The sequence below is a fragment of the Theobroma umbraticum genome, unplaced genomic scaffold, assembly GCF_002168275.2.
Source record: "Theobroma umbraticum cultivar Fairchild unplaced genomic scaffold, ASM216827v3 scaffold_50.0, whole genome shotgun sequence".
NCBI lineage: Eukaryota > Viridiplantae > Streptophyta > Magnoliopsida > Malvales > Malvaceae > Theobroma > Theobroma umbraticum.
The window spans coordinates 8,605,221-8,675,128 of NW_018397261.1; the positions used below are offsets into that span (position 1 = coordinate 8,605,221).

Below are 69,908 nucleotides of genomic sequence, written 5' to 3' on the forward strand. Positions count from 1 at the left end.
TTAGATCTCTGGGAGGTACTTGTTATATTATGTGTATCTTTGTTAACTGTGTGCATGCGTGTGTATGCATGCTCTCCTTGTATTTTTTGTACGTAGACATGAGTAGGCCTCTTGTGTTCCTGTTGTTGACCTATTTATTTATTTGCAGCAAACCAAGTTCATCCAAAGAACTGGTATCCCATTCCTCTTGTATTCTGTCGGCCTTGGGGTAAGCTGCCAGAAAATGTACCTTGCCATCCAAAACTTGCTGACTTTGCCAACTGCATGAAGAAGAAAGGCCGTGGAATGTCCATATTTGTCAATATACTAGATGGGGACTACCATGAACGTGCTGAAGATGCCAAAGCTGCCTGCAAGCAACTTGATACCTATATTAACTACAAGAACTGTGAAGGTGTTGCAGAAATAGTGGTAGCACCCAATATGACTGAAGGCTTCCGTGGAATTGTGCAGACCATGGGTCTTGGCAACCTCAAGCCCAATATTGTAGTGATGCGGTACCCAGAAATATGGCGTCGTGAGAACCTAAATGAAATCCCAACCAGATTTGTTGGTATAATTAATGACTGTATAGTTGCAAATAAGGCAGTTGTCATTGTCAAGGGCCTCGATGAATGGCCCAATGAGTATCAAAGGCAATATGGTACCATTGATTTGTATTGGATTGTGAGAGATGGCGGTCTCATGCTTCTTCTGTCACAGCTTCTTCTTACTAAAGAGAGCTTTGAGAGCTGTAAGATTCAGGTCTTCTGCATTGCAGAGGAGGATGCAGATGCAGAGGGTCTCAAGGCTGATGTGAAGAAGTTTCTATATGATCTTCGGATGCAGGCTGAGGTGATTGTTATAACAATTAAGTCTTGGGATGTGCAACCAGAGGGTGGCTCTCAGCAAGATGAGTCGCTGGAGGCATTTAGTGCTGCTCAGCAGCGGGTAGCTGGTTACTTGGCAGAAATAAAGGAAGCAGCGAAGAAAGAAGGGACCCCTTTGATGGCTGACGGAAAGCCTGTAGTTGTGAATGAGCAACAAGTGGAGAAGTTTCTCTATACCACTCTGAAGCTGAATTCAACGATATTAAGATATTCTCGAATGGCTGCAGTTGTGCTTGTAAGCTTACCGCCACCTCCTGTCAGCCACCCAGCTTACTGCTACATGGAGTACATGGATTTGTTGGTAGAAAATGTGCCGAGGCTTTTGATTGTAAGAGGATACCGTAGAGATGTTGTAACTCTATTCACATAGTCTCCCGATGATTGAATCAGGACTGTAATTTTGGTATTGTTCATATAGGTTTTTTTCCCCGAATTTCTTGTAGTCAAAAGTGTTAACATTCATTCTTTTCAGCCATTTTGATTCATGGCATTTTTTTAATTCATTTAATACGTTTTTGTCCCCCTTCTGAAAAGAAAAAGAAATTTTGCAGAAGTATTCCTTTTGGATTGAGCTCTGACTTGTGATTTCTTCTGGTCTGGATGACTGGAACGACTGATAATTCAATCGACAATCAAATTTCTGTATTGCCCCTTGCCGGCTGTAGTTGAGGTTCATTTTGAACCTAAAACGCCCTGAATATGAAATGGTTGGAACTCAGAAACTAATCAAATTTTAACGTAACATTCATTTTAAACTCAAACGTGCTCATATCTCGAATGATTAAAACTTGAAATGATCAAACTATGGTAGGATTTAAATCTTTTAAATCTAAAATGATTAGAACTTGAAAAAATTATATTCAAATTTTTTAAATCTGAAATAATTAAAACTTGAAAAAGTCATATTCATATAATAAAAATTCATTTTGAACCCGAAACACTCCGAATCCGAAATGACTAGAATCCAAAATGATCAAACACGTCTCTAGTATACATAAAATCCAAAATGATCGCTCTACATTAAAACCCTATAAATCCTGGATTGAAGCACGAGGGAAACACTGAAACGCATAACAGGCTTTATTTTGGGAGTTGGGAGCTTTACACAAAGACAGGAAAACAAGCCCATTACTGGAACCTGTAGCTGCCAATTCGGGCAAGGTGCAATAACTTCCTTCGCCTGACTTGTCCTTGTCTTGTTATAGTGTTTCAAAGATTAAGAATAAAAAATATATATTTGTGAAATGAAAAAGCAATCGGGAGCCGTAAACTGGAACATCTAGTTTGCTTTCTTCAGAAAGTTCAAGGCTAAGGCACATGGTCTTAGTTTCCATCCCACCCTATTGGATTAGTCAAATGATAAAGCTCGACATTAATATTGAATCCCAAAGTCCCCCACCTAGCACCCTCTTTCTGAATTCTACCCACCACAGCTTATCTCATTTCCATTTGTTTTCATACTTGTTCACATCACAGCCTGCCTTTTTCCTTTAGCCATTTGACAAGCAGTTTTGCATTGCAGGAACTAGAAAACGAAGTCGACTTCAAAGATATTAGTCCATGTCGACGACGTCCTATTTTGGGTGTTTTCCAAGTCTGCCGAAGCACGTCGCTGTGACCATGACCGCTGCCTGTTATGTTCAACACTCCAAACCAATTCTCAAGCGGCTGAGCCATCTGCCAGCTTCAGCAATCTATAGGCACTGCGTGTCGTTATCTTCTAATTCTACTTTCACATCCTTCCCTTCACGGAACCTTTATCTGTATTAATTGCTAGTATATATTATTATTATAATACCGAGCCCATCGAGTCCATCTTTTGTACATCGAAGTCGTTCTGATACCTGCGTGTGCCCCCAAGTCAACACATCCGTGTCCGACCATAAAAAAAAGGGTCTCCCTCCCAAATGATAATGATCGTTTTATTGCTGTGTAATGACATGTGCATTTGACTTCATATATTAAAATAGTCTAACATAGACCATTTTTCATTTGAAGAAAAAGCATAAAGGAATGGAATAAACCGCCACATCCAATTCATAAATACACTCCCAAGAGTTCATTTCAAGTTCAAATTTCAATATAAAATGACTTTTTTTTTTTGGAATTTATCTTCAATTTTATCTCAAATTCATAAATATATTGAACTATTATTATGGAATATATATGTGCATTTTATCATTAAATCAAATATTTCAATATTTTAAGGGTTTAGTGTTTTGTTACAATATTTTGTAGGAAATTGAGTTGAAAACGATATTCATATGAAAATCAGTAAAGGTTTTTAATTTTTTTTTTGAAAAATTTATGAGAATTTCATTAAGAGAAAGATTTACAAAATTTATTCTATAGTAATGTAAGAGAAAAATAAAATCTTACTTATTTTCTAATTAATTTTTTGTTAAAAAAATAAAATTTAAATTCATACTCTTTAAGTAAAAAAATTATATAACAATTAATAAATCAAGTATTCAAATACTATAATTAATTATTTTAGGTTATTTGATTGATTTAAATAAAATTAAAATATCATATAATCAGATTCAAGTATGATTCTATTACCGTAGGATTCAATATTCAGGTTACAACAAATTAATGACTAAGAGAATTTAAAAAGGAAGTCCAGCTGTTAACTTAGCGATGAAACCTGAGCCGTGGGATTGACACGTCGACGGTTAAAATCAGAACAAACGCAAAGATGGGGTCCAAATACACCCAGACCGGCGTCCAGCGTTCACATTCTTGACGTCGTAACGCAACGGTATCGCTCTTTAAATAAATAAATAACAAAAGTCGTAATCTCGGCTAATTATTCGGAAGAGCCCTCATTAATTACCTTGGGTTATCAGTAATTCAGTTAATCCCGCAAAAAAAGAAGTAGAAAACAAGGAGCACCATAACTGACAGTTCGGCCAAAACTTAACAGCCAGCTGTCGTTTTGACTTTCCAAACGCAACTGGAAACAGCCTGCTCCAACCACTCTTCCTCACTTCTTCTCCTTCTCCATATAAACTCCCACGTGCTCTCACAGATTTCCCGCGTTCAACTTAAGAAGACCCCTCTCTATCTCTCCCTTCGTCGTCGTGTCATTTCAGACAACCACCGGCGGTCAACGGATTCTAGTTTTAACCAGGTGCTGTATCGTGTTGTTTGTGTTAACGTGGAATCTGTGCTTCTTGTTTATTGATAGTTATGGTGATTAGTTTAATCAATTGTTTATTTGTTGAAATTCTTATCGTGATTACGTAATGGCAATTTTTTAAAATTTTTGGTAATGAGGGGATGGATAGGTATTCGTTTACGAATCCTTGTTTGCATCGTAACACTTTTTGTCTTCGTATCTTTTCCCGTATTGCGGCTCTAGCTTTGCTCTTTATTTAACATTCGAGTTTCACTCTCTCTTTTGTATGTTTGGTTTGTGAGAAAATTAAATAAAAGCATTGGTTTTTATTTTTGGTGGTGGAAAATAGGATGGGGGTGAACGGTGCAGTCGGAGAAGAAGGGATCAGGAGAAGAGGATGTTCATGCACAAAAGACGATTTTCTCCCTGAGGAGTCGTTCAAGAGCTGGGGCAATTATGTTCAAGCCCTCAAGGAAACTCCGACCCGGTTCATGGACCGGGTGCTCACCCGATCGCTCGACTCGACGGAGCTCCACGAGATCAAGGCTCGGAGCCAGCATGAGATGAAGAAGACCCTCTCATGGTGGGACCTCATTTGGTTCGGTATAGGTGCCGTCATCGGCGCCGGCATTTTCGTTCTCACCGGACTCCAAGCGAAGGAAGTCGCAGGCCCCGCCGTCGTGTTATCCTTCGTGATCTCGGGTGTCTCCGCCATGCTTTCCGTGTTTTGTTACACTGAGTTCGCCGTTGAAATTCCTGTTGCAGGTAAAACAAATTCCTACTATACTAAATTTACTAGGTAATCCATATCCATTCAGTTTTGATTTTATCTGTATATAGGCTTTGAAGAATCTTTACTGAACAGGTAAAAAGGAAATCAAAGTTTCAAAGAATCTTGTTGAATATTCCACGGAATTCTGGCCCCATTTACTTTAACTAGAATATCAAAGTTGACTTCTGAGTTTGGTAGGAAAGAAATAAGTTTGGGACCCCGAGAGACGTACTTGTTTCTAAGTGTTTAAATTAGCAGAGATCGTGTCAAACGTGTTAAGTTCTAAAGTAATTGGTCACTTTTCTTTTCTTTTTGTGTTTACAAGGGATCTTGTAATGAATATTTAACAATTTAATGAAGATTAGGTGGATGGGATGGATTTACATGGCTACTTGGAGCTTGCTGACTTTGAAACCTGATTGCTTTTTCCCTGCAGTTTTTGACCTGATTATAAAATAATTGCTTTACCATTTTGCTATCAGGTGGCTCGTTTGCCTACCTTAGAGTGGAGTTAGGTGACTTCATGGCCTTCATTGCAGCTGGTAACATTCTCCTAGAGTATGTTATTGGAGGTGCTGCGGTGGCCCGGTCATGGACTTCCTACTTTGCCACCCTCTGCAATCACCAACCTGAGGATTTCCGCATCATAGTCCACAGCATGCCAGCGGACTATGGGCAACTTGATCCTATTGCTGTTGTTGTTGTCTCTGTCATCTGTGTCCTCGCTGTCCTTAGCACGAAGGGCTCATCGCGCTTCAATTACATTGCTTCTGTCATCCATGTCATCGTCATTCTCTTCATAATCATTGCTGGCTTCACGAAAGCTGACCCCAAGAACTACAGCAATTTTACTCCCTTCGGTGTTCGTGGTATTTTCAAGTCTTCGGCTGTGCTTTTCTTTGCATATGTTGGTTTCGATGCTGTTTCAACAATGGCTGAAGAAACCAAAAACCCTGGTCGTGATATCCCTATTGGTCTTGTTGGCTCGATGGTTATAACCACGGCTGCATATTGTTTGCTTTCTGTGGCATTGTGCCTAATGCAGCCATTCTCACAGATTAATAAAGACGCCCCATTTTCAGTAGCATTTGAAGCTGTCGGGTGGTCATGGGCTAAGTACATAGTTGCTGCTGGTGCGTTGAAAGGCATGACAACTGTTTTGCTCGTCAGTGCCGTTGGTCAAGCACGGTATCTCACACATATTGCACGAACACACATGATGCCACCATGGCTCGCACAAGTCCATCCAAAGACCGGGACACCCATCAATGCTACCATTGTCATGCTTACTGCAACAGCAATCATCGCCTTCTTTACAGATCTTGGCATTCTCGCAGATCTTCTATCAATATCAACATTGTTCATCTTCATGCTTGTTGCTCTTGCTCTTCTTGTTCGCCGTTACTATGTCAGTGGTGAGACAACTACAGCAGACCGTAACAAATTCATTGCATGTATCGCCCTCATCCTTGGATCTTCAATTGCAACAGCTCTGTACTGGGGTCTCAGTGACGACCACGATTGGATTGCATACGTGATTACTATACCAATCTGGTTCTTTGCCACCATGGCAATTCAGATTTTCGTCCCGCATGCTAGGAATCCAAAACTATGGGGTGTACCATTGGTACCATGGCTACCATCGGCTTCCATTGCTATCAACATTTTCCTACTGGGATCAATAGATGGAGCATCCTTCATCAGGTTCGGTATTTGGACTTGTTTCCTGCTATTGTACTATTTCTTCTTGGGATTACATGCATCCTATGATACCGCAAAGGAATCAGGAGAAAACAAGGTTGCAGATGGATGGAAGAAAGTCGAAGAAGGCGTCGCCTCTTCGGAGGCCAAGTCTGGCTTACAAGTTACAAATTCTAGTTAGTTTAGCCGTATGTTCTCTTTAATATATGTGAATTGCGATCAATGTGTGTGTAGTTGGTCTTTTATTCTTATTGTCTTACTTTCCGGAACTTCTCTCTCGAAGGAGAAATTAGTGTTTGTTTATAGGAAAGTACAAAGATTTTCTGTCCATGTTGTCGCAGATTCCTTTGGTAATTCAGTGTGAATATCTTTTCTGTGAAAAATTAAAATAATAATAACATGAAAAAGAGTTTAAACTTTGAACGTTTTAATCATGCTTTCCACACTTGGTATGAGCATGAGATTTAGTGATTAATGTTCCCCTAATCTCCTCTCCCATGCGGAAATTGAGCTGCTACAAATTTCTTCCCTAATCAACCCGTAATCATTTGTCCCGTGTTTTTAATTATTTAAGAGTTTCTATTTAATATCTACAATATTAATGAATTAAACAAAATTCAAACGATGATATTTTCTTTATAAATATAACGTTAGATTATTGTCCTATTCTTTCTCAACAAGTATATTCAAATTTGATTCAGTACATATTCTATTGTATGATTGCAAGAAATCTATTGGTAAATGAAAATTTTCTTTTATTTGACTATCCAAAGAAGCAGAAAAATCTGCTACAGTTTTTCCAAGGGGAATACAGTATACAACATTGAAAATTTGAGACCCCAACTTTCACATAATCTGCGGCAGCAGGTAGGGTTGTGATCATTGATTATCCATGGGAGGGAGGTCTGCTGGAATGTCTGCAAGAATTCATAGCTTTCCAGATATGGCAGACCAAGCTAAAACGAAAGGTAAACGATGCACATGCAAGTGAAAAAATTAAGCTTAGGGAAAGTTGGTTGGCTTTAATCTTTAAAAAGAAAAATTATTTTCTCAGAGTCATATACTCTACCCACTTTATGAATTTGCCCATGGAAGTTTCTCAAAGAAGTAAGTTTCCAGTCTTAGTCTTCCTACAAGTTACAACTGGTTTTCACCATGAAATTCTGCAGACAACTCGGTTGTTACTGAACTCAAATTTTCACCATGTCTGAGTAGAGAACAGATGGTCATGACCTACCATTAATGTTGCATGTTATTTTGACCAGATTCTGCTACCAATTTAATCAAACCACAGTCAGACAAAGACTTGATCTTTATTTCAATTAATAAAATAAAATAAAAAATCCTGCTTCCTTATTGATTAATGCATGAAACAGGAGGCAATTAAAGTTGTCATGCCTTGCTTTGGTTTACGGGTTGTCCAATTAATGATCCTTTCTGCATGCTATCACCACGTTTCAAACCAAAGCATGGAAAGTGACATGTTCTTCTCTTTCTTCACCTTAATTAAAAGCTAGTCTGAATTTGATGTCCAAGGGTCACCTCAATTTGTTTTCGTGCCAATCATCTAATTCCCAGCATTCTTCTTTTATTTCAATGTGAAAGAGGATCATGGTTAAGCTAGCTAGCTATAATACTTTCTTTAATTAACTTTGCTAAATATTAAAACTGTCTTAATGAATTATATGTATGTATATATATATATATATCGCAAAAGTGTAAATGACCTCTTTCAAATATTTGGGCTTTATGTCTAGTGGTTTGCATGAGATGAAGACAGTTCCTCCTAAACAGTAAACTAGATATCAACAGATAGATAGGATCAAGGAAGAATGGGAAATATTCTCAATTTTCTCGCGTCTATTTAGCCTTGACCAGGAATCTGTAATCCCATTGGCCATTGTTTCATAATTATCAGCCTTCAGAGTTCAAAGAGAGCTGTTTCTCCATCTGTTTCTGCCCTCCAGCTTTGCTCAGCTTCAAGCTTTTTCAAGGTATGATTTCTTCCTCTTTTCTCTTGCTGTCTCAGTCCCAGGTACACACAAAAAATCATGCCATTTGCTGGTATGCAGTATGGGGTGTAATCTTTGCTATTAGAAAGCAACAAATTAAGGAATATAAGAAGAAAAACTACAAGCATCTGTTCGGATGAGTAGAACAGATTTGTCAAGTAAGGAAAAAAATGAGCAGGTTAAGTGCATAGGATCTGCTTTCTGCCTTCCCATTTTCCTTAACTTTCTTGGTTATATGATTTAAGTTTTGAATTATTAATGTTAGTCTCCTTTGCATTGAACCCAGCCTTAGCCTTGGATTTGGGCTTCTAGGTAGAGCCGAACCAAGACCAATCCCAATTTGTCCCTCAAGCCTCTGAGGCAGCCTATGGGCCTTGTACAAACAAAACCATTTCGGAAAAATGAAACTGACAATTTCGTAACCCTTTAGTCGTTCGAATTCCCCAATGCTGATACATGATTCATTTTACTATTTCTTAGTAAAAAATGGCGATGGAAACTAATGTTGGTGATGGCAATGGTAATGATCTTAAGAAGAGGGGATGTGGTTGCAGCAAGCAAGATTTCTTACCAGAAGAGTCATTTCAGAGTTGGACAAGCTATGTCAATGCATTGTCCAACACAAAATCTAGGCTCAGAGACCGTCTGCTGGCACGTTCCATGGACCACGTAGAGCTGCATGAAATGCGTGCTCGTAGCCAGCATGAAATGAAGAAAACCCTGACCTGGTGGGATCTCATTTGGTTCGGCATAGGAGCTGTGATGGGTACTGGGATATATGTCCTCACCGGTGAAGCTGCCAGGAACTACTCCGGACCTGCTGTCGTGGTTTCTTATTTTATTTCAGGTATAACTGCATTGCTTTCAGTTCTGTGCTACACTGAATTCGCCATCGAATTGCCTGTTGCCGGCAGCTCTTTCACGTATCTCAGAGTGGAGCTTGGTGATTTCATTGCTTACGTTGCAGCTGGAAACATTCTCTTTGAGTATGTGGTAGCTGGTGCTAGTGTGGCAAGGTCCTGGACTTCTTATCTCGCTACTCTGTTCAACCATGATCCCAACAGTTTCCGCTTTCATGTTTCATCCTTTTCTGAAGATTACAGCCATTTAGACCCCATCGCAGTTGCTATTTCAGTAGTCATATGCATTGCCGCAGGTATAAGCATGACAGGGTCAGCCAGGTTTAACTCTGCCGCCACCATTGTCCAGCTGGTAGTCATCCTTTTCATCCTCGTCGTTGGTTTAACCAAGGCTGACCCCAACAATTACTCCGACTTCGCCCCAAATGGGATCCCTGGCATTTTGAAAGCTTCCTCGATTCTCTTCTTTGCTTACGTGGGGTTCGATGGAGTGGCAACCCTTGGAGAAGAGATCAAAAACCCTGGTCGAGATATACCCATCGGCCTAATCTGCTCCATGTTGGTTATCATAACGGCGAACTGCCTTCTCGCAGCCACACTGTGCTTGATGCAGCCATACTCCCAGATCGATGTCAATGCACCATTTACACTGGCGTTCAAAGCCGTAGGCTTGAAATGGGCCAACTACATTGTTGCGTTTGGTGCATTGAAAGGCATGACCACGGTTTTGTTAGCCAACTTGGTTGGCCAATCTCGCTATTTCACCCACATCGGTCGTACCCACATGGCACCACCGTTCCTTGCACACATCAATGAGAGGACGGGAACACCGGTTAACGCTACGATCATGATGACCATCTTGAATTCCATTGTGGCATTCTTCACCAGCCTTGAAGTGTTGGCAAACCTCCTTTCCTTAGCCACATTGATTATCTTCTCAATGGTTGCATTGGCTCTCCTCGTTAGACGTTACTATGCCAAAGGTGAGACGACAAGCTCTGACAGAAACAAGCTCGTCGGGTTCCTGGTCCTGATCTTGGCATCCTCGGTTGCTAATGCAGTGTACTGGGCCGTAGGCAAGAATGGGTGGATCGGCTATGTAGTGACTGTCCCAGTTTGGTTCTTGGCAACGCTTGGGCTAAAATTGCTGGTGAAGGAAGCGAAGAAACCCAAGCTGTGGGGGGTGCCGTTGGTTCCATGGTTGCCATCAGCTTCTGTTGCCATTAATGTGTTCATCATGGCCTCAATCGACGGGGCTTCTTTCGTGAGATTTGGGGTATGGACGTTGGTCTTGCTCGTCTATTACATTTTCATTGCACTCCACGCTTCGTATGATGCAGCCAAGGAGTTTGAGGAAACAAGAGCCACCGCAACAAACCTTGAGGTTGGACAGCTTTAGGATTAATGCAACTGTTGTTCCCGACAAGTTTTTAATGTTCATAATTTTTGTTGATGACACGTACGGTACTAGTCTATACAATTAAAGACAAGGAAAAAGACAGAAATAGAGAATACAAAGATAAAAAAAAATACAAATCGCAAATTCAAAAAAAAAAAAAGTAAAGAAACCAAGAAGAATAATAATTAAACAAATTGAAGAAAGGGTAATATATATATATATATAGTTTTTTTCAATTTATAATCCAATTAGTCCCGTGCAAATTACCTATACTTACGCCAGTACTCATATTTCTTATTTCTTTACTCTTTGTTTTTTTTTTTCAATATATAATCAAACGTTTTCAAAATCAAAGAAATAAAGGAAACTGAAAATAGGATGGTATTCATTTTACTGTACAAAATCCTTGCCATGCCACGAGGCCCACATCAAAAACTAGGAGATGAAATGGTGTATTTGTGCAGGGAAATCAACCCTAATCAACTGCGTGGTACTTAGAGTTCTAGATTCAACTCTTAAGTTTTCTTCACACCTCCCTCTTCTCTACAAACAACCTATCAACAAGTCAATGTTAAGTTTATGTCAACAAAAGATTGATGAATTACATATTGATAGAGATTGGACAAAAATTTATGAATTCTACCTTCAACTCTCTTATAATTAATTTAAATTTTGTTTATAGTTTAACTCTAATTAATTATATATTAATATCCTATTGTAACTCAAAATTCTCCCTCTACTCCCCTCGAAATCAATCTCATTTTTTTATTTATCTTATCCATTTAATGTTTAGATGTAAAGAAGAGGTTTTTAGTTGTTAGATTTGAAATTCCTCACTTTCTTAGACTGTGGGCTCTTAATCATTGGGCTCAACGCCTGTTGTTACTCATCACAAGCCCTGTGCTCGCAAAACTTCTATCCTTAGCTGCCATTATTCATCTTCCTGCAACGAACTTCGAGATTGGACCTTAACAAGCCGTTGAAAATAGGGATTTACGAGGAATTATTAGAAATGTTAAAGCTTTTAGTGCTCTCATTTGTTTAGTTTACGAAGCTAGGTACCCAAGGATCTAGGATTACTACAACTATTGTTTTGGACAAATATTATTATTAGGACAGAAATTGTATGGGTCTATAATTTTTATTCATCACATTTTAATATTTTAATCTCAATTTACTTGGTTCTATAGCATTATTGCAATTTTGTAAATTTTTATTTGACAGAAAATAAATAATATATTGTTATTTTTTATATATTTTATTTATTTTTTAATAACTTTACTATTTATTAATGTGTTTTTTTATTCTTAGCAAGATGGTTTACTAGCTTCAACGTAGACATGTTGGACATTTTCAAATAGAATAAATATGGGACTCAGTCCCATTTTGAAATAATTAAAAAAAAAACAGTTGAAAGGCATATTTGATAAAAAAAAAAATTAATAGTCAGACACGATAATGTTTGTTGGAACTTTCATATATGCCTATATAAAAACTATATTTTGATTCAAAAGAACACAAAAAACCTCCTCTCCTTTTCTCAATGATCATCAAATTTTTTCTAGATCCTTTTACTATAGAAAAATCTAATAAAAGTTTGATAATCTTATTATAATTCGATGAGTGTTCAATGAATTAATTTTGTCAGAACAAAACATAATCAATCACTTAATTTTATTGTATCTTGAAAATTTATATATCGATGAATTTTTTACACACTATAAATAAGAGTTTATTAAACTATAAGAATAGTGCAAGTGCTACACTTTGAAACCATTTCTTAATTCTGTATTCTAACAAGATATAACGGATATGCCATTGCTCGATGAAATAATGCAGCAAACTGTGGGACTCTTCACGAGCCTTGATGTGCTCGCAATCCTTCTTTCCTTACCTACATTATTCATCTTCTCGCTCCTTGGCCCTGATAATAAGACTTTACTATATGTCCGGGACGAGACAAACGAGCTCAGACTGGAGCAAGCTTGAAGGATCCTCTGTTGCTACTGCTGCATATTGGGCCCTAGGAAAGAATGGATATTGATTGTCTATGCAGTGACTACTCCGATTTGGTTCTTGGCAACGCTCAGGATAAACCTAAGCTGTGCGGGTGCGCTGGTTCATTGGATTCCATCAGCTTCCGCTGTTATTAACGTAATAATAATGGGCTCAATTGATGGGGCATGGTACATGAGATTGGGAATCTGGACATTAGCCCCCCCGCTCTAACATATTTTCGTAGCATTGAATGCTTCGTGTGATGCAGCTATGGAAACGGGAATGCAAGCCGAGGCTTCTCAGCAGACAAACCTCGACGCTGGAGCATGAGGATGAATGGATATGCCATTGCTCTCCGCCTCTCCCTCTATCTCTCTCCCCTCTTTTGGGTTAAGTCAAGGTTAGATGGCTAATTGCTTTGGACAATATCCAAAGCGTTTTTCAAGCATTCATGTTGGAAAGGGTTTAGAACCGAAAGGAGTTTTTGGCTACTCGTGGTCTCTTTAAAATGTTAAAACTTTGATCCTTCCTCGAATAGGCCTTCCAGTCAACTACTTTTCGTCTGCACCAAAAGCTTACCGACGAGGCAAAAATTATCAAAATAAGACGAACTAAAAATCTTGCCAATAGAGAAGAATACTATCATTCAAATAATGAGTTACACGAAGTGAAACACCACCTCCCCCTATGCATTGAACACTGAACACTGCATGCAAAAAATATATTAAGATGGCAATGAAATATGGCACAAATGGGGACGAAAGGAGAAAACAAAAAACACCTTTGGTGAGAGAAAGCACACAGACCCAAAAACCCTACGGTTGAATGCTTTTTGATGCGTTTACATTTTCTGACCAAATTATGTCTCTATCTTGAGTAGAGAATTGAGAGATGTACTATTAAACCGCTGAGCAAGACCACGGATGACAAGAACAATAACATCCCGGAGGTGTCGTGAATGCACCATGAGGTCTACTTCATTCTCGCTGTCCACCACGATCCTAAGACGACGCTGGTCATTTCGGAAAAGCTCCACCTGTCATAACCGACCTGGAACCTTTAGTTGTTATGAAAAATAAGGAATTCATAAATGAATGGCATACAATGCTCAAAGCTTCTACACTGAAAACAAATCGAATGGCCTAAAATAGCAGCATCCCTACTTTAACAGCCTAGAAATCTTCTCCTAAAATGCTTCATTTGGTGATTCAGGTACCAAAATAGGCCTACTCCTAATTACTTGTTTAGGCCATCAATTATTGAGTCTTCAAGAGCAATAATTCATCACTAAATTTTTTATTATTATTATTTTTAAGTTATATTAAAAAAAGATTCTACTTCTAGAAATTTTGAAGGTTCTTGAATAGAGTTTATCAATTCATATGATCCTATAATTTAATGGACCAACTAAAGGAGAGCAGCCGTGGATTGCCTTATCCACCAGAGACATAAAATTAGCTCTAACAAGAAACAAGCTTACATGAAAAGGAGGAGCATAGCTTCCACGTATTTCAGTAGTAGGAAATGAAGTCTTCGATCCTGGCTTCACAACCTTAACTCGTTTTCTATTAATTTCTAGGACTCTTCTCTCAAGACATCCTTCTCCTGGAACCTGCAATATAATAATGATAAAATAGATCATTTTTTTCTCTTTTTGAAATAGAATAAGCACATCTAAGAATGACAAGACAGAAAATGAAATACGAACCTTTTTTGGATTGCGGTCCTTGTCACATAATACCTGTTTCAGAGATTTAAGCAGTAAGTCGAGGAAATTGAAAAGTATAAATGAACTTTGCCAGTCCATCTGTCAAGTCAGATTGTCTAAAATTATTTTTCCCTAGGATAAGTCTTCTGGTAAATTTCTAATTAATTCCCTATTTTGGCCCCTTTATTTGGTTGTAGTACTTAACAATTTTTCTGAAATTGACATAACATCGATTTATAAAAAATTTTAAAGCATCTCTTAGGAGCTTTACAAAATTCTAAGGAATTTCCCAAACTGGTCTTGAGACTTTTGATGTTGAACGAGGGCAGACTGTTTACCTATATATTCATAGTAACAAAAGTAAAAGATGCTCCGCTTAAAAAATCCTTTTGTTATTTGCTTTTTACTATTTACCTTTTGTTTTCTTTTTTTTTTTTGTTTTTTGGTTTCTATTCATTTTTTGTCCAAAAAAAAGCAAAAGCATTATGATTAAAAGAAAGCAAAAAACAAGGAATATAATCTCACCTCAAACTTTACAGAACCAAGATCAAGCTTCTGTTTCACTTCTTTAAAAACATCAGGCTCTGCAAATTAGACATTGCCCATATAAACAACAGTATAGACACAAAGAATATGTTAAAAGTTAGAGGACAATATGTACAACAGTACAAAGCACCTGCACCATGCTGAAGTTGGCCTTTCTTGTAAGACAATGTATACTTCTAAATCATTCATGTCTAATAACTAAGAATGGAAGTATGAAAAATTATCTAATACCAGCTAAAACCCAACCAAAATATAATCTTTACGCAGAGCTCAATCAAACCACCTGATGTGAGTTTACCCAACAAGAATGTGATGAAAACTTCCATGAATAAAGAGATGGATACAATTCAGCATGTTAACTTAAACAGAAAAGAAAATTCACAATAACAAACCTTTAATTTGGCATTTTTAGAGTACAAAGTATGTTACCCAAGAAAACATAGAATTGTGCTTTCAAAACATTTTTGTAAAGCCATGAGCTGCACTGCACAATGCTCAAACAAAGTTTAGGTTTTTATTTGTCTGAATGCTATGCGACATTAATGAAAAGTTGTTCATTTGATGTCATTTTGAACATCATGGTCTACAATATTAAGACTAGTAATAGTTGTTAAGTGAAAAAAGAGTAGGAGGAGAGCCTCAGAATTACCAACTCCAATTGGCTCTGTTGATGCAGAAACAGGTTGCCCTTCAATGCCATCCTCTCTTACTGGGGTATAAATAGCCACCAACCTGTACCCCACATCATCCACATTAGCTTCATACATTCTCCCTGTTTCACCTGCAGCATCAGTCAATCTTTCAGAACATATAAATAGAAGGTTTGGAACTTGGATATTATACTTTAAATTTTCAGTTAATTTTCCTTATAATCTAATAAGAGAAGTCAAATATCTTAAGAAAAGAAGGTTAAAGCTGTCAGTGCGTAGCCAGGCACTACATACATTATATATTACTTTTCTGCAACTTCCTACAAAACAAGATCAAAGGTAGCTATTTGAACTACAATCAGATACCCGTCACTCCACTGAACTTGCTGATATGACACTGAAAACATAAGTTCTTTTTTGTGCCTTTTATACCGAATTGCAAAGTGTCACAGTGCAAGCCAATAAGTTGTCTGCTCAGTTAATATGGCAGGAAGCATATTGTTCACAAGCTAACATCAAGTTCCCACTTTCTCACAGAACGTAATGTCACTGGATCCATTTGATTCAGTAAATAAAAATGGAGGCTCAAGAATGTAACCGCAGAACAGTCAGTATCATGCTTAATAAACTAACATCAATTTCAAAAAATAATGCAGGGTTGACTTGATTATGTTTCCCCTGCATTGCTGATGTCTCTGCTTCCAAAATAAATGTTTCCTAAAAGAAAATTAAATTCTCAACTTTTGCCCAGAAACAAGGGCAAAAATAGATTCTGCTGGAATCCAATGATTGGAAACTTCAACCAACCAAGCATGCCAATATTTGAAATCCTTAGCAGGCCCAACGATTTAGCATACCTGGTATGGAGATAAGATCAGGACTGCCAACCATGGACCTAAGCCACTGAATCTTACTCTTTCCTTCTTTTCCTCCAGTATAAATGCCTTGGACAGCATATAAATTGGTGTGAAAGCCCCTTCCTTCAATCTCTAGCTTATCAATTCTAGGAATCCCTGAATATAAAGAGACCTTCAGTATCAAATGCAAAAACAGATGAAAAGAATAACTCACTAAAAGATTCTTAATATAAAAACAACAGCACTAATAATTCTTATTTAGGATGTCATTTGATATCTTCAATTTCTATTAAATTATTTCCTCCACCAACGCAAGCACCTGTTTTACCTGAAGAAGAGTTTTATCCTGACTTAAAACCGGAACCTAATATTACTAGACCTCACTCAAGATGATTCTGACTTTATGACCATTTCATTCCAAAGTGAAGATAAATTAGTGAAAGAGCTATAATCATACTAATTTCTTAAGCAAGAGAAACTTTTCCTCTGGAGTGAATGTGAAATTCAAATAACCTGGCAATACAGAAGCAGTCTCAGCATATGCTGGCTCACTTGACCTTCCAAACACATCAGTCACAATACATTCACATCTTAGGCATCTACCAATGTCCTCAAACCGAACTTTGAAAGAGCAGGAACGTTGTGAAGGTAAAGGCTCAAAGGATTTTCTATCTCCTGTTTCTGATGAAAAGAACCTGCAGGATCCCTTATGTCACATTTAAAACAAAATGAAATAGCAATCGCTGATATGAGAAAACAAAAAAGTATTTTTATTGCATTGTTTATGTTCTAAGCTTTATAATGCTTCAAATTGATTCCCTTCACAATTGAGGTTCATGTTAAAAGAGTTCATGGTGACATGGAGACTATACCATTGATAGTGGACATCTTTCTTGTACTTGCTCCAAACACATTGTTGAATTTCACTTTTTGGAATCACTTCAACAGCAGTTAGTACATCACCTTCTATTGCCTTTCCAGTGAGTGCGAGCATCTCTACTATTGGAACCTCTGAAGGGCAGGAATTTTTTCAAGTCAAATGAAATAATGTTTTTCAAGCTGCAGAAAATAAATAAATATATATTTTGTACTTAGCATCAATTAGGATGTGTTCAAGTGTAAGGGGAGGTTAGAGGCTTGGATTGTAATTCTACGATTGAGTGGTAATACTCTCCTCTCATATACCAAAAATATGCAAGAATACACTGGTTGCTGATACGAACATCTACAACTTAGTTAAATGAAATGAATGTAACTCGTCAAGTTCACGCCTCAGTGGACAGGCTTGAAATCATAACTCACATAATTGAAGCTGAAATATACAAGGGCAACAAGGCAGCAGGACTAGACCAGATGGAACAGGAGATGCAAGTAAAGAAGAGAATACATAACAAACAAATGATCTTCTTGATGAGATGAAAATTCCATATCTTCTTGCCCTCTACAGAAATAACTATCTCAAACAATGTTTCCCTCCCCAACAAAGGCAAACGTTTCACTTACCAGGGAGAACAATTTCAGTTGGTTCAGACAGCTTAAGCTCTCCAACAACTGAATCTGAACGAACTGGTGTGTACCTGAGAGAAGCATTTCACAGCTTAAAATGAACATACAACTAAATGTAAGCAATAAGGCTTCTAATGGTTTGGATATTAAATTTAGAAGGGTTAAAACACTATTTTCTATGTAAAGAAAAACTCAATACATGATCCTGACATTCAACAAATTGCTAATAGAAACAAACAAGACAATAAGCAGTCAAGTTTCAGGAAAATTATTTGGTAAGGACCAGATAATACTTTTCTTAGAGAATATCTACCCTCCTAGTAAAAGGAGTATAATGGAACACTAACCCAAACAACAAACGGCTGTTGTAATCTGCATCAGTAACTTCATAAGTTTTACTGTTAGCCCCATTGATGAGAATGATTGTTCCATCATTAGTTTCTCTGTACCAACTAAAGAGACTTGATCCCTCATATCCACCAGAATATTCTCCCTCCCCAGAATATAGCCCTGAAGCCAGCTTCTCCACATGAACATTAGAAACTACTGGAGGTGCTGCAATATTTTTCACTTGATGTGTTAAAGAAAAAAAAGATTCAAAAAATAATAATAAATGCAGCATCTGCATATTATATGAACACTCAACCATTCAAGCTCAACAAAAAGTTTTAAACCATGAATATCATACTATGATAAGACAATGCTCCGTAAAGACTTTGGTTGGCAGGTGCACAGGTGCATGTCATTCACTATCAAGCATAAATATATGAAGTATGAGTGAAGGATGACAGATATACCTGGTATAACCGGTGAGTTGGAAATTGCAACTAATGGCTTTCCAGATCTGCCGTCAACACGAATGGGTAGCCAATGTAATGCTAAATAAGCACCCACATCTTCAAGTGATGGAGTATAAGTGCTGCCAAAGTAGCAGATCTTAATAAATGTTTATTTTATAGATGCAGAACAAAATCAAAAATCCTGGAACCTGTCACATCATATTAAAACTTACAATGTTTGACCACACATGACAACATCTTCAGAAGAACTAGATATATCTGTCAATGCCGACCTGTCTAGCTCAGTCTTTGTTCTGTACCAAGTGTACTCTCCAACACCTTCCAGTCCACCAAAATATGTTTTCTGCGGGACAACCTCCTGGTTCTCATGGCAATCATGAATGACAAGATCCAACCCCACTGGGTCCGCTGATACAAGAAACCTTTGGGTTAGGTGAGGGCAACAAGCATGGGATCCAGTGCCAAAATAAAAAAATAAACAAACAAATCAAAAATCAGCTGTTCACCATACAACTCACCAGGAGAAATTTCACCAGTTATTACACTCTTAGGATTCCCTTTGACTCCATCTTTGCGCATGGGAGTATAAACAAGTTCAATACTTCTTCCCACATCATCAAGAGTTAAATCCAGAAACTCTGGGAAGATATGCAAGAATTTCAGCCTTGCACCTCCAAATGGCTATCCAGAATATTATAATTGACATTCAATAACAAAACTCACCATGGGTACTTAGTTTCTCCTTGGCGCCATTGTTTTTCACTCTAAACCATTCATGGAAACAATCTCCCCTCTCCCTGAATCACAAACAAGAAATTCAGTTTGACATGTCTGATTACTACAAGTAGGACACAAAACTCAGCCTCATCAAAGATGATGGCATATCACCAAGCGTCTCACCCTCCAATATATGAAGCAAGGAAGCTCAGGCGCTGTCCCTCCATCATTGATCCAAGAAACTCCAGAGATTGACAAGTAGGGGGACCTGCATTTCAAATTTAATTTTCAGTTTACATCTATTTCCATTATTCAGAACTGAAAGAGGTAACCCAATAGGCAAACAAATGAATGAAGAAAAACAGCAAAAAGAACATTTTAGAAAAATCTCAGAAAGTTAACTCCATACCAGCGACTATAGGTCCAATTTGTTCAGAAAGAACAATGGGACCACGAGCCCAATCACTTCTCACAGGCTCACATGAAACTGAAATAAAGAAGCCAATATCATCAACTGACAGCATATATGATGAGGCACTGGCACCCCTAATCTCACATTGCGAACCATCTGAACTAGTCTGCAGATACAAATTCTTGATTAATAAGTCACAGAAAGAGCAAATAAAATTCTACAACGCAACAAACATGAAAGAAGTGTAATAAAATTTCACATATTTCAGCTTAGAAAACCATTAAGATCTTTCAAGGGCTTTACAAGCAATGTTTCATACATACTGCATCAGAGTAAGAACAAGATAGAAAGTCTACAGAAAAACAGTCAACTAATTACCCGGAACCAGCGAAAAACTGAATCTCCCTCTTCACCACCCCAGTACTTTTTGTCAACACTCAGAATAGTTCCTTCAACAGCATGTCCAACCATCTGCAAAGCAAGTAATCTCGGGCTTCCTGATCATAAGAGGCACTCAGCATAAGAATAAAATTAAGTTGTTCCAAATTTAACAACCATAAATTCACCACAATAAATTCTCCTTTAGAAGCAGCACAAGACAAGCAAAAGGGCTTTGTTGACAGGGCAAAAGAAACAAAGATTACTCCATTATTAAATTGCAGAAAGAAAAACAAAAATGGATATCAGACATGCAAAAAAAAAAACGTGTACTTAAGTGCATTCTAGATTAGACATGTCACAAAGTGGATATGGAACATGTATTTACTATGCTTGCCACCAAAGGCATATTATAAGAATCGCATATTTGATAGTAAAGCCACCATAATTATCCAATACAAGTTTATTCGTGCATCCTTTCTAGTAAATAGGGTTATTTTTGCAGTATGACAATAAGGAAAATGTACTAAGTTAGAGAAGACATAACTTATAATGGATTTCAGAAGAAAGCAATATATTAAGATGGTGGCTACATTCGAAATGCTCATTTGAATCAATCCAAAACACTCTAGACCATCTGGCTAAAATAAGCACAAAGCCATCAAGTAGATGAAACTGGGTACAAATGAGACAATCTTACAGTCCTAAATAACAAACTTCTCTCAAGTGTCACTTTCTCCAATTCAACAATCATTCTCTAAATAATGTAAACGATTACAAAATACCTTTTTCCAATTCCACTACAAAAGTTCAACTAGTTAAAATTTAACATGTTGGAGGAGGAAAGAACAAGATAGAATATGATTATGCATTTAAATTTTAAAAGATAAATGTTGAGATAAAGATAAAAATTTACCAGGACGAACACGATCCTGTCCCAAGCAAGTTCTTGGCTCACCTACAATCCCATCATCCCGTACTGGGGTACACTGAAAGGAGATGAATTTACCAATCGCATCTTTGGTTACGCGATACTGAAGAAGCCCTGAAACCTCATGAATCAGAGCACCAGTGTCATTTTCAACCTACAGATTCCAAGAACATATAAGTTAGTACGAGCAAAATTCATGTACAAACTTATGTTTGAATGCATCTAATGCCTTTCTCTTTTCTTGATATTTGGGTACCATGTTTTTTGTATCTTACTCCCCTTTTTTTTTCTTTTCTTCTTCTTCTTCGTAATTAGAATAGAATCAAAAGATTAAAAGAGTTTCACAAGAAACTTAACACATTTAAAACATCAAACTTAACATTGGAAGTAAACTCAAAACCATTTTGCAAAGTTAACAAAACCCGATGAGAATCCTAGGTAACAGAAATATATACCTCATGAAGGTACCAAGTGTATACACTCTTTCCTTCATGACCCCCTATATAGCCATATGATGCTGTCAGTATACTGCCTTCAGTATAATCACCCGTGATAGATAAGAAATTTAGGCTGGGGGGAAGAGCTGTAATGAAAAGCATATAAACATGCACATGAATCAGATAAGTGACTTATGGAAACCAAAAGGACAAAAAAGGTTGAGATCAAAGCACTAGTTAATACTTTAACTAGACGTCCCTTATAATTCTCTTCCATTAAAATCCAACATGAAAAGTCCAGAAATAGGAAAACGTTTACTTACTCTCCACTGCTCTTTCCGATATAACATATACTGGTTCACCAGATTCACCATCAGGAGTCATTGGGGTATATTTTGCAACAATATGATAGCCAACTGCTCCTAAGGGTATTCGGAATGCCTAAATAACAGTTTGGCTCAAATAAGAATTTGCATCAAGAATACAAGTGCAAAGATAAGAGACTACATGCGCAGATGTTTTAATCACCACCTACCTTCGCAACCTTGGACGTGCTCATTGCTTCAAGGTCATTCTCACCATTGAATGTCGAAGAATTTGTCTTAAACCATTGTACCCTGCTTGAACCTTCAGTACCTCCAGTGACTGTACCAGTCACAGTAACCTTACTGTTTTCCCTCAAATCACCAATTATCTTAACATTTGTTACTTTCGGTGGAGCTGGAAATTTAAAAAATAAGGCCTCAAAACCAAAGAAATTAAGAACAGGAAAGCAAGTGTGCAATTACACATCATGCAGACAAAGAATTAATTGTCTACTATACGGATGGTAAACAAGGACTGAAATCTCAATATCATAGCTAAATTTCTCATCCCAAGTAGGAATGTCATATGAATAAGATAGTAGAGCACAAATAATAAGCAAGCTGGAAACGTAAGAATAGCTTGAAATCAGTATAAACAGATAACAGTACCTCAACATACAAATAAAAATATTTTAGGGTAGCATTCAATAAGTCTGAAGTCAAAGACAAGTGACAAGTTTCCAGAAATATTAGAAAGGAGTACTACTGCAATTGTCCTTTACAGTAATGATGATAGAGAAGGTGCCACAGTTTGCAGCAGACTTTTATTTTATTTTTAACAGGTTATGCATGATAAAGAGGGTAAGAATCCACTCCTAAAAGCAACCTGAGATTTGCTCATAAAAAATAAATTAAATCACTACGATATCAGTTTCTCAATTACTAAAATTTTTTAATAATGGATCTACTACCAGTTTAATAAACAAACAATGATAAGAGAAACATAAACATATATGGGCATACCTTGCCTCACTGTACCAGAGACTATTGACATAGATTCCCCTTCCTGTCCTGAAAATTGAGAATACCACCACATTACTATACGATTCAAGGTTCCTCGATGGTAAACGAGCACAAACGAGCACGTAAAACTTCAAAACAAGGAGGTGTGGACATACCCTCAAAGTTTATAGGAATATATGTGAAAGCCAAGCGTCGACCAACATCTTCTTTGGTCAAAGTATACTCAGATGTACCACTTGTCACCAATAAAAAGTCTCTGTCAACAAATTCCAGTAAAAGGAAGTGTGAAAAACTTGACTAAAATAATGTAGCAAAACTGCATGAAAAGAAAGTTTAGAAAAAGTCTCTAGAAATAATGTTATAATCCAATCATCAAAATAAGGTAATTCTTGAGAAGGTATTTCCATACAGCAGAAAGAATAACTCAAACACAAACATAAGAGAGCCTAAGTGAACAATGAAACCATATGAAAATAAGGCAACATAACAAACTGTACATAATTTATATTAAATATGAAGATAGATGGAAAGCTTAGGAAACAATTGTCTAAAAACAATCCAGCCATCAAGATAAAGAAGTGCTCATGACGTTATCCATACACAATAGAAAAAAGAGCTGTGTGTGTGTAAGAGGAATGCCCACAACAAATATATATAGAGAGAAAGAACACAAATGATCAACAGTCTGTAAACAGAATGAGATTAACTTCAACAATACAATAGGTGAAGAATTTTATGTACTTATGTACTCATTGCAGTCATAGAACAAAGTGTACTAACCCAGTCTCCTTATTCTCACGTAACCACTCAAACTTGCTGGGACCCTCTCTTCCTCCAAAGTAATTGCCAACTCCTCTGATAACATTTCCTTCTACAGCATCTCCAATAATTCGGACATTACTGACGGACGGAAGAGCTGCAAGCATGATCATAATCATTTAAAATTGAAATTGCAAAATCGGAATTGAAACAGAATAAGAGGAACAATAGGGCATATGCTTGCCATAACATCTAATTGCAGTCCTCAACTTCGAATCTCTTTGTTGAACTGTAAAAACAATGGAACAGATGACCGGCCTCAACAGAAATGTAAACCTAAATCTAATCACAAAGATGCCAAGCCTTCAAGAAGACATCGATGTCTTTGAACATTGACCCAACAAAGTATAATGTGCAGCTTACATGCATACAACAATGTGAATCAGCTGATACAAATCCAAACAACTACTATAGAAATCACATACAACTAATATAGAAATAAATTATCTGCCAGAGAGTGAGAAAGCATAAATTAAAAAATTGTGATGCAACCAACCAACTTTAGCAATGGATTTAAGAAACAAAAGTAAATTAAATCAAAGCTGGAAGAACAAGATATAGACAGATTTTGCCCACACACCCGCTTTTACAAAATCAGTATACTTATATTGAGGCTCCCCTTTAGCACCTTCCTCCGTGACTGGTGTATACATAAAGACCAAACTGGAGTCAATGTCATCTATGGTCAATCGATACTCCTCATCCTCTGCTCCAGTAATTACCACTGGGCTGCTGTTCCACCTTCTCCTTAACCAGCTGAAAATTGTGGACAACAAACAAGTTATCCGTATAGTTTCCTTCAAAACGAATCCACAAGCAAGCATGTACATTTATCAGTTTAGACAAGTCCTGAAACCACTTTAAGTGGCATTTGTACCTAGCAACACCCTTCCCAGGAGTCCCGCCACACCATGCAACCTTAGCATGACCCTTGATTATGTTACCTTCCACCAGTTCCCCGTGTACTTCAAGGTTTACAACCTTCGGAATTCCATTCCCTTCACAAGGCAGAGAACTACGCTTTAAAAGTGGTGAATATAAGACTGATTTGTACAAAATGATTAAACACACTGACAGTGTGCATGTGCATAGACATCCCACAGACATGCATGGAGATTCTGCTATCTGCATGCACACTCACAAAGGCATATTGCAAAACAAAGAAGCAAATTGTATTTTTGATGTGAATCCTTAATTACGATGTCAAAAAATCACCATTAAGCTAACACATGTTCGAAAGCTAAATGCCATATAGACAAGAAAAAACTTAATAGCTACAGGACGTAGGGTATACCTCGTGCAATTGGGGATGATATGGCAAAAATTGGAGGATACTCGGTTTGCCCCAAAACTGGAGTACATTCCACTTTCAAAAGTTTACCTATGTCGTCATGCTTTGGCCAGTAAACCTACTTATTACATGATAATATAATAGATTTGGCCCAAAAAAAAAAAAGAAAGAAAAAGATGCCATTATAAGCCACAAGATAGAAGTATTAATTGACCAAAAAAGATTAACGCACAAGAATCAATCACCTCTTCATCAGCATCAGGAATAGCAATGAAATTCGAAAGTGTTCTCTCTCCCAAAAACCATTTATACTTTAAGATTATATCTGGATCAGTGCTCAGCATGCTCTCCTGACCAAAAACAATGTGGCAGTGACAAGCATCCTCTTCAAAAGGTTTGTCAATGGAGGCTTCTTTAAGCAGATATCCAGGAGGAAAATGATCCTTCCATTGCTCAAACAGGAAGCGAAATGTTGAGTCTGCTGACAAAACCATACATTAAAACACACAACTTCTACAGGAGACCATGTATGATTTTTACATGCAATTATCCCCATGCAGAATACTGAGTTAAATCCAGCAATCCTAAACTCAGCCCATATGCCACATATGCTTTAGGATAAACTAAAAAGCGAACATTCAAGTCCATAAATGTTAGGAAAATATAAAACATTTCAAGGCCCAACTACACTTCATCTTTTTCCCTTTTCTGTTATTGCTGTAACAATATAACAACTTCAAAGAAGCATGCTTTCACAAGTACATATCCCTCCCTCCCCTTTTTTACTGCCATATGAACCTATTGCTGGAATCACATTAGTCACATGCTTTTCACAGAATGGCATTTATGCATGAAACTTCTCCTAAAACAAGTAGCATCATGTACTTGACAAATTGTGCATACTGTTAACTGTCCCAACGATGCAATGAAAGCTTGATACACTATTGAAACTATGGCTATTAGCAATAATTTGCAAAGGAAATGGTAATAGGGAGTGTGTTACAAAATACAAACCAGCTGCCTGCTCTGGACGGCAAAACTCCCAACCATCCCTGATGCACAAAGCTGTATGTGCAGGATAACGCTTTGCAAATGACAGCTCATCTCGGGAAAGATCTATGAGAACATCCCATATTAATCACAAAGGGCATTGAAGCAAACTAACTTATAGAAAGTAAAAAACAATGTTTCTCTCTCACTTAGAAATAGTTAATGCATAGAACAACAAAAGAAACACTCTGCAATTCCCTAAACCAATAAATAAATATACCAAAAATAATAATACCTCTATCATTAAATTTCTTCAAGGTAGGACCAACAAGCAAAATGGAAGCTGCTTCCAGATGAGGCATCTTAAGTACAGGGTTCTCCTCCACTCGCAAATGCTGCACCACAGCAGAATTAGAGAAGACATTATGATGTAGCATACACCAGTTCATATTACAAACTCATGGCACTAACCAACCTCAAGGACAGGAAGATAAGGAAAACCCTTTAGAGTTGATATTCTGTTTTTGCTGGCAGCTAAAACCTGTGCAGGAAAATATGAAACATATTATACCAAGAGAATACAATAGACATGAAATTATATGAAGAACAACCAATAATAGGCAAACAATCAAAACAGGAAACAAACCTGTAATCGAGGTTGACTTGCCATCGAAAGAGACTTCAACTTGTTTTGAGCAACAGAGAGAAACTAGAGAAAAAAGGGAAAAGCAAAAAATGAGCAAATATTTAGAAGGCCATAATAAAATGTAAATTATGAAACATGATCATCAAAATAGATACTACTTTAAGAGCTCACCTCCAAGTTAGGAAGCTGAGGTAAGCTAACAAGTGAAGTGATTTGGTTGCCAGCAAGATATAATTGCTACACAAGCAATAAATATATCAGGACCTTAATGCATGGAGGACACCAACATTCACTCTTGGCATTCAAGAATGAAGTATGCAAGAGAGGCAAACCTGTAGAGCTTTGGAATTCTCAAGAGGTTCAAATCCAGGCCCTTTAAAATCATTAAAGCTCAAATCAAGAACCTGGAAAGAATTTAGTCTAAAATCAATTACCAAGTTAGTCATAAATATAAATATAATAAATAATTTCCGACGTGTATTTAGGTGTGTGAGAGACAAAATGTGTAATTCACAAATTAACAAACCTTCACTCGTGTCAATATTTCAACTCCTTCCAGTGTTGATAAGAGATTGTCTCTGAGATAAACAAACTGCCCAATAAAAGAATTAGTAGAAGGAACAATAATAGGAAATTCAGAAAAACTTCTCAAGTAATATTCTATTCTCATCACATAGGCCTGCCAACATGAACAACAAATATAACCATATGAACTTATTTTACTTCAGTTCCTAAGTTGCTTCATCTGTGCCTCAAACTTATATTCTAGATAATAATTATGAGCACACAAGCTTTACAGTTATACAAAGTTGTAGGAATCAAAATTTATCCGAACATTAATAATAAATTTAGAATCCAGGCTCTCAGTCCCTACGTCAAGTAGTAAGCATGTCAAGTTCTCAAAGTTCTCAACAAATGGGATCTTAAAATGGAGAATACCCCAAACAATGGAGCAATATGTAGAAGCCACACACTAGCAACCAAAGGGCTAAGTGTCTTATCAGACCGTAATTATAAAGAAGTTCCAGAGGGCTTTTACAAGCGGAAAAAGAGAGAGAGAGGAAATTGTCTGAGATGGTGAAACACTAAATGACATAAATAAACAACATTTGATTAATGGGATGGATTTATATTAGTAAATCTGATAAGGAATTAGTTTACCTCTAGGTTTGGTGACAAGTTCAAGCCACTAGCATTGAGGCTGCGCACTCTATGGCCCCTAAGATCCAATCTCTGACAATGCAATGGGGAAACAAAACAACTGTATCAAATAGAAGCTTAGCCAGAAGAAATATGACATTTGATGAGTAGTTATCTAAACAGCCATAGGAGAATATAAATGCGTGCGTGTGTGTAGGTAAATTTACAAACACAATCAACGAAAAGTAAAACGACTTCAATAACAGCGTAAAGGACTGGCAGATATCCACTTGGGGAAAATGGGTTAATCAGCTCATCTTATCCATGTCTAGGCTATAGTTTTGGTCTTCCTAGTATGAGCAACAGTCAACTATTCATGCATGAGGAAATCAGCAAATAAGTGATGTCCCTAAAACATAGTTGATTCAATAATGAGTTTTTCTTACTACAATTATTCTTACAATGGTCACTTTACTATAAATCCTATAAAGCAGACTAGATAGTTCCACAAGCATATCAAGGATTACTATACCAGTTTTCCAGAATTGGGACCAAACTTAAGGTGTGGCAAAATCCAATTGTAAAGTATTCATGTCAAAATCAACAGAAAAAGCAACGTCACTGAAACATATTAGGTTCTTTATTCATATTGTTAATGCACATATTAGGTTCTTCATTAACACCAAATCCTAGAAAGCAGACTAGGTAGATCCAGAAGCATACCTATGATAACCATGTCTAAATTAGGCACAGAGTTAACAATATTGATGCATACCATCACACATGCTCTGCTGTGACAAATATTCTTACCACATCATCACCAGCTTTGATCTCCACCTGTGGAAGAACAATGAAACGTGAATCTCTACTTTCTGGGGTGGCTGCTTTCTTCCGCCCAGATAAATTAGAACTCCTATCCAGAGATGATGACAAAGACCCGGCTCTTAAACCACTCGAGACTGGAGATGACCTAGCAGTTGGAGAAGAAACCTTTGAGATTGTCTTTCGCCTTGTGCTACTGGCAGTGCTGTCCAGTGATGAAGAAGTAATCTTTTTGAAAGAAGAAGAGGTTGATAATGCAGCCTTTACTGTAGACTTTCTCACAGTCTTTTGTATACTCGTATCAGATGCAGTCGATGTACTTAAGCGTCCTCGGAGCATCTCTGGTGACACCGGAACCGATTTCCTAGTCTCTGAAAGGTTTGCTCGAGATGTGGGTTTTGTTGCCACTGAAGGCAGCGAGCTTCTTCTGAGTTCTGGTAGGGACCGCCTAACTGACTCAGTAGCTGAAGTAGTGGTGGGTTTCCTGCCTGCAATCGTATTAGCATTATTTTGCTGTCTTGCATTAGAGGCTGATGACTTCTCAGGCACGCCCCCAGTACTGTTTCTTCTTATCGCCGCAACAGAATTTGATGATCGCAATGAAGAAGCTATAGTTGATCTGGCAAAACTTGAACTTAATTCAGATCCATTTCTAGTATCACTTCTCTTTCTGGTTGAATTCGTCAGTGCTGAGACTTTTGACTCTGCTGCTTCACTGGATTTCCCAGATTTATTAACCTTTTGCACGCTCTCTGCTGGACTTGCGGGGACCTGGTTCTCCAAATTTAGGGGCTCTTCCACCGGATCTTCACCAGGTTGTGCTTCGGGGTCCTCCATTTTAAGCTACAACGCTAGTTCTAGCAAATCAAAAACAAATGCGTCATTCAACTCCGCGAAAGTTCTAATCAATAAACTCAAGATTGAAACTTTCCCACATTGTTGAAACGAAAGGAAACTAAACAGTCATGCATACAATAAATTTGCTGCTCATCTATCTTAATTGAGCTTCCTTAACCAAAACAAGTTAAATTCCCCGTTGCTTCAAAAGCAAATTAAATTAAATAAGTAACCAAATTCATTCTTAAATTTCATTTTCTTCGTAATATGAAAGGTGATTTGGTGACCGACAAAACATGGTTAAAAAAGAAAAGAAAGCAAAAAACAAGCATTGACTTTAAACGTTCACAATGTTCACTCACTGTAACCACTGTTTAAGTTAAGGTGTCTCTTTCACTGCTTTAAAACCAAACCGAATACATTAATAAAGTGAAAAAAAAAGGGAGTCTTTTTCCTTCCCACTTCCCTAACTTTTCTTGGCTACCAAACGGATAAGAATGCAACCAAAACCGAACCACATTACGCCAAACAAAATTCAAAAATAAACCAAAATTAAAAAACTTTTTAAAAAAACGACTTACAAAGTGCAAGGTTCAGCAGATAAGTTTGGTATGAATATTATATAAAGAGAAAGATCATGCTTGGATCTAGCAGAAAATGCAGGTTCTTTAGCTAAATTTGAAGCGTTTTTACTCGATCTGCTAGGGAGAGTGTGTTAAGAAAGAAAAAGTGGACGAGGAAGAAAAAAGCAAAATGTGAAAGAAAAAGCAAAAAGAAAAAGAAGAAAAAAAAGAGAGAGAATCTTTATGGTCTTAGCTGAATGCAAAGCAATGTAGATCTGGTGAAGGGAAAGTACGAAACAGTTCTAGAAAGAAATTAGTACCAATTACTATTAGGGTTCTTAGATTTTAGCAGAAAATAAGAAAAAGAAGAGATGTTGGTGAGAAATGGGCACAAAAAGCAAAGATAAAAAAGGTAAAGTAGGAAAGAGAGAGAGACAAAGAGAGATGGAGGAGTTGGAGAAGATGAGCTGAAAGAACTAGAAAGAGAGAGAGAGAGAGTGTGTGCGCTTGTTTTGTTGTCTTTAAATTATTTATATTTTTTGAAAAATGTTTCTATGTGATTAAATAATTGACGCCACATTTTGAAATGGCGGAAAATAGTGTTTGAAAAATCCTGACGAGTTCACTCACTCGGAACTCCTCCTCCTGGGTTAAAGATTCTGACTCGAATCTGTTTCTGGATAATACGTTACTTTAAAATAATTTTTCCTTCCATTTTTTGGAAAGGGCTATTTGAGACCATACAAGGAGTGAGTACTGGGTGGATTTAGTTATTTGGGTCTATTCACTTTTAAAATTTTGAATATTTTGTTAATCAAATTCTCCTACAAAATAATAGAACTATATTTAAAATTAAATTTAATCAATTTATTATTTTTATATTTTAAATTATAAATACTTAAAATTAATCAAAATAATTGAATAAATTAAATTCAATAATTTCAATCTCAATGATTTATTGGAATCCAAATAATCCTAACCTAACAAAGTAAGAAAAAAACAAAACAACGTCTTTAATTATATAATAATTAAAAACATTATACATGTATTGTAAGCTTTTTTTCATTATTAAAGGTAACTTTTAATAATATTATTCATGCTTACTTTTTTTACAATAAAAACTTGAATTACTATGAAATAATTATAAAAAAATAAAAAAAAACAACTGATTCCAAGAATTTACGCGCCTATGAAATAAAAGAAACTATTGATATTTAAGGTAAGAAAAAAAACATTCAAACATTTAGTTCATTCATCGATTTTTCTATTTAAAAAATACAATTTGAATTTTTTTAATAAAAAAAATTTAAAAAAGGTGATTAACATTAATAAATATAATTATGGTTAATCAATATTAATATAAAGAAGTAATAGCGTACTAGCATTGTATATTAGAAGAACAGACAATCTAGAGGAAGAAAATAAAGTACTGCTAAATCGGATTGAAGTGCCTGAATATCAAAGCTTCCTTCAACTTTTGTCTACAGGCACCGAGAGCGCGTGAATCATAGCTTTAGTCCCACCAACAAAATTGCAGCCTATCAAATAATCAAAGTCAGTGCCTCTTTTTCCACCAAAAGGAAAACTCATTACTCTTTGGATGAATAAGAGAAACAAAAAGTTTATATTTATCGAATTATGATTATTATTATTTATATTTATATAAACTTTTAATTTTAATAAAAAATTAATTAATATCATTTGATATTATCTATCCACATATATATATATATATATATGACATTAACAAACAATTAATATAGTTAATTTATGTAATCATGATAACTCCGGTTGTCAAGTCAAATGTTAAGTAAATATAAAATAATAATTTATATTAAATTTCATAATAATTATTTTTTATTAAAATTAAGAATTCATTTGAATATAAATTAAAAACTTGCACAAATACGATGTAAATAAAAATTAATCGAAAAATAAATTTAGTATAAGATTTTTTACTATTTAAGTTTAAAAAAAGGACAAAACTAACAATTTCTTGATATATTGAAGGGCTAAATTTTCCGTTGGTTTGAATAAACATTGAAGTCATTGGCATGACTACAAAAACAAGAGGGATACACGTTAATTAGATTAGTGTTTTATTTTCAAAAAAAAAAAGATTACTGTTTTTTAGTTCATTCAAGAATGGGCGGAACACTATTGCCATGGAAACATATTAATTAGATCATTTAAGTACTTGTACAGATCAAAAGATAATTTAAAATAACAACAACAAAAAGGAAAAAATAATTGAAAATTCCTACTCTCTCTCTCTTGTCCAAAAATTGAATAAGCAACACAACAGAAAAAATAAAGAGAAAAATCAGAACCAAAATACTCTCAAGAATTAGTGTTGAAACGCAAAACTGAAAAGAAAATAAAACTAAAATGCTCGATTAAACTGAAGTACCTGAAAGATTGACGCATTCTCTTCAACGTTAGCGTTAGGCACCATGATCACGTAGAAGGTAACTAACAGTTGATCCAAAAGGTAAACCGTAGCTCTCCCAATCGACTTAAAGACTACAGAAGAAGACTAAATTTCAGACGAAATCTTCGAGTAAATATACCGCAGAGAAACACAAATTTGGGAGCCATCGTTGAAGAAAATTTTAGACGAGCAGTGTAGAAGAAGAGGGAAATTCGAAGAAGGGATCTTATTTTGCCCGCCCCCGTCCCCGCTCTCAATTTCAAAATTGGGTCGTATAACAAGTGGGCTAGAGTTTGGGCCCTATATATCGTCTGTCCAATAATAATTAACGTCTAAATTTGAAATTAATACAAAAAAAATTTGGATTCGTGATTTATTTAATTTCGACTTATATCTTATATCTAACGATAATTTACGTTTTAACTTGAAGTTTACACAATCACATTCTCAATCTTAATTTGTTTGATTTTAGTCTTACTTTTAAAATGTGAAAATTTTATAATTGATCTATTATGAGTTATTCACAAGATTAATACTTTATGATGCATTCATTATTCGAGAAAAAAATATTAATATATATAGTAAATTTAAGGATATGAATGGCTTGTATAACTTGTTCTTTACACAATAAAAAGCAAGTTGACGTCTATTTACAATAAAATATACTCCTCTATAAATATACATGAATGGTTTGTATAACTTATTCTCTTTGTATAATATCATCAATTTTTGCACTATGATATAAGATAATTATTTTCATTGAGTAACCTAAGACTAGATTGACGTCAATATGTGCAATAAAAAAAATCAAAGTATGAATAGTTTCTATAATTTGTTTGTTTTGAAAAATGAATTGTATGCAAAGATAGTATTATTATCTAGTCGTTAAGGAAAAAGTTTTCCATCTTATATTAATATAATTTAAATAGAGCCTTGAGATCGGGAAATTCTTAACATATACTTTTTGATATTGAAAATATAAAGTTTTATTATATCATGAAAAATTTATAAAATTGAAATTTTTTTAAATTAAATCATCATGACATCCCTTTCAAAGTTTCAATTTTGCTTATTTCTTTTCCAATTAAAGCATGTTTACGTTGTTTTACAATATTTTTATGCAAGAAAATACAAAAATTAAAATTCGAGGCACATGTTACGTGTATAAATAAATAATTAAAAAATGTTAGTTAATAGTAGTTTTAATCATAATAACTAAATTTAATAATAAAAAATGAAACAAGAATCATTTAAAAGAGGAAAAAAGGGCAAAATTAGTTTTTGAGCTTGATAAGGTTATTGTTAAGTAATTTTAAGTAAGAATAATGATATATTTACGAACAAAGGATAATCTAGATCACGTGGACAGGACAAAAGCTATACGGCTGAGCTGTCCGAGATTCAAAACCAGGGCCGGACAATCTCAATCCGTAACAGAATATACCGCATTAGTAGCCAAACAAGCGCCAAATATTGTCCCCTTGATGCCGCGTTCTTTCTGCGTCCTAGTGCAGCAAAGAACATTCCCCTCGCTAAAATTGACCAGACACAGACAAAAGAATTTAACTTCTGAGAGAGGGAGACAGAGAGAGAGAGAGAGAGAGAGAGAGAGAGATCAACAATGGCGGATTTAGAGAACGAAAAGACACTGAGAAAGATCTCTGATGCGTTCAAGGAACTTGCAGCAACCGTAAACTCGCAAGCCGTGGATATGGAGGTGGCCACTTTTTCACGCGCTTGCTCTTTAGTCTCTCCTTTGTTTGGTTGTTTGGGCATCGCCTTCAAGTTCGCTGAAATGGATTACGTCGCCAAGGTACGGATTTAGGTGATTCGAGTATTTGAAATGTTTTCATTCAATAAATTTTACGAGAATCGAGCAAAAATAGGAAATAGCAAAAAAAGTCAGACCAAAATAGCGTTGCCGAATGATTCCTAATAATCGTTGATTTTGGGAAACTGTTTGATTTTGTGAAGTGGTTGGTGATAACAGGTTGATGATCTTGCAGAGGCGTCGAAGTCAATTGCAACGCTCAACGCAATGCTCGACAGGGATGTAGAGGGGAATTGCGTCAGGAAAGCTGGGAGTCATACAAGAAACCTTTTGAGAGTGAAACGTGGGCTTGACATGGTCAGAGTACTCTTTGAACAAATTCTAGTTACAGAGTAAGAGCCCAATGCCTATATTCAATTGAAACTAAATCATCAAGCTGCTGCCAATATATGTTTAACTCAATTTGATTAGTTTGTGAGAAATATATCTTTGCTGTTACAAGTTGTTTGCAGACTTTAACACCAAAAGCATATACATGCTCTAGTATCATTATGACTTGATAATGGAATATAGATGGCCTCTTGTGCTAGCTGTCTGCTAGGATTACGGAATGTAGACTTGACTTTATGGAATGTGACTCAGCTCTGGGCATGAAATCGTTTTTTCCAATTTTTCTAAGGTTTAGGTTTGTTTTTGATTCTTTTCCTCCTTAAAGGCATGAGAAATTTTGTTTGCTAAAAGATTTTGAGAACTCAAATAACCTTGGTCTGCCGGTGTAATACAGTCCTTACTGTTTGATTGAAGTGTAACCAAAGAATTAACTCATGGCTGGGGTGATTGGTACTCATTGAAATTACGTTGATAAGTGTTTGAGAAAAAAGAGAAATAAGCAAATGACAAGTCACTGTGATGTGTGAATCAGGTCATATGGATCTCTTCTGTGTTCTTTAATTCAGGTGACCTTGTCCGTTACTCCTGTTTTATGTAGTATTATTGCATCTAACTAATTAGGCACCAGTTTAGTTGGAAACCATTGTTCTGCAATGAGCTCCAAAGAAATAAGCAATTTATGATAGTCTTGCTGTAAGCCATGCTACATGGGATAGAAACATATGCATCTTCCAATAATCTTCTTTAAGAGCTTCTTTGTTTGCTGCAAGGTTATATATGTAATTATATAATCTTTCTAGATCTTTTTTTTCTCTCTTAATAGAAAATTTTCTAGATCTTTAGAGTCATCTTTTGGTTACTTATAGTTGAAAGTCAGCTTTAGAATGCTCAGAAGAATGATTGAGAAAATTTTTCTTTGTGCAGATCCATAAGTATTATATATAGACAAGAGGAGTTAATGCTCCTTTCAATGCTAGTTTGCCTAGTATATTAACTTTGTTATGTTGTGACCTTTGTGGTTTACTATGCAGCAAATTAATCTAAAATTTATTCTATGGAATATTGAGACAGGAATACTCATGTGATTGCAACTTGCAGCTATAAGCAGACTGCAATTAATTATGAGGTTGAAATTGTTGAATCAGTTTACTTAGGATCTTTCCTTGGCAGGGGGAATTCCTTGAAAGATCCAGCTTCCAAGGCCTACACGCAGGTATTTGCACCCCATCATGGGTGGGCAATCAGGAAAGCTGTAGCTGCAGGAATGTATGCCCTCCCTACAAGGGCACAGCTGTTAAAAAAGCTAAATGAAGATGGTGAGCATGCATGATTTGTCTTTTGCAATCCAATAACTCTTAATAAAGTACTTGATGCAGATGTTGTACTTGGTATTCTTATCTGTTTCCATTAGCTTGTGATTGAAAATGGTGCATCCCCATAGAGTGCGGGTGTTTGGTGACGCAAAACTAAACCTGTTGAGCATTAAACTATGCCACCTATGGTCGATTGAGCATAAGTGGAATTGGGACTGTGTTTACATTTGGTGTTTCCTTTTTCTCTAGGAAGATGTTTAATGATTATGAAAACAGATTAGTAGAAGGATATGGTTCAGTCTCTAGCATAGGGCTTGGTTTGCAATCAAAATCTTGCTTCAAGATTGGATGAGGTTGTGTCTTTGGACATGTTTGAAAAACCATAGTTAGAATTTGTATTGGTTGAAAGATGGCTTAGCCTTAACTTTCACACCATTAATGTTTTCCTTGTGAAAAGGAAGTGGCTTCTCAATCCACTCTGTGCTTAATAGAGGTAGAAAAACATAGATCAGCACATGGGGGCTTTTGTTTTAAAAGTAATTGACTCGTATTGATAATTTGATGTCATTTCTCCTCTTTCTTTTCTTGCAGAGGCATCAGCAAGGATTCAAATGCAAAACTATGTAACAGCATCTGGTCCCATTATTTTGTACATTGACAAACTGTTCCTTTCAAGAGAATTGGGTATAGATTGGTAAAAGATATTGTATTCATGGATATCTGTTTATTGTGATAATTGCAATCAAGCAAAATAAACCAGATTTGTCAAGTTGTGTCTATTATTCCATTTTTTTCTGCCTCTCTTTTGCCTCATTTTCCTCTTTTAGAACATTGTCTAGTATAATTGTACAAATCCTATTAAACTATTGGATGGTCGAAACCAAACATGATTGATACCATGACGTGAATTAAATTTTCATAGCTCTGCTTTATTTGGATTAGATCATATTGCTTGCTGGTGTTTTATACTGCAGAAAATAATTTATAGCAAAATTACTAGCAGCAGGCGCTATAAACTTGCTGGACAAGGAACTGGAAATCATGAGTGCCATTTCCATAATGTGCCATAATGGGACTTGCATCTGGTTCAGAAGTCCAGTTCAACATTATATTCTCATTTCTTCTATCTTGCATTGCTTCATGGATGCAATGTCCGATCAAACATTTTCCAACTGTTGTTTATATCTAATCTCATAATATATGATGAACATAATTTGATTCCAGACCTCCACGTGCTCAGATTTCATTAAGTTTTTTGCTTTTACTAAATTTTGTGCTGTTAAGTGTCGTTTGGTATTTTATTAAAAATGTTGTTTATGCAATTTTATTTTTAAAGATTTTATCAAAGGTCGTAATTTTATATGCTCATAATCATTTTTACAATAATTAAAAATCATGAAACCTTAAAATGTTAAACATCATTTATATCCTTTTGATATATAAAAAAAAATCAAAGGGCAGGGAGTTCATTAATTTGGAAATTCATAAACAATTTTAAGGAAAATAGATAAAATTTTTAGTAAATAAGCAATTGCAAATTGTGAGTGTTTCACAAATAGTAAATTAACCTCCAAATAAAATTTACAATAGTACAATTAAGGATATACGTGAGCCCATTTAAATAGGACCAAAAAAAAACAAAGAAAGACAGAAAGTACTAATCGTAATAAGTACATTTTAAAAAACAGAGAAAACTGCAACCTTTCTTTGTAAATTGAAAATTCGAAGTTAGAAGTTCGAACATCTAATTCTAACTCCGCTCTCTCTCCCATGATTTCCGACAATAAACCCTAAACCAACCAGAAGAGTGAAAGAAAAAAAAAAAAGAAAAGGAAAAGACGGAAGGTCACGCGCGTCGAAATGGATGACTCGGAGGGAGGTCTCAGCTTCGATTTCGAGGGCGGTCTCGATGCGGGTCCCGCCGCGCCAACTGCCTCCATGCCCGTTGTCAACTCCGATCCTTCAGCCGCCGCCAACAACAACAGCAACAACAACTCCGCGGTCCCAGGCGCTGTCCCTATTTCGACAAGTGACCCCGCCGCCGCTGTGGGTGGCGGAGGAGCTGGGCGAAGGAGCTTTCGTCAGACTGTATGCCGGCACTGGCTCCGCAGCCTCTGCATGAAGGGCGACGCCTGTGGTTTCCTTCACCAGTACGACAAGTCCCGCATGCCGGTCTGCCGGTTTTTTCGGCTTTTTGGTGAGTGCCGGGAGCAAGATTGTGTCTACAAACACACCAACGAGGATATTAAGGAGTGTAACATGTATGCTCTTTTTCTTTTACTAGTTTAATTGCTTGCTTTATTGTTTCTTGTTCTTTGTTGTATGGAATGTGCCTTATAGGATTGAGCTGAATTAATCTATAATTTTTATCTTTAATGAATTTTGTTAATAGCTGATAGAAATTGTGCTTTAAATTGTTAAGGCTAACTGAAGAAGACAATGGCTATTTTGTTTTGGAAGTCCTTCGATCTCCAAATTACTTTTTTTTGCTTGAATTTTGTTCATCTAAGTGAAAGGAGGAAGAAGCTAAAAAGAAAAAGGAAACCTCATATTATGGAAGCAAGTAAAACCAAAGGGGGTGGGAAGATGAGGCTTTAGTTGCGTAGAGAATGTGTACTAACTGGACAAAAGACCAATTCGGCTTTTCTTTAATGCAGACTTAAGCAACTGGGATATTATCTAGCTAGTTTATTAGTTTCTTTTTGTGCTAATATTACTCCCAAAGATTACTTACCTTGAATGCATTGTAAAACACAAACCGTGGAATTTCTTGAATATAGTAGTATCAATTCTGTTTTCTCATTAGGATGACTGCTAATACACAAAATTTCATGGTTGCAGGTACAAGCTAGGTTTTTGTCCGAATGGTGCTGACTGCCGATATAGGCATGCAAAGCTCCCAGGACCTCCACCTCCTGTGGAAGAAGTCCTGCAAAAGATTCAGCAGTTGAGTTCTTACAATTATAACAAATTTTTTCAACAAAGGAATTCTGGCTTTGCCCAACAAACAGAAAAATCTCAGATTCCACAAGGACAAAACAATGTAAACCAAGGAGCAGGTGGAAAACCTTCAACAACAGAATCTGTTAACATGCAGCCACAGCAGCAAGTTCAACAGCCTCAACAACAGGTCAGCCAGACCCAGATACAAAATATCCCCAACAGTCAGTCTAACCAGGCAAACAAAACTGCTATACCTTTGCCTCAAGGAATATCTAGGTGTGTTCAGAGTCCTGGGGTCTTTAATTGGGTTTTGTAAATCGTTAATTGTATTTTATTTTGGACATAGTTATGAGATGTCCGTTATTCAACAATAATTGCCTAAAGGAATTCTGTCATCATCTATGAGGTGTATTTAGTTTCATACAAACCTAAATTAGTTGTGCTTTTTTCTACACATTTATGCTGTATTATTCAAATTTGAGAATTGAATGATTTCGTATTCTTTTCTCTGTTGTTTTCATCCTTCAAGCTCTTGTATCTTTTATTTTGAATGGGCATACATAAAAAGGTGAATCTAGTGCTATCTACCTGCAACCTTTTGGCTTAGATAGTGCAGTTAAGGACTGAATAAATTAACTCTTCTCCTTTTTTTTCTTCTTAACTTGTTGAAGCTTTAGATACAACAAACAACTTTCTTCTTTTGATGGTGAAAAGGATTATTCTTCTATACCGTTTTAGGGTAAGGGAAGAAAACTAACTTGTCTTGTCTTTGTTTTGTATTTTAGAATTTTGGAGTATTTTTCTACAACTAGACCAACTTTTTTACAAGGATGTGATGAAGTCTTGTGTCATTGTGTTTGTTGGCTTGGAAGTTTGAAAGTAAATCAGTCACTGTTTTCATATGTGCATGCTTATTTTGCTACTTTTGACTATTAAGTTACAGCTTCATGCCTTTTCTACTTTATATGTTAAGATTCTAGAGTTTGAGGATCACTATAATTAGAAGATATAGTTGCAACCCTGATGTTGAACAAATTAAAATGCTCAGTAATAAGAACCCTAATGTTCAAATCTATGGTTAAGTTTGCCTAAAAATCCTTGGAGTAGTATTATATTGGATTTGCTTTTGTCCATCTGTCAAATGGGTTGAAAACTGATATGCCTAAAAATCCTTGAGTTTAAGTTCAGCCTTATAATTGACAATCTAACATTAGTAAACCATATGCCTACTATGATACTTTGTACTTAAAAAAACTGCGTTGACTTAGTGATTGATTACCGGCTCATGTATATGGCACCCTAGGTATTTTATTGTTAAAAGTTGCAACCGCGAAAATCTGGAACTATCTGTTCAACAAGGAGTATGGGCAACTCAAAGAAGCAATGAGGCTAAACTGAATGAAGCTTTTGATTCTGCTGTAAATGTGATTTTGATCTTCTCAGTTAATCGTACTCGGCATTTCCAGGTAGTTCAGAAATCTAATATCCTCTATCTATTCAATTTGAGAATTGGCACCTGTGTTGTTCCTAAATAACTTGTTACCCATGTCTTACTAGATCTTGCATAACTATCTAGTCAGTCCTTTATTTGGTCTTATGGTATTATCATTAGTCCAAAATTTTGCCTTTTCGTCTTTTATGATGTGGTAGCCATTACATTGTCTTTGGCTTATTAGGGTTGTGCCAAGATGACATCAAAAATTGGTGGATCTGTTGCTGGAGGGAACTGGAAATATGCTCATGGAACTGCACATTATGGACGAAATTTCTCAGTAAAATGGTTAAAAGTACATTTCTACACCCCTTCCTTCTCCTCTCATTTTGAGAACAAAATTTTCCGTAAAGCTAAGTTCTAAGGAACTAAAAAAGTTAAAAATATCTTTAGAATGGAGCTTATTTTGATATTTCTTGGTCATTTGATCTAATTTTGCTACATTTGTACTGTTTCAGTTGTTTAATGCCCTCTATCAGGTGCAATATTTTGATAATTTTTTGGGCATGCCTAAAGATCTATATACTTACAGCTGTTCTTGATATGTAGTTATGTGAGCTGTCCTTCCACAAAACTCGCCATTTGAGGAACCCCTACAATGAGAACTTACCAGTAAAGGTGCAATTCAAGGCCTCCAAGGGTTAATCCATAAAATTGGTTGAGGATAATTTTACTTAGAAAAAGTTTTGTCAATTAATTAGTTTAATACTCTGGTTTTTATGAATTATTATCTACCATTTTACCATGTATCTTTATCTGCAGTAATAGTGTCTGTAATAGGTGATATTTCCACTTCCATGATGCTGTTGGTTTTGAGTCAATTTTACTTTCAACCTTATTCCGGTACTTTGTGCAAGTGCAGATAAGTAGAGATTGTCAGGAGTTAGAGCCTTCTATTGGTGAGCAGTTGGCCTCCTTGCTTTATCTTGAGCCAGATAGTGAGCTTATGGTATGCTTATTTTATTTTAATTTTTCTAATTTCTGAGTTCCAAAACAAATAGAAATAGAATTATTAGAATGGTATAGAGAAATATCAAAAAAAAAAAGAGGCAATGAACGAAAAGAGAGGGAAGCAAGTCTTGCGTTCTAGTGCTTGCTTGGCTGCAAATTAGTGTGATTTCATTTATATACTATAATATGAGGTCCTTGTATGATATAGGTATGAATTAAAGATTCATACAGGCTAATAGCCTTCTAGGAAGTCATACTATGCATGTGCATTTAGTGATAAGATTGTCTAGAGTGGTCTAGGGAATTGAGCAATGATGTTGGGCTTAGATTAGACTATTATTGTTTTGATATACTTAAAGTAGAAGATGCAGTTGAACCATCTTTGTTTAGTTTATTACATAGCTTTCATTTTCCTTGCTTTTGGTTGTTCAAATAAAAGGAGGCAGCCTAATACTAAGATGTCTGTATTGCACATTGACTTGCCCTTCATTTTATTGGATATCTACAATAAATGAATTTGTATTGTGTATTCAATTTTTTATTCCCTTGGGGTGCAGGCTATTTCGGTGGCAGCAGAATTAAAACGAGAAGAAGAGAAAGCAAAGGGAGTCAATTCAGATAATGGAGGAGAGAACCCAGACATTGTGCCATTTGAGGACAATGAAGAAGAAGAAGAGGAAGAAAGTGAGGAGGAGGATGAAAGCTTTGGTGCTGCAGCTCAGGGAAGAGGAAGAGGTAGAGGAGTGATGTGGCCCCCTCACATGCCACTTGCCCGAGGTGCCAGACCCATGCCTGGGATGCGAGGTTTTCCAGCTATGATGATGGGTGGTGATGGCTTTTCGTATGGACCCGTAACACCTGATGGTTTTGGGGTGCCAGATCTTTTTGGTGCTCCCCGTCCTTTTCCACCATATGGACCCAGGTTTTCTGGAGATTTTACAGGTCCTGCATCTGGCATGATGTTTCCAGGGCGACCTCCACAGCCTGGGGCTATGTTTCCTGCTGGTGGACTTGGGATGATGATGGGTCCTGGTCGTGCTCCATTTATGGGGGGTATGGGGCCTACAGGTGTGAATCCTGTCCGAGGTGGCCGCCCAGTCAGCATGCCCCCTATGTTTCCCCCACCCCCAGCACCTTCCTCCCAGAATTCTGGTCGGGCAGTTAAGAGAGATCAGAGGACACCAACCAATGACAGATATAGTGCAGGATCAGAGCAGGGTAGAGGTCAGGAAATGGCTGGTCCAGGGGGCAGGTTGGATGATGAGATACAGTATCAGCAAGAAGGACAAAAGGCTCATCGTGAAGATCAGTTTGCTGCTGGAAACAGCTTCAGAACTGATGAGAGTGAAAGTGAGGATGAGGCACCGAGGAGGTCTAGGCATGGCGAAGGGAAGAAGAAAAGAAGAAGCTTAGAAGGAGATGATGCCAATGGTTCCGATCACTAGAAGCGAATGGCTCTGAAGTTGTTAGTGATACTGCCACCAGTTATACCTGCTCGCAACCACAATCTCTCTACGGTGTTTCCTGCCGTTGCAGAACATTTTTAAGAAACTGACTTTGCGTATCTAATATCTTTTCATCTCCCAATTTGCAGTTTTGGAGAGATGGAGAAAGACTTAGGCGCAGATCCCTTTTTTTGTCCTTTTGGTGTATTGTTTTTGCTCCAAAATGCCGAATTATATTGTTTATTGTGTATAATCATGCACCAGATACTGATGGGGAAGGGTCATCGATACTTGTAGCATGATATATTGTTAAGAACAGTGTTATCCTTGGATGTTTGTGTAAGATTCCCTACGTACCAAAGCAAAAGGGGAAAGAAAGTGCAAGAAAAAAAAAATGCTTTTCATTGGATAAAGGCTTCGTATCATCTTTGCCTTCTCTTACTTCCGTTTCTTATTGGATAGCTGAATTACGACATGGAAGCTCTAAAACCGGAGATGTAAACGGTGGGATACTCATTTTTATTTACGGACCTTATCTCAAATTTGTTTAATTAAGAAAGTATTCAAATCTTAAAATACTATTCAAAATTAAACTTTAATAATAAGGCATTATTTGTTAATTGGTTGAATTGTTAAACACTCGATTAAATAATTAAAAATTAATTATATATATTAGTTTTCAGAAAAAGCCATACAAAATTAGTGAAGTTGACTATTCCATTCTTTTCAACCTAACACGTTAATACTTACTCCAAAACAAAACCTTTAAGATTGCGAACATGGAAGTGCTTAGATCGAAAGAACCCATCAACTACTCACGCAAACTCTATTTCATACTTTCTTGCTCATCTTTCAACATTTCAATTCTTATATTTGCATATACAATTTCATTGTCATCTCTCTCGCTTACAATCCTGAATCGGTTTCAAAATTTTTAAAATGTTGTATATATATATATATATATATAATATTTTTTTATCTTAATAGTTATTTAAAAAACCTTAACCCTTATTTTTGTTTATTTTTGTTTATTTTTGATCCCAAGGTTAGTTCCGTCCTTAATCATTTTCTTGAGTTATTGGTCAGTGGGCATGATTTGAAGATTGAGGTCAACAATGGCTATTGACACTCATAATGAAAGTCACAAGAAACGTGGCCGACATCAATTTATAGATACCTAAAACGCAGTTTATATAGTTTATGTTTAAAATAATAATTTAAGCAGTTTATATTTAAAAAAAATTTTAAATTATTTAAAAAAATCAAATAAGTTCATATTTTTTTACTGTATTCAATTAAGCTCATATATTTTTATTTTAAATCAAATAAGTTTTTATAATAAATGGTTGATTTAGTTAAAATATTATTTGTTATTTTATATTACGTGGTGCTGATGTGATATGCTAACATGTCATAATAATGATGATATGGTATGTTGATATATTATAATTAATAATGATGTGGTATGATGAAATAAACATGTGACATATTCACCATTCACATTAACATCACATCATTATCATGTAAGTATAAAATAACAAATGATATCGTGACTAATTGATATTAGTTAATCATTAGTCATAAAAGTCTATTTGATCCAAAATAAAAATATATAAACTTATTTAAACGTAATAAAAGAATAATAATTTATCTGAATTTTTTTAAATAGTTCAAGAGTTTTTTCAAACATTATGTTTTTTTTTAAGTTATATGCATCTTCTCCTTTCTTTTCTCTTTTTGTACACTAATATTTAATTTTTGATTTTTTTTATAGAAACATTTTTACTTTTTTTTTTCATTATATACTTTAGCCTCACCTTTACAGTAACAACAGTGCTAGTTGTCTCGACCAATTATATGACTGATATTTGCATCTATGCATAAACATAGGTAACATTTGGTGCGAGGATTATACTCCTACATTCTCGGTAATGTGTTAATTAAAATATATTACAATATTTATTTGAAACAAGTCAACGTAATATAAAATTATAATGTAATCGTATTACAGTTAATACATGTAATATGATTGTACTAAAAAAACTAATATAATCTCATATTACAATTTACTCTACAATGTTATCAAGTTTTATTTCATATTTGTACCTTACTCTATTTGAAAAGGTGACAAAAAAATCTCTATCACTTTAACTTTTAATTATAATTATACACTGATTTATTAATTTATAAAATAAACATTCGGCCTTAAACAATTAAACGGTGTTAATATTTAAATTAAAATACCTGAAATATATATATTTTAAATTAATCAAATCTGATTCAAATTCAATTGAATTTCTTAACGAGCACCAGATTTGTACTCCCAACATCAATGCTCCCTGGGGAGCACTAGATTTGTCCTCTCTATGGAGCACCGTTTCTTGGGGAACACGCAAACAGTGCTCCCAAGGAGCACCACACTAGGGAGCTCCCTATCGATGTTCTTAGGTAGCATCAAATCAGTGCTCCCAAGGAGCACCCACGATCTGGTGCTTCCAAGGAACACCCAAGGAAGGAGATTTGGCTCCGGTTAGATTTAATGCGATAGGTTTTTTTTCCAGAAGAAAAAAATTAATAATAAAAAAAATAATTTATATAATGTGGTAATTTTTAAAATTGATAAATAGTAAAATTATTTTTTTAATATTATTATATCATCAAACTGATAAAAATATTATTAATGGATTAACGATTGGACTTATATGTTGAACGAAAAATATTCTGATTATTTATTTTAAAAATTAATAAATTTGTATAAAATTATAATTAAAAATTAAAAAAGTGAGGGCATTTAACTCTAAAGATATTGGATTTATAATGTACAACTAAGATTAGATGTAAATGTTTTATCACGGCTTATTGCAATTCTATGAATAGTGAAAGAACATGTTATTAGACAAACTCCATCAGCATTCCAACTCTATAATAGTCCACATTAGTCAACAATCAAATAACAACCAAAAAAGAATTATTGTTATTACATTTTAACCCTAAATTAAATATATAATTCACTTAAAAAAATATATAACTAAAATCAACAAGTAAAAAGTACTTTGAAATCTTTGATCATACTCTTACTTTTAAAGTTACACAATTTTACCAAACTTAATTTTATATTTTTTTTGAAAAAGAACAATAAAATATTTTAAACAACCTGGTGATGAAGAAGAAAAGAACATGATTTTGATCTAGAGGAAAATCAAAATATTTTGTTTTTAATTAATTATTAAAATCCTTTTAATATTTATTCTTAAGTTCTTGAAACTTTTTTTTACCTCATTAATTAATTATATTTATCACTTTAAAAATTTTAAAAATAAAAATAACTTTAAAATTTTGAAAATAAATCTATACAATTTCAAAAACATAAAAATAATTTTTCTATTTTGAGAAATTATAAAAAATTGTAAAAAAACCCAAAAATAATTTTTAATTATTTTAAAAAAAATTCTATAACAATAAAAAATAGAAATAAATTTTCCTTTAAAGAAATTATAAATAATTTGAAAATCTATAAAATAAAAAATATATTAGAATGTTTGAAAAAATAGAAGATATTCTTTTTTATACTCAAAACTTTTAAATATTAAAAGTATTTCCTCTATATAATTTTTAATAAACTTTTAAAAATAAAAATTATTTCCTTTTTACATTCAGATTTTTTTTAAAAAAATTATTTTCAGTTTTTTATTTTTTAGTTTTTCAAAAAATAATTATCTCTATTTTTAATTTTTTAGGAAATTTTCAAAATAGAAATAATAACAATATATTTTAACATTTTCAGAATTGCTAACAAACAAAAATTTATTTTCTAATTAATATTAATATGGATTTGCCTTGTTTTGTTATTTGTTGAAAAATTTATTTAAAAGATGATATCATATAAAAATTTATAATAAAATAATATATTAAATTTATTTTAATATTTTAATTAGCAATTTTTTTAATATATCAAAAATTGCAATGTAATCTTACCAGCAAGTTTCCTTGCAATCATATTTTAAGAAATGTGATTGCATTGTAACATAATAAACCAATTATAAGAGTCAAACATTTATTTTCTTTTTTCAAATATGAATTTCACATTATATTGCATAAAGTTTGATTAACTATGCAAAATATAACATGATATCAACAAACCAGAATGATACCAATAACTTTGTTTACCATAATAAGCATGTCACTCTAAACTCTATTCTTTACATGATTCTCACTGTTGGTTAATGATCATTTCGCAACTATGATCTCTTTTACTTTGAATTTTAATATTTTCGTCTTTCGTTTAATCTCTTTCAATACCTTTTCACTTTATTTAAAAGCTTTTTCATATGAAATTAGAAACTTGTTGTCACTATTTTGTGTCTTTAGGCTCGAAATAATTAGTACAAATCAGAAATGCAAAATGATTATTTGGAGTAAAGCAAATAATCCATTGAATTCAATTTTGGCACTATTACTTTACATCCTAGTTTCTCCTTTTTTTGGAATGGAATTTCCTTCATCAAACCAACCATTATGGAAACTTTTCAAATATTTCAAAGCATATTTGAACTTTTAAAACTTTGTAAATGTTGCTTCACAAATTGACATTATATAATGTATATATCACACCATGAAACACTCAGCTCTTCACTACTTTTGGAATCAAGTATTTTGGTTATCCTATTAACCTTTTCACGAAGTCGTGCAACTTCCGTGCAATCGAAATTTTGTAAATTCATCTTTTATCTTCTTTTAGTTTAGCTTGAGAATACAAAATGTTAGAAAATGCACTCGTTCTTATGTTGTTTATTCTTTATTTATCATTTTTCATTTTCTTAAAGATCTTGTTATCCTTATTATATTTTAATGAAACCTATTCATCTTGTTTATAAATAATTTTTGCAGTTAGATAATTTAGTTATACATCTCACAAGTGTTAAAATCGATGATTGATAATCTATAACTTGAGAAAGTGAAAAATTTCAAACCGAAGAGTTATCTTTTTATTAATCTCATTAATATCATTTATAATTTTGTAATTAGATAATTCAGTTGTACATTTTACGAACCTTGAGCCAATGATGCGGTTGGGTTCTCTTTGGGAGAGGTCCAGAGGAGAGTCCCATTCAATGCTACTCCTTTTTCTTGTACTCTCCTTTCATTGAGGAGATCATTGAGCTACCCAAGTTGGATTTAAAAAGAGATGGAATTATTGATATTAGCACATGTCGTTTAGGTGATAAGACTTGGAAGACTTTAAAGTTCCAAAGATATCCTTCGTCTAATCGGCCACGTAGTGCAACCTATGTAAATGGATTATTTTCTCAAACGGTCAATTGAGTGTCTTCAATGTTGCTTTCCAGGAGTGGAATTTAATTGAAAAATCATCATGGCCAAGTCCTAGTTACCTCACTTCAAATTCGCCAGTTGCTCTCCAGAGTTAGAGAATCATAATGGTTAGGATTTGGTTATCCATTTGCTCTTCAGAACTTGACTTTACTTGAAGAATCATCATGGCCAGGTTCTGCTTATCCAACTTCAAATTCAGCAGTTGAGAACTCCTAGATTAATGCAATGTCGACCGTATTACTGTTGTTCATTTGTCAAAGAGTGTTGGGTTAGGGAATTGGGTATCATATTGGAATCGAATCCTCATCGAAGAATCTTACCATTAACAAGTGAAGTGTTTGAGACATAAAACACGAAGTTGCATCTTTATGCATGTGTACCTTTGCCGGATGTAAATGATTTTGTGCAATCTATATATATTAAACTTCCTTCTTGAAGATGTGATAGTTGTGCAATTTATATATATTAAACTTCTTTCTTGAAGATGTGACAGACTTTAAAAAATTTAAGTAATTTTTATTTTTTTTATATTACTGTTTTTTTAGAATTGTTTTCAGGAATTTAAGTAATTTTTTTTATTACTGTTTTTTAGTTTCCATGACTATTGATATTCTGGTTTTAATGAGAAATCTATACAAATATCTGATTATCAACACCTCTTAGGGTTTAAGCCTTATAAATTGGTCAATAGTGTCAAAAATATTAAATACTTGACGAGACTTACTGTATAAATAGATTATACAAATCTACATGATAATCTGATAAACTAAATGTATTTTTAGTTACATAATTATTATATTTTAATATAATATAATTAGTTAAATGATATTATGGTTTAAAAAATTGAGGGATTGACCCTTCGTGAACGTCACAACCGATAACCTATGGCCTTGATGGTTTTAAAGGTTGATTTCGTGAGGAACTGGGTACCATGTTGGTATTCTCGACCCTCGTCCAAGACTCTCAAGAGTCTTTTCAAGCTCTCAAGCAGTGGGTGAGACAGCAAACACGAACTTGCATCTTTATGCATGTGTATCTTTGCCAGTCAATAGTATGCATATGGGGATGCTGTTGAATGCATATGTATTGATTTTTTTGAAGTAAAATCTTTATTTTTTTTTCTATTAGAGTATTACATTTTTTTTTTGAAAGAACTATGCAACATTGAAGACAACCCAAAACTGTATATATATAGGATTATAACCCAATTCATCTACAATAAAAAAATCTCCTTTAGTTTCCATTGCTAGGGCCTTTTAACTGACACAAGCTGTTATTCCCTTGAAACTAAATGAATTAAATGATTATTGAAGGTGAAGCAAAGAAACAAAAGAAGCTTATGCAATATAAAAAGGCCAAGAACTTTGCAGAATACAATTGTAAAACAGTACAACATTTCTAATCAACAAAACATATTTACATTGTCATTCAATGAATAATGAATAACAATCTCTTACATCCAAATTTCCTCACAAATTTACAATCCTTTACCTTGTGAAAAAAACATATACTTGAGAAAATCATTTGTACTCCAAATAATTAGTGAGTGCTTTTGTTAACTGATTGTTGGTAAGGATCAACCCAACATTTGTCCTGCTTGACAGCATTTTCCCATCTTTTACGGAACATTTGCATTTCAATGAAAGATTGTCTTCTCACCTGCAAGCATTTTATAATTTGTATGTATGTATTATAATGGTTGCATATGTATGTATATGCATCTATACTGAACTATGAGAGAAAATGGAATATGTTAAACAACTCATAAAGTAATGTCTAAGTGGCCCTCACTTCAGGTCTATTGTCAACTTTATGAGATTCAGATGGTGCCTGCAATTTCAAAGAAGGTGAACAGTGCTATTAATTAAGAAGCATTTGTGTTAGGCAAATTCATGTTCAGGAAATATAGCATTTGTGTTAGGCAAATTCATGTTCAGAAAAAATACCAATGTTTCTGAGTTAGAGGAGGGCTCCCCCTGAGTAATGTTAACTTGTGTAGAATTTAACTGCATCATAAAAAAATGATAGACAGTCAATAACTAACAATGAATTCCATTTACATGGATTTGATATAGACTTGCCTCATTTTCAGCCAAAACACCAAGTGTAGGAAGACCCAAATGAACTATGTACTCAGCATCAACCACACCAACATTTTTCATACGATCACCCTGAAAGTGAGTCCAAATATCACTGAAATGCCCATAAGAATCAGAAAAGGATGCTATATGGTTTGACAAGTTACTTGTGCACAATAACCAAGCTGCATATCAAGGCCCCAAGCGTGGATCAAGTCATTCTGTAGGGCAAAGGAATATTAAGAAATGGTTACTATTAAGGTAGATGCAATGAATACAAGCAAAAGCCAAATTGAGATCTTAAAAGACACCCAAAACAAGCAGCTTCCATATGAATTTTAGGCTAAACTTTCCTGAAGTATACATGGGATTTCTTTTAATGACCCTTTTTTTTTATAAAGATCAAACAAATTGTGCAATTTCGGTACACAAGTAGTATACATGAAGTAATGATATTTGAATACTTTCAGCTGATAGAAACAAATTAGATAGAGAAGAAAACAAAGTAACTGAATCTTATTTGAAAAATGCCTTGCCATCATGTTACACAGTTTACCACGAAGTTCAAAATGTTGTTGGGGCACTCAGTTCAATAACAATAGCCAAAAACAATATGAATTCAAGTTGTCAAATATTCAGCCGTTTTCCAGCCAATATGGCTGAGTGCGTACGAAAATATTTCTTACCTGGATCATATACCATGCACAGCGCCATGCAGCTCTTGAGAATACAGGGGCCATCATTTCCACCCAACTGCAAAACAGATTTCATTAACTGTCTCTGTCTGGTCATAGCTGATGTCTCCTTTTTCAAATAATTGAAAAGCAAATACTCAAAAATAAACTAGGATATCACAAGAGAAAAGTATTAAATTTTAAATATAACATCCAAGAGCTGTGTAGTACTAGTTTACCCTATACATGGAGGAGCAGTGCTGCGGCCATCACACCTTCCACTGCCTTTAAACTTGTACATCCTTCTGTTCAAACAAGATGGATTTATAGCGTCATAACTAGCAAGATTAAAAGGACATCATTAAGACATACAGGAATATACGTCCTCTGATCTTCATGTACAGTATAATGAGATCATAAGACAGATTTGTCAGTTAAAAGGAACGTTTTAGCTCTCAATTGTGACAGCTTGGCTACAACAACGCATAATCTACTCTGCAACCACTGAGACATGTCCATCTACTACTGTGCTACTGAAGAACCAAACATCTTTTGTTTTGCAAAATGGGATGTTCTACACTATAGGAATTTCAGTTTAGACTGAAAATATTTTGAACCCTCATTAACATGTAAAACCTAATTCTCCAGTAGACAAGGTCCAGGTCAGACCAAACAAGGGACTTGTTCTTGAAAGGATCTTCCAATGGTTTACACAACTGACCTGTGCACTCTTGAATTCCTTTTACGAGCTGTGATTTGATGATGCACCTCTGACTTAACTGGATCAAGTGCTGGTTGTGATATCTCCAGTTCCTCGTCTTCAACTATAGACAAATATCTACAAAAAGTTTGGAATATTTTAAACTCAAAATCTAAATTACAGTTCTAGTAAGTGTGTGTGCAGACAATGTTACAGACCGAGCTAAACAGAGTTTGACATTTAAGTATGTATGTATGCCGATGTGCATAGGAGTCTGACATGAAGGACTATGAAAATTTCAGACTTTTTTTGCATAAATGTAGAATACTTACTGTTTTGGATCAAAGTTATCTACTCCAAGGTCCTCATCCCAGAGGAATATGTACTTGTATTCAGCAACTATGTCCGGATGCAAGAAACGTTTGGCAAACCACCTATAACAACATATCTTACCAGTTGATTAGCATGGATACAACATATGTATCAAGTGCATGCTGCTGTGAACAAGAAAGATAAACATTTGGGACTATACAAAAATACCATTTGGTTTGATTCACTGCAGAAACATGTATGGCACGATCACTCCATTCCAAATCTCTCCACTCATCCACAACACCATCATAGTGGAAAAGCATCACAACAAAATCACTTGAAGGGAACTGCAAATTAGTGATCAGTATTAAGCCTAAACATAATAATATAATTTTGAAATAAAAAGGCATTTGAGAAGTTGATGTACCTTTTTAACAATTTGATTTACAATTTCCTTTTGCTTAATACCTACAGCAATGGCTAACAAGTTTGATGACAGCTCTAGATTGCCCTGAAATTGCAGTATAAACATATAAGACAATCAAATAAGATCAATCAAGTAGCACATGAAAGTGACTGTGTATCTTAGTCTAGAAAGTTTTCAACGTAAAGTATTAAAACAGTACATTCTTCAGAGTGTCACTCCATAAAGGTCGCATTTCCAAGTTTGATGTTTTGACCACAATTCCTTGAGGTAATGCCTCACTTCCCGGAGGTCTGCATCGAATCTGTATGGGAAAAAAATGATTTATAGAAAATCATATATCACAATACATTCCAAAAGACTTGACATTTTATTCTAAAACAAAACATTCTTTGCCTAAAGAAAACCAACCTTGCATATATTGGATTTTGAATTCTGTAGCATATTAATCACCTCCCATCTCGATAACCTCTGTATACATGATTTACAGAGAGATAATCTCAGCAAACAATCTTTCAGACATGGTGTTTCAAGAGAAGACAACCATGAAAAGTTGAAGTCACATTGAACCATGAAGTTTGAAAACAAAATAAAGGTTTGGCAAAACCAAAGCATGGAACTTAGATTGAGTTCAACAAACAGTTGCATGATTAAATTTAATTAAAGCTGTTTTAAACTTCATCTGACATAGTGAAGACCTTTGCATGTGGACATACTATTTTTTCCCAACCGTGGAAAGTTTCTATAGATTTCCTTTATTTCTTCTGCCAACCAATCTGATATTGCACTTTCATGCATCAACAAGTGGAATAGAGCTCGAATTTTATAACACTGTCGTGGGCAGTTGACAGTGTTAGAAGAATTCCGTGTTAGTTTTAACTACTTTTTCACATGCCTTAAGCAATGCTGAGTATAACACAGTTCCAAATTCCAAGATAAGGAACATTTTCACAAATCAAAATCCATGAAAGAAATGACTCAACACCATACCATTCTGCCTCACGAAAAGGCAAAAGTAAATTTCAACAAAGAATTACAAAAGCAGAAATACGTACATCTTTGTATTCCTTAGCAATAAATGCACCACTAATGAAGTAGGCAGCACAAATCAAAGAAGCTACAACAAAAAGACGGCAGAGGCATGACCTAGTCTTTGGATCCAACACTACAGAAGCCTGCAAGGAACATTCAAGCAAGAAGAATTATAATTATATTCCATATCATGACAAGATTAGAATCTCGAATAGAACAGCAAGGACAAAATAACTAAGAAATCCCTGATCAGTCACCATATACCGAATGAGGAAATAATAAAAGGAGTAAGGGAGACCAACTGAAAATCAGGCAAGTCACAGGTCAAATCATTCAAATAGCTTTGTAAAAAACAACGCAATCCAAATAAAAAATGACAAACTCGTGCAAATATCTCCATTCAAATTAAAATTGCAGTCAGTTTTAGTCATTATAATTAGAAAAAAAAACATAATAAAATATTCGAAATTCAATATCCTCTGTTCTCTGCAATCATCTCTCCAACCAAACTGTGGATTACAAAAGTTCACCGAAGATTCTGTACCAGATTAAATCAAACTCAAAAGCAGAAGAATCACCACATACTTTTGTCACAGCTAAAACACCAGGAAGGAAAATCAACTAAGAAAGTTAGAACTCAAATTTGAATCATGAAACAAACCAAATAGGCTTCTCACATTTATAAAACAACAGTAACAGTAGGACTCAACATGCTACAGATTCTATCACAGCTCTTTCTTTTCTCAGCAACCAAGCAGGAGCTAAAAAAAGCAAGCATGATGGTAACAATCAAGACCAGCAAACTAATCCACCCTACTTATTAAGTTCTAATCACTCAAATTATAATCACAAGTAAAGCAAAAACAATCACCATTCCTCATGCTCCACCAAAACCAAAAGACCCTTTCAAGTTCATTGGACACTGAAACAACAAAAAAACCAAACAAGAAAAAAAATTGAACCAGACACTCACGAAAATGAAAGAAAAGAAAAGCAACTTCCAACCCACAAATTATTGAAGCAGAGAGTTCTAAACAACACTTACACAATTGAAAGCCTTCATCTCTTGCATGGAAAAAACCCAAAACCCAAAACGCAGATAGAGATAGAGAGATACAGAGATGCCCAAACCAAAAAAAGTTTTCTTTTTGCTATGATTTACAACATGAGAAAGTCTACAGCTAAAAGCAAAGAATGAAAAAGAGAGAATATGTATTAAAGTAGCCAACTTGTGCAATGTAAAGAAACGATGTCGTAATTTGAAAGCAAAAGCAGAAATTCCTCAGAATCAAAGAAACAAAGAGCAAAATCAAACCACTGCCATTAAAACAAAAATGGGTAAAAAATATTGAGAAAGAGAGATAGAATACAGTGAAGCATTTTAAATATTATTTATTTATTTATTTAATGTTGGTTGGCTGTCGTGTTCTTTGATGAAGTTCAGGTTTTAGTAAGTTGCAAAGATATACAAACGCACGCGCCGGATTCGACGGAAAGATTGTAAGAACGTGCGAGTAGTGGAAAGAAAGTGGTCTGTTCGAGTGTAGGAAACAGAGTATACTCTCTGTTATCTAGTCGCCACGTGTCATATAGAGTCCAATTTTTTGTTCCACCTTTTTCAGGTTGTCGTAGACTGAGAATGTGGCTTGCCAGTTGGACTCAACAAACGTGCCCTTGTCTAAAAATAGTAACTTTCTTATATTTAAAATTTTTTAAATTTGTTTATAATATAAATATTTAATATTTTTTAAAAAATAAATTTATAAGGAAGGGATATAATTTTATATTTAAGTTTAATAGAATTTGTTAATATTAAAATAATAGGCAACATGACATGGTGTCTCAACTAGGTATCCCTTAACTTATACTACTAAGTATAATATTAAAAAAAATGAAAATGAGAATGGAATCCCCACAATAGCAAGACATGGCGAAGGATACTTTGAATTTAGTTTAAGTCAACTGTTCTACCAATTGCAATTTTTTTTATTTTAATTTAAAAAATAAAATAATCTTTTCTTCTAACATGATCTTATCTGAGATTCTAGATGTCATCAATGGTTGGAAGTTTGTTTTTGATACTATATTATAATTATTATAAGGACTTGAAAAAAAGTTTCCTCTACATGTGTCATTTTTTCGGTTTTATTTTTTAATGTCTAAAAATGAATTTTTTGTTAAATTTTGAAAAAACCCAGAAAGGAAATAAACATTTAAAGACATAGAAAGTATAGTTTATGATTCATAGAAATCAGAATAATTTGAATAAAATTATATGTCTATTTATGTAAAGTTTTCTTTTGCTCATCATTTTTATGTAGGTAAACATGAAGATCAGTTTGAATAAGAGTTGATCATTTATTATATTTTGACTATTTTAGGAAGAGTATCTTTCATTCCCCACTCTAATCTCCATGATCTTTCCATTACACCAAGAAATGAATGAATAAATTTTTAAAAAAATTTGAAGAAATTAGGATGGAAGCTGCTGAAAATGCAAAGAGAAGGATCCCAATTCCCATGCCAGTGTACAAATTCAGACCCAAACTTTAGTCATAGGATTTCTTTTTCCACCAAAAGGGGTCTGTCTGTATTTCAGAATACTGCTTCATTTACAAAAACTTGGTAATTTAATTAAAACAAACTATAAGCATTCAAAAATGTTTGAAGTTCATAGCAGAAGTTATTGTTCTATGCTCCTGTCGCCGGCATTGCTCTTTTGTGCCTTCAGCATGTCTTCCGGACAGCAAACGGTATTCCTTGACTAGCTGTTGAAAATCCGTGGGATAGCATCTGTCAGAAGAACTGCCTCTTCTGGTCTCTGACCACTCTTCAAAACCTTAAATTGTAACTGGCAACAGCTAGACTCGCTCCATTGTTTAAGCACTGTCATAGAGTAAGGGCCCTTGATGTTACCAGTTGGACTGATACAATACCAATTCTGATCCTCGAATGGTTGCTGGCTCACTGTAAACTTGGCATCTTTTTCATCATCGCTCAACACAATCACTTCAACTTGCTTTTCCACTTCACCAATGTTTGCTGGCTGATTTACCTTTTCCCCAGCGGTATCACTATGTTGCTTTTCCTGATAAACAGTATTGGTTTGGCCATCAGAGAATTGTTGTGGCAGTACCTGAGGAACAGATGTCCCGGGACAGCTCTGTTTTACTTCTTGAAAATGTTGGTTCCTCTCTGTTTTATCACCTTCAACTCTAGTAGCAATAAATTTAGAGTGATGAAAATGATCATCAGAAATAAATGCCTTCGTGGGTTGCTGCTTTTCTTCTGGAATAGGTACACCAAAAGCTTTTCATTAGTGGCTCCAACAGCTTTGTCAAAAAAAAAAAATCATATAAACTTGCACATGGAAAAATTTTATCAGATATCTTTTTGTGATTAAATGACACAATTTTTTCAGTCCATAGCAGTAAACTTCTAAGGTTCTGCTCAATGATGGCAACTTTCCATGCGGGGATGAAGTTTATTCAAGATTGTTTGATCTCTAATTTCATCAAAAGGAATTAACTTAGGATTTGCTTGGTATATTTTTCCTGAAACTCAGGGCACCAGCTGCCCTGAATGGTATCATTCATGTGAAGGACAAGAATTTGGGTCTTCCCCTGCTATTGCATGCAAAGTAGGAACATTTAATTTCCTTGATACTCAAAAAGTTAAATCTACATTTGACCATTGATTTTGGATGCAATTGTGGAATCAGTTAATTAAATAACTACAGATGACAACGTAGGGATAACACGACAACAAAACAGCACAAGAACAAGTTAGATGAGAATTACTCATTAATGCTCTATTCTGATTGAAATTAGATTTCACCTTTACTGTTCGAAATCTATTTCATCATTGGACAGAAATAGAACTGTAGAAATTATGACAGAAACAAAGTGCAAATCATAAGCACATCATACCTGCAGCATCCATTCCATCATTCCGGCAACAAGAAACTCCATTGTTCTCCAAGATACTTGTTTGAATTCTAGAAACCGATCTGAGGGTTGACTCTGACAAGGTTTTATGTTCTTCTTTGTCTTCTCTGGGAGAGTTCTCAGAGGCAGGTTCAAGCTCTGCAACATCAGCAACCACTTCTGGAAACTCATGTATTAAGCGTGATTGTTCTGCAGGCATCTGAAGCAGTAGCATTCTATCCGTGTACTCAGAGAGTGTAAAAAAATAACAAGGTTAAGGGTTACTTTATCTTCTTCTTGAGATATGTATAGTACCTGATAAATAAACAAACCAAAACTGGCAGGGGCGTATCGTGTGTGAGAGTGAGCTTTAAGATATCTAGAGAAAGTAAAAATGAAGCTAGTATTATGTTCATATTTGGCATTGCAAAAGCATATTAGAAAATGTCCGAACAAATGGATGACTTGGGAACGATACATCATCGTTGTTGAGTATCCTACCCATTGAAATACTGATTAATTATTGATAACTTTCAGTATATCTTACTATATAAACTCGTGAAACATTCTCAAAGGATATTCTCTCCTCCATCCTTTCTCATTTGCCCGATTGATCTGGTTTTGCAATAGAACCAGCTCCCTTATAATCCACTTGTACATTTTTTCAGGACAATGCAGCAAAGTTAGAAGTAAAAAGTTAATTATAACATCCAAGACGAGAAGAGCAAACAGAAAGAATGCTTAGAAGTCCCACTGAACATAGTTTACAATACTCAATAATCAACCATCAATTCTCAACATATCTAAAATCCATCTAGAAGGTATTGCCTCGTGCATCCCCGCAGGTATTGCCTCGTGCATCCCCGCACTTATAATATAATTCAAAACTCATAATTCTTAGATATTGAATTCAGAATACCTACATGTTTGGTTATATCCTCATGTAGGCTTCTGGCTTTCTGCTGAAGCTCCACCTGTCAAACAAGGCATTCAGGTTAATATATTTTTATGTTTAATTTCACTCACTAATTGTCATTTTCTCATAGAAGGTATGCAGCTCTTTTTTGTTTCTGTCTTTTCATTCCCCTTCTCCTTTCAAGGGATAGTGCATAATTATGTTCAAGCATGGAAAGTAGTAAAAATATGAAAATACTCTCACATATCTTGAAGGAAACATGTTAATGGAAATATGATACAAATATAATGGTAATAGATTGATAAATTTCCTTGGCAGATGTTTAACTTGGTCCATAATAAGATGCCACAACCCCATTTGGTGTTCATTCTGTGAAAGCAAAATTTCTTGCAGAAACAAAAACTGTAAACACTAATCGTTTATAGCTAAGTAACAATGCTATCATTATTCACCATAAATGTCATCAGTGTTTGAAGGAAGCTTCTAGCCCACACAGTATATAAAGAAATGCGAAGAAAATATATCTATATTATAGCTGATTTTCAAGAAGTGATCCTGTAAACCAGCTCCAAGTCCCTAAAAATAATGTAAAAATTAAGAACTTACAACAGTTGGCCTTTCAAGCCGGTGACTTCTCATTCGCTGATATAAATCCTCACATTCTTCCTGCAAACAGGACTAGACAGGTAAGTCCACTATCTGGCAATTTGTAAATGAAGATAATGATAAAAAATCTCCAAGAAAATCACATCATTCTCAGAAATGGATCATTAGAATTCATATCCAAGAAATTTCTATTTTAACCAATTGTGAACAACCAATCCTTACAGAAACCTGTCCTTGGTTTCCAAGAATTTTACCGCAGCAAGTCTCACACACCTGAAATTAAATTGATATAACTTGAAAATTCAAGATTTTATAGACGAGTTGTCAGGGATAAGAAACTTTTTATTCCAGTTGATTCCGACCTGCTAACTATTAAGATTCTGTAGTTCCTGTTTCAAAAGAAAAAGATGGAAGGACCAATAAAAAGAAAAGGAAAATTCAAAAAATTAACATTATAATTACCTCAGTGAAGTCATCATCTGATAGCTTGCAAACAGGAACATCATTCACCATGTTAGAAACTTGCAAGAGAATTATAGAATTCATACCTTCCTTTGAAGTTTCTTTTATGCCTGAGAAGAAGCGAAATAACACTATGAAGTGAAGGCTGATCAGTTAAGTTCGAAGAAAGTTTAGATATAAATATATAAAATAATAGCATTCCACGTTAAGAACATCAACTGTTGAAGCAGTAAGGGTAAACCATACCAGTAAAGATAAAAAAATAACAAGAAGCCAGATTTTTTTTTTCCAAAAATGATTACATAATTCCTAGGGTTGCTATTTCTCTTCAGTCTCCCTTTGAATTTTTTCCCATATGGCACCTGCTGTAGTGCAGAAATATTGTAAATGCCTCTTAAGGGGAAAATTATGCCCCAAGCATATCCGATAAGCGATAACTTGGATGAGAACTACTCCCAAAATACATTTCACTTTTCTTTCGTTTTACCAGGACATGGGTAAGAAATATTGACATCAAATTAGAGGAGCAACTACCACGAGTTGTATGCATTATAGATAGACAAGATTTCCTCAGTTTCTTTGTTAAAAGTACAAATTAATTAACAGGATATGATGCTATCACTTGCTTAAAGAGATTAACAGTTGTTTAAACAATTACCTTTAACTTGGACTAGCATGTGAGAATTTTTCTGCAAGTAGTCATTTGGGTCTGACTTTACCCTCACAAAACTCCCCATCATTTTACCATAAAATGTATCAAGTTGTTTTGATAACTCCTGTACCAAACTCCTTTTCAGATAGACAAGCTTTATATTTGCAGAAACTATGGCTGCCAAATAGCCTTGCCGTGGATTCAGAGCTATTTCCTTTTCCTCAAACTTTTGATCAGGGCTAGACTTTCGCTGCCGTTTACAAGGAACTAATATATTATCATCATCTTCTTTTGAACTAAATCCTACTGAATCCTCTGATCGCTCCCAGTTCTCCGCAAAGTGAACTGCCAGGAGCTTATAAATACCATTTTTGTTGACTGATTTCCTTCCCAAAAGAGACTGCAATCTTTCATCACAAATAACTTTCTTCTTTTTTTCTGGGTCAAACAGCTTGTGTTCTCTGCAGTATTCTGTAACTATGGTAGCCACATCATGCTGAGACAATTCTTGCATCACACTTTTACCAGCAGATGTGAGGAATTCAGTAAGTTGTTTTGATGCCCATCCGAGGAATTCCTTTTTCTTTGACTTTCCCTTTCTGTTAGTCAGAGAAAGCTTTGCTCCCTTTCTTTTCCTACGTTGCACTTGGTTATCACTCAAATCATCATCCTCAGAAACAGTAAGCTGATCATCATCTTCAAAGTCACTGGCATCTTCTTCTCCATAATTGTTGTTTGCTTGAAAATCATAATTTTTGCCATCCTTCAACAATTGATATGAAGAATGCACTTGCTCTGAAGTTAACCCTTCCTTTTCTTTCACCAACTTCCAATAGCCTTTGAAAAAGAATTCATATGTTTCTCTATCATTGAAATCTACCTTCACCTACAAATCAACTTGGTCAGTCAAAGAACCAGGAGTAAGAAGCCTCAAGTTCATTTTGCCCAGACAAGAAATGAAATCCTAAAAAAACATAGTGTAGCACTTTATCAACTGAATTTCAGAGTTAACATGTATCAATGATCTTTGGCTGAAAAGAACATGGTAGTGACTTATTGAGAAAGTCATTTTACACCGCTATTCTTCCTTCAAAACTGAATAAGTAATATATCCCAAAAGAAATGGAATCTCACAAGGAGTTCTAAATAAATTTTCACAGAACTTAATATGAAAAAACCCATACCCCATTGGAGTTGGCATCCTTCTTGTCTTCTATAAGCAGAACAAGCTCTAAACATGTATTGCAGAAACCCCTTTTGCCTTTGACTAGCGCAAATTCAGCATCACAAAGACAGCGCCCGCATACAGCAGATGGACAAGAAAAGCAATGAAATTTGGCAGGTTTACTGCAAATGAAGCAAAAGTGCCAACCTGAAAGATAGATACACCATGTTAGCCAAAACAATATGTTCTACTAATGATGCATCACGGAGTAAGAGAGAAAAAAAACTCTGATAATTTTTAATTAGTCCAGCCTGTTACTCTGTTTTAAACCTCCAATCATCCTAAGAAAGGATTGAAAATATGTAAAAATGTTAGTGTGCTTAGCGAACACTATAACATGTTTTCTCCAATATTTAGTTGTCAAATGCAATAGCGTCAGGTTAAAATTTAGTTGAAGCAAGAAATTACATGAGACATAATTTAGCAGTGATGAATGGCAAATTAACTTCTCTAATCATTCAAGACTGCAAGATTTAATTATCTTATCAAGGTAACTCCCATAACATGTTTAAGTTAATACAGGTGAATAGGGCAAGGGTTTCTATGAACCATTCAATGTTGTTTCTTTCACACCATTTTGAATTGGGACGGAACATCAAGACTCCATTTGATTGCAACTATTGGAACTTGTTTTTTGCTTTCACAACTAAAGCAGAAAAACATAAACAGCTAAACAATAAAGTATGCTTGGCTACCAAACACTTACCACAAAACCAGCGTTCTTCAGTCTGCAACAGAGAATCGTCCCTTCCCACACACTGAGGATGAAAACTTTTGAGACACTTCCTGCAAGAATCAAGTTGCAATAATGAAGTTTTCGAAAAGAAAGGCCGCCACCGGACATTATACTAAATTTTTGAGCAAGCCAAAAGTTTGATTTTAAACAGATTAAGATTGCTCTAATCACAATAATTTGATAATAACAACCATCATTATCGATAACACCGTTACACCCCAAGTATACAAATATCTTTTATTCAGGAGTTGGAGGAAGGGGAAGATTCCAACTTTGCTCTTTTGAAGAGAGGGACTATACATGGATTGAGACAAATGCTCTGGGTGTAGAACAGTAGAAGTTATAATTTTTTTTATTAAAAAAAAAAAAAAGATCTACCCTTGGGCCACTGTGCAGAGGCAAAAATGGTACTACCATCTCCAACTCAGCCATGTTACCGTGTATCCTTTATACATAAATAAATGAATGAAACGTCGATTAAGAGTTCACCCTGTCCTGCTTGTACAAGTACTAATAATAAGTTGGGTTAAGGGTTTGGAGTACTCACCTATAGTCACAGACCCTGAGCAACCCACCATCTTTGCAAAAGAAGCAGTAATCTTCTGCTATGTCTTCCTTCCTTCTCCTACTGTTCTTCCTCCCCATTGTCTTCCTTCAAACTCCCAAAGCTACTATCTTTGGAACCCCAATTGTGTCTCCAAAACCCTATTGAAAAATCATTAAAAAAAAAGAAAGAAACATAGTAAATCTCAACTCTTAAAACCAACAATATCAATGCACTTCGTCTCCCCTGGTGATCGACCCAGAGATGGGAACATACCTTTGAACTTCTAAACGTCAAGACTTTAATTTTGTAGCTCTGACAAAAATATTTTTTTTTCTTATTAGGAAAGCAAAGCGTCCAGAGGGAATCAGAATGTTTTGAGACGTTTCATTGCCTGGAAAAAGAAGAGTGTGAAGCAAGCGTGGAGCATTCTGCTTGGTGTTAGAATGGAATGCGCCGGAAGCAGCAGCAAGGAGGAAACCATTACACCTGAAAACATTTGCCTCGAAAACAGAGACAAAAAACCACCATGGTGGCAACTGGCAGGGGAAAATCAAAAGTACAGCTCTGATTTAGTGACGAGGTGTTTAATATTTTATAAAAAAATAATGGTAAATTGTGGTAATTACTAATTAGATATTTGTTTTTTGTTTTAATTTTCATAAAAATTAAGATTTTATTAGAGTTTACGTTAAATTTTGAAATTTTTAATAATACAAATATTTAACATTTTGTAATATAAAAAAAATAAGAGTATGAAGTATTTTAAAAAAAGAAAATTATTTTGAAATATCTAAAAAAAGAGATGAAAAAATGAAATTTTTTTTAAAATATTATATCTATTTTTTTTTAGAAAAAGGTCACCCATGAATTATGCATGTTTCTTGGTAAGTCATGAGTAATGCATTTTTTGGAAATTTATACTGTAGACTATATATGGTGATTAGCCAAAAAAAATATTACTATGTAGGGTAATGAGTGATGACTAAGATATATTTTAGCCAATTGAGGAGTGATAATGTTAGTGTTTTTCAACAATAAATACAAACACAATTAAAATATGAATTTTCTAGGGATAACAATAAATGGTAATTAGAATACTAAAATTTATAATCATAATTAAGGATATTTAATTAATGTATTATCCTAATTAAAGTTGCTCCAAATATTTATTCTAGGAGTATATTTTATTTTATCATAACGACGTTTCACCTTAATACATTGGAATATAAGTATTCATCCTTGTCTCACTTCTTCTTCTTATAGTGAAATAAATTAATTTCGTAATTCTCTTAGAAATAAGAGAGAAAAACAAAGTACTTTCTCCAGAAAAAATATATAAAACTAGAAATACTAACAATTGAATAATTAAAATTTAATGAAACCAAAGTTACTAGTAACAATAATCTCACAAAAGACGAACCATGTACGCTAATTAACGTTTTAATTTCTTTTTTTTGGGGTTAAATCAAAGATATTTATTAAGTAATTTAAACATTAGGAAACTAATCAATAATTAAGCGATCAAATACAGTTGAGTGTTGATTTGCACAAAATTTGAGTAAATATTTCAAATTTGTTTCGGATTTTAATTTATATTCAAATGGGTAGATAAATTATTTAGGTGAGAGTTTTGATTTTTATTTTTTACTTTTGAATTGAGGAGATTTAGTTGTGATTGCTGAGATTTAATCCTAGCAGATTTGTCAATTAATCCTAGGGAGAGGGGACATCATACAATGCGGGGACTTGAAGTTTAAATTTCTAGTTTTAGCTTAGGAAGGGGTAGTATTAGTGTAGTTTTGTTTTTGAATACTTTAAATATTTGAAAACTGAAAGCTATGGCATAATAAAAATTTACATATCAAGTAAAAGAATTTTACTTTTTTTTGAATCTACTTTAATTTTGTTAACTCTCGTAGATATTAAAAAAAGTTAGATCATCATTAATCATGAATCTATTAATTCTTTATTGATTAATTTAAGACATATCTCCTTTTTTATATTAAAATTCGTGACATTTTTACAAAAAATGCAATAAGTACATATTAATCGAAATAATATCACTCTTTCGAATTATCACCGAAAATAAAAACATTTTGATCTGTCGACGCCAAATATATTTCACCAAAACATACAAGAATGTCTTCCTTGGATGTCAAAATCTAAAGATGAAGGCGAGGGTCCCCGATCCCCATTGGACTTTTCTTCGTCCCCACTGCATAAGTCAAGCTTCAAAGCATTGTGTGCAATTCATAGCCGATATCGTTCATGCATGCAAAGGCTATCTGGGATCAAAGATCAGAACGTGGGTATGCATGTTCACTCGTGTAAGCCACGTACAAACTGAAATTAATTCACAACTACCTCTATACACACTTTCTTTTTTTGAATTTATTGGCTCCATCCTTACTCTAAAGCTAACTACCTAGACTCAGCAATGGCGTCATCGTCTTATATTTTGGTCCTAACATGGTGTGCCAGGGCATCAAGCGCAACGTCGACAGCATCTTCGAACCCGAGATCGGTACTGCTCGCATTAGGGTGCGCGTAAGTGAGCCTTGGAATCATATCAATCACCGTAGCTCGCATTCTCTCCACCTCTTCTTCCGATATCTTCGACAGCTCCGCTTCTATCCTTTTGCTTCCGTTGCCTTGTTCATCGATATAAACCGAATATTCCGACGTCTTCTCAGGCAAAAACCAAGCGTACTGCGTGTATGCCGTGTGCCGGGAAAAGAACACCGGTATACAACCGGAAAGAATTGAGTCGAACGTTGACCTCCTCGTGAAGGAATCGCCGGGGGCTTGTAGGCAAAACTGGGATTCTCTCATCACTCTTAAGATTTCGGCTGGGTTGTAGCACTTGGGGTTTCCATGGTTACATTGCAGCAGCTTGCAGCGGGTGGACTCCGCACATTGCTTTATCATTTCGTCCCTGATGGCTGCTTTGTCCACCCCCTTTCGTGGGGCCCCGATGAAGGAGAACAAGTAGGGCCGATTTGATCGCCGTAACATACGCTGCCATGTCAACATTTGGTCTGACGTGGACGGGTGGAAGTAGGAAGGGTAAGGGATGCCGTGCTGGTTTGAGCCTTGCCAGGGATTCCTCTCCACGGTCAGCACCGACATGTTTTTCACAGGTGGCAGATTTAGAAGACAGTTCGCACCGAAATCGGGCCCACTGTCGGTTCTCATGAAATCCCATGAGGTTCTCCCCAGAGCAATGAAGTGGTCCTTACCGTAATGCTCTCGCCAGGAGGGTTGGTCTTCCAGGTAGTCAGCCAATCGAACGGCTAACGCGTCGCGAGTAGTGTGATTCTGCTCCTGGAATTTGCTGGACACGTGGAGACCACCGTAGAAAGGCACGTAGAAGAGAGTGGCCTTCGAAGGATCCCACGTGCGACAAGGGTGGTTCTCCACACGTGCGTGGAAAATCATCTCCGCTATGAACTGGTGGGTCGCGAACCAGGGATTAACGTCGCTCAAGCCGAGTTCCATGTTGTCCAGCGGCTGGCCTAGACCGCGGTTAGCCACGTGGGGACACATGTTGGTGTAGACATTCAAGTGGCTGCAATCCTGCAGGAGGCCGACGTTAAACTCCTCAGGCAAATTATACACATAGACTGACACCCTCCCGTTGCATTTGGGAGATGACAATGTTACCGTCGTTCTGGGATTTTGATGAACTCCATAAGAAGTGGTGGTGGTGACGGCGGAAACGGTGGTGGCGGCGTAATGGGTTTTTGTCGGTGGGAACCAAAACACTTGAAACAAAAACCATAAGGAGAGAAACACGAAAAGCAAGGCAGTGTATCTAAAGTGGGGATTGACCAAGAACTTGAAGTAAGGGTCTTTGTTTTTTTGGTATTTTTCTTTCTCTATCCATGGAACTGCAGCAGAAGGCTGCTTTTTGGACAGGAGCTTGGACATTCAGACAGAGACAAGGAGATGGAGGAGAGAATCAGATCAGTAGCAGCAAGCAGGTTTTGCTGGTGGGCACTTGGAGGACCAAGAGTGCAAGACCTCCACATATAGAAAAGAAATATTCTTCTGAATCAGTCCTACTTGTCTACTAAAATAAAGGAAAATTATTCCATAAACTATACCTACCACAAAAGAAAAAAAAATGAAGGCAGTAGGAAGATGGAAAAGAAAGGCAACACCTAAATTTGATGCGTTATGAGCTGGGGCAGGAACAATCTATAGGAAAGCGTTTAGTCATTTACTGTTTGGTAGGGAAGAAAATGGAAAAGAAAAAAACAGAAACTCAAAAGGTGGGGACGAGATTGAGTGCAGACAAATGGTGTAGCCAGCTTCCATGCACATGAGTGTCACGATCTTACGACGTTGACAACCTTGGAGAAAAAAGAATTGTAGGTTCAACCATGTGCTTGTCGTGAAATGTACACTTCGCCCTATAGCCAGCTTCCACGTTCACCAAGCTTGTTGTCATGCTCCATTGAAGAAACTTCCCCAACCAGCCAAATCAACTTGGTTTTTCCATTGGCCATGGAGCGTCGGCAGACATAGAGAGAAAGCAAGCAATACAGAAGGAAAAGTCAAGTCTATTAATTTAAAATTAAAGAAGAATAATAGAATATAAAGCTTCAAACGAAGAAGAGATTTCAAACGAAGAAGAAGATGATGACAAAAGACTGAGAATAGAAGAATCAATAACTCCATTGATTTTGCTGCATTCGACTAGGTAAATCCCAATTTATCTATTCTGATTCACATAGGCTCGTTCTTTTTTTTAATCATTTTTTAGATATATTTTTATTATAAATTTATCGTTCATAAATTTTTATTTTTTCATTTTAAAAAATATTGAATATCTATATTATAAAATATTTTAAAATTTTCATATAAAATACATTAAAGTTTTGGTCTTAATTTTCGTAAAAACTGTCGAATATGTCACACAGCTAAGACCCATTCTAAATTGTGACTAATTAAAAGTCAATATTATCATCATATTTTAATACCTATTTATTTATTTAATATATGTTGATGTTTCGTAGTCTAATAATTTGTTCAACAAAGAGAAAAAAATGGTTGTTAAATTTGGTAAATGATGCCACTGGGTGATTTAATTAGAATGCTAGACAAATGCTTGAGTTAGGAGTTAGTTCGAATGTCCTTGCAGCATAATAAAATATGCTTGAAAAAATGAGTTTTGTTAGTTAAATTATTGAATTGAATGTGATTAGTTTTCAATCAATCATGCTCTACCAAAGTTAAAAAAGAAATCATCAATAATGAACCAACATTAAGTGACATTCTAACAAGTTGTATATTATAATGATTTTATAAAAAGTTTTTTTTCCTATTTTAAATGTGACTAAATGGAAGAAAAAATGTTGGATACTTTTTAATTTAAATTAAATTAAACTTTCTAAATTTCAAAGAAATTTGGTAACAATTTAAAATAATACTCGCCAAATCATTATAGGTTCACACACATGTTTTGTTTTGATTCCTTTTTAATTATATATTTTTATTATTATTGAGTAGAATGTGACGAAAAAGAAAAATTTAAATTTTAAATCTTGATATTTTACTCAAAAGGTAATATTTATGGACCGTCAATTTTTTGTTTTGGTATAATGTTAAAAAAATTCTTAAATTATTTTAAAACTTCAAATAAGTATATATTCTCGTGTTCAATGAAGTCATTATATTTTTACTTTAAGTTAAACATACTCTTATAATCGATAATTTTTTATGATTAATAATTGATTAATTATCATATTTAAACGTCACTTGTCATTTTATATTATGTGACATTGATCGTGATGTGAAGGATGAACGTATCATGTATTTAAATTAACATGTCACGTCAATATTATGTCACATAAAATGACGAATGATGTTTTAATTAGTGACAATTAATCAACTATTAATAGTTAAGATTTTCTTTTGATTGAAAATATAAGGATTTGATTACAATTTCTTGCATTTGTTATCTAAAACTTGATGCTCCTTTTATTATTATTTTTTTATCATTAGCATGGCAATGGTGCTTTTCATGGAATTAATTTGACTTCTTAAAAATATTTTTACTTCAAAAGATTTAAAAAAACTTTGTTATCTCGATGTAAAAATAGTTTAAAAAAAAGGGTAAAAAAATGGATAATTTTAAAGGGGAGTCCCATTTAAAATAATTTTGGGTTAAAGAGCCCACAGGGCTAGCATCAGGCCCATTGAAAATAGTTCAACTTTGTACGAGCTCTCCAGGTCCACAGTGACCATTGTTAACTGCCCAGGCCAATATAAAAAAAGATAAAAAAAAATTACCTAAATCTTTTCGGTTCGTTTTCAGTCAACATGTTCTTCAATAAAAAACCTTCAAATTCTGCAGATATTATTATCCCTTGCGTCAAGTAACTTCACTTGAATACAATATTCTAATTCGTATTCAAGAAGTTACTGATACTTGTTAGATAAACCAAATGAAATTGACTGTCGTATCAGATTTTGTTTGATCGTTCTAGTGTTCTGCATTTGTCATGGACGACTGTTTCAGGACCCGTCCAGCACGGCGCTGAAATTTAGTTGATATTTTTTGTTTCAAAACATTTCATTATGACCAATTCTCCTTCTCTTCTCTCTTTTACTTTTCTCTTCCACTTTCTCCTGAGTTTTCAATCGTTTTTTTCTCAATTTTCTTTCAAGGTTCATTCCCCTGTTTTCTCAAATCTCTCCCATCTTCGGTTTCTCTTGTCATATTCTGTTGGTTCGATAATTTGTGAAAGATTTGAAGTAGAAGAGCAGTTTTTTGACGGGTTCTTTTCGGCATTATGGTTTGCTGGTGTGTTTTGGGAGGGACCCCGACTGAAACCTGATGAATGATAAAGCCTGGAAAAACAGGGGAGGAGAACCCGCACTTTCCTGGAACAGCAGTTCATCTCATTGACTAAATTATTTTTTGTTGGAGTTGCTGCCCCTGGTGAGCAGCAAAACAACAGATGCGGCTCTCTCTTTTTGAATTGGATTTTTGATATATTCATGCAGCTCTTCAGGAAGCTCCTACAGGACAGCGATTTAAGCGAGACGCTCTCGTTTCCAACTGAAAGTTTGAAGGCTTTTAACTTACCTGATGGAGCTGATCCTTCCATGGAGTTTGAAGCAGAGGATGCCATGGGGCACCCCTGGCAGTTCCAACTCACCATTCAACCGCACGGACCTGATCGCCTCCATCCCGAACCAACTCTCAGCTCAGGCTGGTTTCACTTCGTTTCCCAAAAGGGTCTCAGGGCAGGCGATGAGGTCGCTTTCTATAAGAACGAAGATGGGAGCAGAGGACCGCCATTCAAAATTGAAGTTCAGAAAATGAACACATTCTCGAATCCTGATATACAGCCCACTGCACAGTACGTATGTACATTTAAACACTTTACTCTGTTTTCTTTTTTCAAAAAAATAATATTTAAGGAATTGG

The 69,908-nt window shown here is 35.1% G+C and overlaps 8 protein-coding genes and 1 pseudogene across 9 annotated transcripts in view; 5 read left to right on the forward strand and 4 right to left on the reverse strand.

Moving 5' to 3' along the window:
• CCC1 (cation-chloride co-transporter 1) overlaps positions 1 to 1,420 on the forward strand; it is a 6,386-nt gene extending 4,966 nt beyond the window's left edge. Inside the window, exons 12-13 of the mRNA XM_021431078.2 lie at positions 1 to 15; positions 149 to 1,420. The exon at positions 1 to 15 is cut by the window's left edge and continues 147 nt beyond it. Of these exons, the coding sequence (XP_021286753.1) occupies positions 1 to 15; positions 149 to 1,239 (1,106 nt within the window). The 3' untranslated portion in view covers positions 1,240 to 1,420. The remainder of the gene's footprint in view (positions 16 to 148) is intronic.
• Positions 1,421 to 3,842: 2,422 nt separating this feature from the next.
• LOC110418682 (cationic amino acid transporter 1-like) lies at positions 3,843 to 6,894 on the forward strand. The gene is made up of 3 exons (XM_021431472.1): positions 3,843 to 4,002; positions 4,340 to 4,755; positions 5,245 to 6,894. Exons 2-3 carry the CDS (start codon positions 4,341 to 4,343, stop codon positions 6,642 to 6,644), a joined length of 1,815 nt encoding a protein of 604 aa, XP_021287147.1. The 5' UTR covers positions 3,843 to 4,002; position 4,340; the 3' UTR covers positions 6,645 to 6,894.
• Positions 6,895 to 8,961: 2,067 nt separating this feature from the next.
• On the forward strand, positions 8,962 to 10,734 carry LOC110418625 (cationic amino acid transporter 1 pseudogene; annotated as a pseudogene).
• Positions 10,735 to 13,325: 2,591 nt separating this feature from the next.
• AIR9 (Outer arm dynein light chain 1 protein) lies at positions 13,326 to 30,638 on the reverse strand. Its single transcript, XM_021429872.2, has 38 exons — positions 30,129 to 30,638; positions 28,699 to 29,567; positions 27,910 to 27,981; positions 27,275 to 27,340; positions 27,081 to 27,152; positions 26,920 to 26,985; positions 26,749 to 26,811; positions 26,578 to 26,643; positions 26,398 to 26,497; positions 26,127 to 26,228; positions 25,358 to 25,590; positions 25,116 to 25,230; positions 24,699 to 24,819; positions 24,402 to 24,577; positions 23,783 to 23,918; positions 23,158 to 23,258; positions 23,003 to 23,050; positions 22,210 to 22,394; positions 21,998 to 22,115; positions 21,693 to 21,820; positions 21,223 to 21,391; positions 20,307 to 20,425; positions 19,926 to 20,094; positions 19,700 to 19,784; positions 19,523 to 19,596; positions 19,318 to 19,437; positions 19,012 to 19,207; positions 18,797 to 18,918; positions 18,347 to 18,554; positions 17,997 to 18,070; positions 17,366 to 17,504; positions 17,007 to 17,188; positions 16,494 to 16,649; positions 15,636 to 15,767; positions 14,966 to 15,024; positions 14,441 to 14,473; positions 14,213 to 14,344; positions 13,326 to 13,768 (listed from the first exon to the last, which is right to left on the reverse strand). The coding sequence occupies exons 2-38, from the start codon at positions 29,545 to 29,547 to the stop codon at positions 13,592 to 13,594; spliced, it is 5,163 nt and encodes a 1,720-aa protein (XP_021285547.1). The 5' UTR covers positions 29,548 to 29,567; positions 30,129 to 30,638; the 3' UTR covers positions 13,326 to 13,591.
• Positions 30,639 to 34,027: 3,389 nt separating this feature from the next.
• On the forward strand, positions 34,028 to 36,956 carry ACD11 (Glycolipid transfer protein (GLTP) family protein). Its single transcript, XM_021430590.2, has 4 exons — positions 34,028 to 34,354; positions 34,532 to 34,704; positions 35,873 to 36,018; positions 36,607 to 36,956. Exons 1-4 carry the CDS (start codon positions 34,163 to 34,165, stop codon positions 36,711 to 36,713), a joined length of 618 nt encoding a protein of 205 aa, XP_021286265.1. The 5' UTR covers positions 34,028 to 34,162; the 3' UTR covers positions 36,714 to 36,956.
• Positions 36,957 to 37,664: 708 nt separating this feature from the next.
• CPSF30 (cleavage and polyadenylation specificity factor 30) lies at positions 37,665 to 43,259 on the forward strand. 2 transcript variants are annotated; one of them, XM_089783746.1, is made up of 7 exons: positions 37,665 to 38,276; positions 38,857 to 39,270; positions 40,262 to 40,424; positions 40,635 to 40,745; positions 41,000 to 41,068; positions 41,313 to 41,399; positions 41,959 to 43,259. In XM_089783746.1, exons 1-7 carry the CDS (start codon positions 37,876 to 37,878, stop codon positions 42,844 to 42,846), a joined length of 2,133 nt encoding a protein of 710 aa, XP_089639872.1. In that variant the 5' UTR covers positions 37,665 to 37,875; the 3' UTR covers positions 42,847 to 43,259. The 2 variants fall into 2 exon arrangements, with proteins under 2 accessions (XP_089639872.1, XP_021286688.1); XM_021431013.1 differs by having other exon boundaries at positions 38,857 to 39,234.
• A 6,295-nt stretch (positions 43,260 to 49,554) lies between these two features.
• Positions 49,555 to 54,815, reverse strand: LOC110418121 (uncharacterized). Its single transcript, XM_021430749.1, has 15 exons — positions 54,443 to 54,815; positions 53,421 to 53,540; positions 52,777 to 52,836; positions 52,568 to 52,669; positions 52,369 to 52,452; positions 52,170 to 52,288; positions 51,962 to 52,063; positions 51,651 to 51,767; positions 51,169 to 51,234; positions 50,942 to 51,008; positions 50,423 to 50,476; positions 50,259 to 50,348; positions 50,124 to 50,183; positions 49,969 to 50,007; positions 49,555 to 49,836 (listed from the first exon to the last, which is right to left on the reverse strand). Exons 1-15 carry the CDS (start codon positions 54,467 to 54,469, stop codon positions 49,717 to 49,719), a joined length of 1,227 nt encoding a protein of 408 aa, XP_021286424.1. The 5' UTR covers positions 54,470 to 54,815; the 3' UTR covers positions 49,555 to 49,716.
• Positions 54,816 to 55,914: 1,099 nt separating this feature from the next.
• On the reverse strand, positions 55,915 to 63,007 carry LOC110418757 (uncharacterized protein At5g08430-like). The gene is made up of 11 exons (XM_089783820.1): positions 62,741 to 63,007; positions 62,468 to 62,625; positions 61,891 to 61,970; positions 61,144 to 61,331; positions 59,966 to 60,845; positions 59,308 to 59,417; positions 58,846 to 58,905; positions 58,247 to 58,297; positions 57,903 to 57,974; positions 57,327 to 57,579; positions 55,915 to 56,685 (listed from the first exon to the last, which is right to left on the reverse strand). Exons 2-11 carry the CDS (start codon positions 62,563 to 62,565, stop codon positions 56,162 to 56,164), a joined length of 2,316 nt encoding a protein of 771 aa, XP_089639946.1. The 5' UTR covers positions 62,566 to 62,625; positions 62,741 to 63,007; the 3' UTR covers positions 55,915 to 56,161.
• Positions 63,008 to 64,462: 1,455 nt separating this feature from the next.
• On the reverse strand, positions 64,463 to 66,689 carry LOC110418222 (Exostosin family protein). The gene has a single exon (XM_021430886.2). It carries the CDS (start codon positions 66,395 to 66,397, stop codon positions 64,919 to 64,921), a length of 1,479 nt encoding a protein of 492 aa, XP_021286561.1. The 5' UTR covers positions 66,398 to 66,689; the 3' UTR covers positions 64,463 to 64,918.
• Between the last annotated feature and the right edge of the window lie 3,219 nt (positions 66,690 to 69,908).

Coding starts and splice junctions, on each gene's coding strand:
- LOC110418682 (XM_021431472.1), top strand. CDS start 4,341: ATGGGGGTGAACGGTGCAGTCGGAGAAGAAGGGATCAGGAGAAGAGGA. Junction 4,756..5,244: donor CGTTGAAATTCCTGTTGCAG/GTAAAACAAATT, acceptor TTTTGCTATCAG/GTGGCTCGTTTGCCTACCTT.
- AIR9 (XM_021429872.2), bottom strand. CDS start 29,547: ATGGAGGACCCCGAAGCACAACCTGGTGAAGATCCGGTGGAAGAGCCC. Junction 18,071..18,346: donor AACAGCCGTTTGTTGTTTGG/GTTAGTGTTCCA, acceptor TGCTTCTCTCAG/GTACACACCAGTTCGTTCAG. Junction 17,505..17,996: donor AACTGAAATTGTTCTCCCTG/GTAAGTGAAACG, acceptor CCTGCCCTTCAG/AGGTTCCAATAGTAGAGATG.
- ACD11 (XM_021430590.2), top strand. CDS start 34,163: ATGGCGGATTTAGAGAACGAAAAGACACTGAGAAAGATCTCTGATGCG. Junction 34,355..34,531: donor AAATGGATTACGTCGCCAAG/GTACGGATTTAG, acceptor TGGTGATAACAG/GTTGATGATCTTGCAGAGGC. Junction 34,705..35,872: donor GAACAAATTCTAGTTACAGA/GTAAGAGCCCAA, acceptor TTTCCTTGGCAG/GGGGAATTCCTTGAAAGATC.
- CPSF30 (XM_089783746.1), top strand. CDS start 37,876: ATGGATGACTCGGAGGGAGGTCTCAGCTTCGATTTCGAGGGCGGTCTC. Junction 40,425..40,634: donor ATCGTACTCGGCATTTCCAG/GTAGTTCAGAAA, acceptor TTGGCTTATTAG/GGTTGTGCCAAGATGACATC. Junction 41,069..41,312: donor ATGAGAACTTACCAGTAAAG/GTGCAATTCAAG, acceptor GTGCAAGTGCAG/ATAAGTAGAGATTGTCAGGA.
- LOC110418121 (XM_021430749.1), bottom strand. CDS start 54,469: ATGCAAGAGATGAAGGCTTTCAATTGT. Junction 52,837..53,420: donor TTGCTAAGGAATACAAAGAT/GTACGTATTTCT, acceptor TCATGTATACAG/AGGTTATCGAGATGGGAGGT. Junction 51,235..51,650: donor AGGAATTCAAGAGTGCACAG/GTCAGTTGTGTA, acceptor TTGTTTGAACAG/AAGGATGTACAAGTTTAAAG.
- LOC110418757 (XM_089783820.1), bottom strand. CDS start 62,565: ATGGGGAGGAAGAACAGTAGGAGAAGGAAGGAAGACATAGCAGAAGAT. Junction 58,298..58,845: donor GGCTTGAAAGGCCAACTGTT/GTAAGTTCTTAA, acceptor CTTGTTTGACAG/GTGGAGCTTCAGCAGAAAGC. Junction 56,686..57,326: donor TGATGGAATGGATGCTGCAG/GTATGATGTGCT, acceptor TACCTATTCCAG/AAGAAAAGCAGCAACCCACG.
- LOC110418222 (XM_021430886.2), bottom strand. CDS start 66,397: ATGTCCAAGCTCCTGTCCAAAAAGCAGCCTTCTGCTGCAGTTCCATGG.